Source organism: Schistocerca piceifrons, chromosome 3 (assembly GCF_021461385.2).
Source record: "Schistocerca piceifrons isolate TAMUIC-IGC-003096 chromosome 3, iqSchPice1.1, whole genome shotgun sequence".
Taxonomy (NCBI): Eukaryota; Metazoa; Arthropoda; class Insecta; order Orthoptera; family Acrididae; genus Schistocerca; species Schistocerca piceifrons.
Genome location: NC_060140.1, coordinates 940,224,966 through 940,297,054, shown reverse-complemented (window position 1 = coordinate 940,297,054; position 72,089 = coordinate 940,224,966).

The following is a 72,089-nucleotide window of genomic DNA, read 5'->3' as shown; positions in this document are numbered from 1 at the left end:
TTTAACTGTCTATTTTTCTCTTTTTCTTATGTGTAATGTATCTTATTATGAACAGAATTTATATCTGAATCTAATTGGCCTATTGTACTGCTTGGTTCGTCTATCAGGCACGAGATGTCATCCATGTATTTAATTCTGTATTGGATGTTTTACCTATTTGGCAGTATTTTATTACGTATGACCTGTTTTGCGTGATATGTTTGCTATTGTTCCAGACACTGGGAATCCCATTGGTAACCCTTCACTTTCTAAATGAATTTTATTATTGAACTGGAAATTGTTCTAGAATGAGATTTTCACTCTGCAGCGGAGACGAGGTACTGGCAGAAGTAAAGCTGCGCGGAGGGGGCATGAGTGTAGCTCAGTCGGTAGAGCACTTGCCCGCGAACGGCAAAGGTCCTGAGTTCGAGTCTCGGTCTGGCACACAGTTTTAATCTGCGAGGAAGTTGGAAATTGTTCTGTTATATTATTAGCTCCAGCAGCTTGACTGCCTCTGTGATGTATTCGTATGGAAGTGTACTCTGTGTGTCTTAAGATTTTGTTCTATAATTTTCATTGTTTCGGTTGTTGGTGTACTGGAATACATGTTCTCTGCGTCAGATGACAGAGTACGAGAAAGTGCAAAAAGGCAAAAACTTGTGAAGTATACACGTACAGCGAAGTTTGTTTGGACCACAACCTCCGCTAGCAAAAAAGGAAAAAGCAGTGGTCTGCATATTCTGCATCACCTCAGGTTACTGCGCCGTCTGCGGACTTGAATCCCACCCACTGGATTAAAATATTGTGTGCATTGATGAGTCCCGCTTCGGACTGAACCCCGATGAGTGGTGAAAACATGTCTGGAGACGCCCCGGATAGTGATGGGATGCCAACCTGACTGTAGCCCGCCATACAGCCCAACAACCAGCTGTGGTGATCTGGAATCCCATTTCTTCTCATAGCGCACCCCTACAGCACAGTGGCCCATCGACGATTTTGGTGATGGCTTGGGGAACCATTTCATTTCATAACAGGAAACCTTCGGTTGTCACTCGCGGCGTTCTCACAGCACAGCCATATGTAGACGATATTCTGTGCCCCTTTTTGTTGCCCTTCATGGCAAGCTATCGTGGACTAACAGATCAGCAAGGAACACACACACGGCGACAGCTTCTGCTGCTTGTTTTCGTGCTTGCTAAACCCTAACTTGGCCAGCTGGGTCACCACGTCTTCCCACAATTGAGAAAAATGGTTCAAATGGCTCTGAGCACTATGGGACTTAACATCTATGGTCATCAGTCCCCTAGACCTTAGAACTACTTAAACCTAACTAACCTAAGGACATCACACAACACCCAGTCATCACGAGGCAGAGAAAATCCCTCACCCCGCCGGGAATCGAACCCGGGAAACCGGGCGCGGGAAGCGAGAACGCTACCACACGACCACGAGCTGCGGACACCAATTGAGAATTTTTGGAGCAATATGCGCTCGGCATCCCTCAGGAGAACATCCAACAACTCTGTCAATCAATGCATAAAGGCCAGAGGTAGACCAAAGCGTTACTGACTTGCTCAAGCTACGAAGCCATTTCTCTTTAGTAGCGCTTTAAATTTTTCTAGCATTGTAATCATTTGTTTGTCTGAACATATCCTGTATACATAACATCTACCAATTTGCACGCCCCTCAAATAATTCGTGACCTTTCCTTTTTTTCTTTTCGTCTTAGAGCCTACATGCACGGGCGCATAAGTGAACACATTGCACAAAATCCATTTTATTGATAATGGATGCGGATACCGAGCCCGTCCCAAGTCTAAAGAAAAATTCAAAATGTTTACTACATTTCATATACACTGCTGGCCACCGTAAATGCAACACCAAGAAAGACAAGAGGTAGCACAACAAAATTTATTTTGTAGAAAACATGTTGACCAAGTATCAAATGATTACGTTTACAGACGTCTGTGACATGTGGTTCCTGCTAGAATCAGTAGCCAGAGTAGCCGCCATTGTTGGAGATTACAGCTGCCTCACGTCTCGGCATTGAGTCAAAGAGACGTTGGATGTGTTCCTGGGGTACAGCAGCCCAAGCAGCTTCCACACGTTGCCAAAGATCATCTGGTGTGGCAGCTGGGGATGTAATCTGGGTCACTCGTTGAGCAACCATGGACCACATGTTTTCTATCGGCGAAAGATCAGGAGAGCGAGCCGGCCAGGGAAGCAAGTCAATCTGGTTATTGACGAAGAACCTTTGGACAATGCGTGCCACGTGTGGTCGCGTATTATCCTGTTGAAATATGGCTGTGGCCGAGCCCTGAAGGTAAGGAAGGACAACTGGCTCCAGCACCTCGGATATGTAGCGCCGGCTATTTAAAGTACCGGCAATGCGTACTAGAGGCGTGCGAGAGTAATATCCAATACCGCCCCATACCATAATACCCGGTGCAAGACCAGTGTGGCGGTGCATAATGCAGCTGTCCAGCATCCTCTCTCCACGGTGTCTCCACACTCGAATCCGACCATCGTGGTGCTGCAGACAGAAGCGTGCCTCGTCAGTAAAGACAACGTCATTCCATTCTGCCGTCCACATCCGTCTGTCATCACACCATTGGCGACGGAGACGTCTGTGGTTCTGCGTCAATGGTAGACGAAGCAATGGACGTCTTGCGGACAGACCACTCTGCTGTAAACGGCGTCGAATGGTACGCGCAGACACTGGATGATGCGTTACAGACGCAATATGCTGTGCTATGGTTCGGGATGTCACTGAGGGATCCGTCACTGCCATGCGCACAATTTGCCTATCAGCACGTGCAGTGGTGCACCGAGGTGAATGCGATCGACCACGTCGGTCCGTCGTACCCTCCTGCATCCAACGGTCACATATCCGCATTACAGTTGTTTGGTTTCGTCCAACACGACTAGCGATTTCTCTGTATGATAATCCACAATCTCGGTAAGCCACTATCCTTCCTCTGTCGAACTCGGATACTTGATCAAACGATGTTCGCTGTTGTCTACGAGGCATAACTGATCGTCTTGTGAAACAACCACAAGGTAAACACACGTGCCGAACGTACACTCGTCGAAATCGCCAAGCCTTAAATGGCGCTATGAGGTGGCGCCACAGGCGCGCGTGATGTGCGTCTGCGCTGAAATTCTAATCAGTTGCATATCTCATCGCTGCAAACCCATGGTGTAAATTTCACTTGATTCGGATGCTTCCTTCAGGGTGTTGCATTTACGGTGGCCAGCAGTGTAAAACGACATATGGTCTATTAGGCACCAAAAGCAAATTCATAGGGACCCCTATCTTTCATTGCAACATTTTCGAATTTCGTGCTTACACGAGAAATATCACAATAACCTTGACCATTAACGAAATGATAGGCACTTCAGAACGAAGCTGACATATAAAGTACGAGTAACGTAGATATGAAATTTCTTACCGAATAGAATCTGTAAAATGTTTTGAGAAAGATTCCAGGGCGTGCGCCTCGATCCTGTCAGTGCAGGGCGTCGACCACACTGGCCCGGTCTGTGACGTCACATTAGCTCACGACAACCTTCTCTTTAAGACGGTGGTGGTAATATGGTGTCAACGGTAAACGACGCACGCCAACTCGAGATCTTAACGCGGCTTCCAGCAATGTGTTCACAAAGGTTCTTCGTGACACTCTGTCTGTAACATCTTGTCACTAGTCTGTTGATTAAGAGTCAGTCCCACAAACTGGACGAACCTACACCTACTTTTCTTTCCTCAATGTCATCCAGAGTTCATCTCGTCACCACTCGTTATGCTGTCATAAGAGTCAACTGTCTGTGTGATCTGTCGGTATGGTACTCCTATCTCTCTCGTACCAATGATTCAACATCTTTCCAAGTTCGAATGATGGCATGTGCATGTACGCCTCCCATGGGTGTGCTGAGTTGCGATCTGTACCTGCGAAGTTCGAGTAGCGTTAGACACAACAATATTCTATCTGTATGAATGGTTTTTGTCTATTCTCAAAATACTGAAAATACGCTAGCATAAGGGTGAAATTTCAATCGACATATCTCACAGTTATGGGAATATTGAAGTAGCATTCGGTCAATGTGTCTTTCACGTAACACTTCCATCAATGCAAACATTTCTGAATTTCAACTCTGGATACTGTTTCGCTGGGAGATTCTGTGCCCATAGGTTCGACGGTAGTATGTACTGCACGCAGATGATTGACGCGTATACAGTTAGTTTGACAGTGTACATTTAGTACAGCCTCACGATGAAAAGTAAAATTCCATGTAACCAGCAGTAACAGAAATGATTGTCCTTGATCTAGTATGAATGTAGCAAAACCGAGAGTCTCTCGTGACCCAGGTCGTGGCGAGGTCGTGACGTAATGACTGCAGCGCAACAACACCGTAGCACTGTGTCCCATGGAAGGGTGCTGATGGCTTCTGAGCGGTGTAGAGGAGGGATGCGGTGCAGTGCAGAGTCGGCTGAAGCTCCAACAGATGGTAGACCGTAGGCGACCGGCTGGAGTTGCCTAGAGCGGAGCTGCGACTGCAGCTGGCTGCTGGAGGTTGCGCCGCGGCGTAAGTAAACCGCGGCGGAGGAATATCCGCGGGCTCTTGATAACCACGGACGCAAATTAGTCCCCGCTAGCAGCGCGCCGTTGCTGCGCGCCCTGCCTATGGATGATGGTCGCAGTCCCTGGTGATGCCTGCTAGAGTTGAGCGTTTGGTGTCGAGCGATGAGTGTTTACTTCAGCACCAACCCCACATACGGGATCTGCTGACGACACGCGTTAACTGTCTCCGGAGGAGGAGCGCCTGCGGGTTAAGGAGTGGCAACCCGCAGGGCGCAGATGTCGTGCCAGAAACAGATGTGGTTGGGGCCCAGCTCTGAGTATACTGCAAGAGGCAAGTTACACTCCTGTATTAATAAATTTATGTGGCTCGAGGCTGCAGATCAAGTAGTCACTAATACTGATTAGAAACGGTAGGTGGGTAGATACTGAAAAATACGAAACCGGCAAAAATTTCGAAGGTGACTACAGACACACATAGAGTTTGTACGACGCACATGCTTTCTACATTTGGACAGAATGGACCAGTACGTTTTGAAATGATCTGTTTACGGATTTTAGCCGAATATTACCTCTTAACGAGGAACTGTGAAATTAAGATAACTCATAGTGTCGAGGACCAGGTATCACAGAAGGAGGAGTTCACAACAGCAACGCTCATTTTCAGGAGCTTGCACGCCGTCTCCACATACTGAATTTAAACATTGACAACAACGTCAGGAATCAAACTGACTACGTCCTCGACAACAAAGGATTGAAAAATTCTCTGAGAAGCGGGAAGACATAGCCTGGTGCCGATATTAACTCTGACCATAAGTTTTTATAGATACAATGAATATGAAAGAAAAGACAAGATCACTCTGTGCAGCGAACCAGTCGAATTGCGATCCATAAACGTCACTATCCATTGTTGAGGACCCAAGTTCACACGGTATTCTGCACATCATAGAGATAAATAATGCCGAAGACACCTGGAATCAATTCAACACTTTCACATTAGTATACCCAGTAGCTGCATACTACGCACCAGTATGGCAACACTGTGCCCGTACAAGGAATCTAGACATCCACCTCAATGAATCAATGAGAATTATTAAGAGTCCACTAAAATCATCAACGATCCCTTTGCTGCACACCATCAGTAACATTTCACGATCTGAACTGCGAACTGCGATGTCAAGAAGCAACCAGTCTAGAATGGAGGAAGTTGCATCGCCCAGATAGCCCCGTAGACCTTTCAGATCACAGTTTTAAATGACCCTCCTCCAGAGCGCTTGATATCACGCACTCCACTATAACGTGGTGGAAGAAACAAGAGGAAGTTTGATGTTAAGTAAATGTGTCGCAATATATGGAATGCCACAACAATAAAACATCAAGATGTTCAAGCTCGTATATCCACCATCCTATCAGGATTTGCTATGAGGAGAAGTGTGTAGACAAGACTGAACAGTATTAGCGCCGATGACGGCAGGTGCAATGCTGTGGTGCACAACTGTGGACTCCGAAACCCTCCAACCTGCGATTGTGGGGCCCAGGAACAAAATGTTCAGCATATTGTCAGAGACTGCCCTCTGAGAAGGTATCAAGGACTTTTCGGTGACTTCATTAATGGTACTCCCCTGCTATTAACTGGCTTCATAATTAGATGCTGGACTCAGATTGAATGTATCTGCTTTGATTAACAGTCTAAATTGTTACAGTTTAAGTGTTTTCTTGTTAATATTATTAAACTATTAACTTTTTTAACCTAAAGATATTGGTTTTGTGTCTAAACCCTTAAATGAAAACTCTGAGCATTTCTTAATTTTTGCTGTTGTCACGATACGACAAATAAACAAAGAAACAAGCGAGGCAAGTAAACACTAAAGGCCACGCAGAATAAGAAACGCAAGCCTTGGATGGCAGATGAAATCCTACAACTGTCCGATCGCAGATAATCCTACAAAGTAAAAACCCGGTAATGTACAGGCAGACAGTAATACGGAAGACCGTTCGAAATGCAAAAGAAGAACTTTTTTCAAAGGTACGCAACGAAATATAGGAACTGAACGCAAAGCATGATTCATCCAATTTGTACAAGAAAGTAAGACAAGCAGCAGGCATTTATTTACAACAGCAGAGGTAATGAAATCTTCATAAACAAAGACGCCAATATCCTCTCTAGTACTGAAGAGAAACTGGGTGAGTAGAAGGGATAGGACCTCCACTGAAAATACCTTCAGGGATAACAGAAGTGTTGATCATGGTGTCTGGGATGGCGATCTCATGTATTTCACTCGAGCAGAAGCATGCCACAATAGTATAAAAAGTGGGAAGGCTCCAGGTCCTGACGAAATGCACACTGAAGTACTAAAGCTGCTCAAGGACTGGTTGGTTTGTTGAACAGCAGCTATCAAAGCAGGTTCATCACACATGACTGGCTCCAGCAACCGCTTGTACCACTTCTGAGGAAAGCCCAATGTAAAGTGCTGCAGTGACTACAGAATGATTACTTTAATGAGTTATGGCATCAAGTTATTGCTTAAAATACTCATTTCAAAATATAATGTAAATATCAGGAGAGAGCTGGAGACTCTTCGTTTGGATTCAGGAGTGGTTTCGTGACTCAAGAGGGAATACTGATTCACTGAACGATTTCGTGATTTTTATGTCGATGTTTGTTTGTTTAATCGATTATGAAAAATCTTTTGACACTCTTAAGCATGAATGGTCCATGTTTTAAGTGAACTGGGGATGGGTAGTTGACTCTTCCGATAGACCGGAAATCTGTAATGGAAACAAAAACACTACTGTGAGTGTCGATGGTATACTTTCGAAACGAGTACCGATTATGAAAGGATCTGGCCATGGCTGCATTCTCTTTCTATTACTTTTCAAGGTATAGTCTGAAAAGAATATCCTATATGCTCTTGATGGAAAATATCATCTAATGGCGGCTACTGGAATTTTCGTCAGAAACAACAGAAATGCTGATGACACTGTCTTACTTGCAATCAGGCTGTAAGATCTTCATGAATTATTGAACACTGTTACTAAAGAAAGGAATACCATGGGGTTACGTTTAAATGTGAGGAAGACCAAACCGATGGTTATTAGAGGGGTTTAGATGAAATTCAGAGACCCCATGAGCTTCGTAAAGCTAAATCGAAAAGGATTCCCCCTTATAAGTATTTTTGGTGTCAAATCAACGATAAGTGAGACTTCTTGCAAGAAGTTCACTGCTGAAGTTGAGTAGCCAGAAGCTCGTTTCAGAAAATGAAGAAAGTTCTGACTAGCCGTTGCGTAGGTAAATATTATACCTCGCCTTGGAATACTTCGATGCTACATGTTCAATATTCTGCTCCATGGAGCTGAGTCATAGACATTTACCGAAGTATTAATTAAGAAGCTAGAGCATTTGCCATGTAGGCATGTCGAAGGATATTAATGATAGATACCATCTCTCCTCCTTCTAAAGGGAGTAGTTGGTGGATCTGAGACGTAGGCATGTCGAAGGATGTTAAAGATAGGAGCCCCATGGACAGATAAAGTCACAAATTGTAAAGTACTGCGAGGTATGGGGAATGATTCAGAAATTCTCAATACCTTCAAGGGAAGAAAACCCGAATATTTTTGCCGTGTGATGTGCAACGATAAATACAACCTGCTTCAACTAATAGTTCAAGGAAAGGTTGATGGAGACGTCCAGGACGTAGAAAAGTATGCTGCCTAAGAACTTGGATCAGTGGTTTGCACTGTGTACAAAATTACTGTTCATAAAAGCCATGGACAAACAACAGCTCATGCTGCTGACCGCCAATGGTTTGGAAGAAGAGACACAACAAAAAGAAGAATACCACCGAGAGAACAGATCAATGTCCACTGTAAATTTTCAACGAATTACTTCTGCAATCACAATATCCGAAATTTCTGAATGTTGTGGTCTGCTTTTGGTGGAAATTTTAAGATTTTTACTTTCACGGCTGTGAAGTTTTTGCAGGAATCGGGCAGCACTACAATTATCGTAAATAATGTCTGGGGAGAATAAGATGGAATCATTGCTGTCACTTTCTGAGGAGACACGAGACAATGAGAAATTTTGACATGCGAAACAGCTACTACGTAATCAGTTACTTGTGTAAACCTAACAGTCTTGAGGGTTTCATCTAGAAGTGCGACAGATTATTCTGCATGGGTATCATTTGCGGCTTAGATGATGAAGAGATTGAAGTTAGTCGTACGACTCTATGAAACATCACATCAGTCTGTCAGATCAGCTGTGTGATTTGGCTGAAGAACTTCTAGCAAACAGAACACAGAATGTCGTCCTCAAAGGAGAGAAATCCTCAAAGTATCCTCGATCGTGCCAAATAGAGTGTAATATGACCATTGCTGTCCACAATATGTATAAATTACCTAGTGGATAACGTCCGAAGTTTGAAGAGGCTTTTCGCGTTTGATGCTTTGTATATAGAGAAGTTGCAGCGCTAGAACATTGTAGCGAAATGCACAGCACTGACGTTTGCTGCGGCGATTCGCAGTTGATCTTCAACATAAACAAATGTAACATACTGCACATAAGTAGACAGGAAGACCCACCGTTGTATGATTACAGGACTGCAGAAGAATCACTGGAAGCAACCACATCCATACAACATCTAGGAGTATGTGCACGGAGTGATTAGTGGTAGATCAAACACATAAAGTTAATCGCAGGTAAGGCAGATACCAGATTGAGATTCATTGGCAGAATGCTCAGGAAGTGTGGTCCACCCACAAAGGTGGTAGCTTGCAAAATTCTCGTTCGAGCAATACTTACATACTGCTCTTCAGCTTGGCTTTCGGACCAGATAGGAGTGACAGAGGAAATTGGGTTCAAAGAAGAGTAGCACGTTTCGCTACATTTAGAATAGTAAGCGCGAAAGCTGCACGGCCAAGTCCAGTGGCAGACACTTCAAGAGAGGCTTTCTGGTTTACTGTCAAAATACCTAGAGCGTACTTCACAGTCAACCCGTACAAGAGTAGTTTGAAAACTCGGAATGAAATAGAAACGATTTACCTCAGTGAAGCAATTTTATTTTTCATTGTACTCTCCCTGTACTCTAATGCATCTGGAGTAGCGATGTTCCCATGGCTTGATCCCATCTAGAAAATCAGGTTCCTCCACGCCTGCAAGATACCCGTCACCTTCGGCCGTCAGTACTCCGTTTGAAGAGACTCTTCGTCCATCGAGGAATTTTTTGAGCTTAGAGATGAGATGGAAGTCTGACGGAGCCAAACTAGGTAAATAAGTCGGGTGTGGCAACAATTCGTATCGTAGTTCATGTATTTTTGGCACTGCCACATCACCTTTGTGTGGATGCGCATTGCCCTGGTGAAAGATGACTTCCTGCCTTACCAAACCTGGCCTTTTTTCGTATATCTTTTGCTGCAGTTTTTCCAGGAGGTCAGTGTAGAATTGTCCCGAGTCCCCCTCATATCCCAGAAAACTGACGGCGATTCCTTTGGAAACTGGAAATTTGCGGTAAGCTTCTATGGGACCAAACTGCTGAGGTCATCGGTCCCTATGGTTACACACTACTTAACGTTACTTAAATTAACTTACGGTAAGGACAACACACACAGTCATGCCCGAGGTGGACTCGAATCTCCGACGGGGGGAGCCGCGCGAACTGTGGCAGTGCGCCCAGACCGCGCGGCTACCCCGCGCGGCCGGCGATTCCTTTCCGGCCCGCCGTATTGCCGTATTGCCTTTGCTTTCTTTTCTTGTGATGAATTGTATTGTGTTACTGTTCTGACTTTTGTTTTGCCTGTGGGGTATAGAAGTGGAGTCAAGTACAATCTGCGGTCATTAGCCGGCGCAAAAAAAAAAAAAAAAAAAAAAAAAATCTTGTTCTCAGGTCAAATGTTATTCGGACATTTCCATTCTGATACCTTTCTGATACAGTATTAAGAGTTGAGGCACCCATGTGGCAGATTATTTTTTCAGATTCAACTCCATTGTTAAAACGTGATACAGCTTCAATAATTTGTCGCACTTTCATTCGACGACCCTCCTTGATCATTTCATGCACTTCTTCAATAATTGATGGGATTGTGGCACATCATGGCCGTCCACTAGGCGGATCATTATTTAAGTTGCTCCGAGTACCAAATTAAGACTCGTTTACGCACTTCGTAACAGTTGAGTATGAAGGAGCGGAGTGTTCTTCAAAATCGGCATGAATTTCTGTAGCTTCATGTCTTTCTTCACGAAATACTTAATCGCCGCTCGAATCTCGATTTTTTATATTTCCGCAAATCACTACATAGGAACAACAACAAAGAGACGTCCGCTTCATGGCACATGGCGAATGTTTACTCATAGAGGATGACATAATATTATTCAGGAATCTCGTTACGCTAGCACTGACATCTTCTTGCTCTGTATTTCTCGCGAATAGATCATGAACGTAAAATAAGAGATTCGAGTTCACACGGAGCCTTCCTAACAATCGTTGTTCCCTCTCGAACTTTCCTCGACGAAACAAGAAAAAGGGAAAGCGACAGTGGTAGACAAAGTAACTTCCACTACACACTTTAAGGTGGCTAACGGAGTGTAGGTACAAATTTGGTGTGTAGCTCAAGTTAGTGCCATTCGTAACGCCCTTGAAGCGTTCAGATGAAGCCCGGTCAACAGAGGAACCTCGCCGGTTGCCTGACGCGTAGGCGTTACTTCGTAGCTCCTGCAGACGTGAGCGAAGTCAATGTGGATATGCCTACTACTTTGTGGATGTAGGAGTGCTCGGCACGTACTCCATATAGCACTGAAAGCGGGAGTAAGTTGTTACCGACACAATTTATGGGTGCACTATTACCAGTTACGAAACATGTCTCGCATCTCCAGGTGCTTGCTCTGTACCATTTACCGTACTTTGCCGACTATAACACACTACGGAATATAAGACGCACCTTAATTTTTACGCATTTTTTTTAAAAAACAACATTTTTACCATTTTTATTATTGGACTGTGCATGGGGGCTTAATTATATAAATGAAAATATTTTTTAGTAGCTGTATGTCCGGTTACGAAGTCTCGTAACCGGTTGGCCCCGAGTAGTATTAGTACGCAATCTGACTGCATAGAATAACAACAAAGAATGAAAGGAAATTTCCCTTAACACAATTGATTAATTAAGTCCCCAGCAACTATAAAAGCTACGAAATAACAAAGCACAAGTGTAACTGTTCTGTGTGTGGAAGTATGATTCAACGTACACATCTGGCACGGTTCTTCCTCAATATGACAAGGTATTTTAAACACCATTTACAATGATGTAATTAAAAAACCAGAAATACTATAACTGCATATAGAAACCAGAATTACAGTCTAATACATGAACACAAGCCAGATGCTTTGTTGACTGAATCTGTGACCAAGAGGCATTTTTGTTACCTTCATATATATTGACGAAAGATACACTGTGATCATTGCAACATCCCCAATCAAATGACATCTACTGCCTCGCCCAACAGAACAACTGCGCACAACATACCTTCAACTAGTACTGCTATCGACATCCTCTCAACAAGCACTGCCCATGGCAACCTCTGAACTACTACTGCCCCACTGGAGGCGGCGCAATAATATCCTTTGGCGCAATCTCTGGCGCTGTGACTCAAAGTAGCCACCTTTCAACTGCAAAGCGAGACTAAAATAATTAGTTTATAAAACCGAACTGACCTTTAAAATCCCTGAAAATCATCTGAACTTTCTTCTTCTTCTTCTTCCTCTTCGTCGTCATCGTTGTCTTCTTCATATATAAGATGGTCTTCACTGCCATCAAGAGCGTTACTTATCCTCCATTTCTTGAAACATTTAACAATATGAAACGTCCCCTTAGAACAATTTATGAATTACTGTGCTGATAAATCTCTTACACTATTTGATTTTCAAACAGCTGAGCAAAACTGAACGTACTCAGACATTTCGCTCGTTACCTATTCTGATCAACACTAAACTGACACACAATAATTTTAGCGCAACGCAATCTGACTTTTAATAATCCCTACAAACGAATGGCCCTGACTAACATTAACCTATACCTTTCACAAATCACTTACCTCACAAAAATCTTCGTTACTCGAACTAAAGCAATACGGCGAGCGCCACTACTGCCAGCTAAACAAAAGATTCAAACTACTGAAGGCACTAACTGCCGACAGGCATAGTTAGCAAATGAAAGATTTTGATAGAGAACAAACAATGTATTTACCTTAATAGTGTTCAAAAGTCATAATATATATAGCAGTTCATGACATCCATTCTTACAAATGTACTGTTTCTGATGGACACACGTCCAGATCATCTGCTCTCAAAAATCCGCCATCTCACTTCCCCACATCCACCACTGCTGGCGGCTCACCTCCAACTGCGCAACGCTACGCACTGTTAACAGTCAACTGCCCAACACTACAATAGCGAATATTACAACAATGCCACCCAGCCACAGACTGCACACAGCACAGCCAGTGATTTTCATACAGTGCGCTACTAGGCGTTACCAATATAAAAACCTAAACAGCCTACTTACATAGCCCCCATGCTCCCCACAAAAATTTTACAATTTGTTTTGAGCAGTGGTCAATACAGATTTGAAAAAATTTTTCATAATCATAATTACAATAACATAGAAATCAAATGCACACACATATTGATAAAATGTTGGTCAAAAGCTAAAATTTTCTCACAGTCCATAAAGACAGTCCTGATCATTCATCATAATAGTAATTGCAGTTTTTTTTACAAAGTCTCATTAGTAAAAGAAAATGCACACGGAAGTAGTGGATTTCCATGCAGTCTTGAAGAATTTGTGTTGCCCTTCTAACGGAAAGACAGTGCTGGCTCTTGACATGCAGACAGGTAATGGGCCACAACAGAGCCAACCCACAGCAGAGTCAGTCGAAGTTTTGAAGAATATTTTTAGGTAGGTCATCACAGAGCAGACCCACTGCAGTCCTGGTAGAGATTACGGTATTGGTGGGCCATCAGAGGTGCAGACCCACTGCAGTCCTTGTAGAAATAATGGTATTGGTGGGCCACCAGAGGTGTAGACCCACCGCAGTCCTTGTAGAAATAATGGTATTGGTGGGTCATCAAAGGTGCAGACCCACTGCAGTCCTTTTAGAAATAATGGTATTGGTGGGCCATCGAAGGTGCAGACCCACTTCAGTCCTTGTAGAGATGGCCAGCAGCCATCTGTTGTGACTGTGCAGGTGCACGATCACCATCGACGAGTCTTGTACTATATAGCAAGTCTATGGACCACCACTTGTGCACTTACAAAATTTTTAGAATTGTCCTTAGAACCAGCAATGCTGTTAACCAGTCCCTTGCTGAATTATCAACACATGTGCAAACACTGACAGTCCCAACGTCTCACATATTGTCCATATACTATGACCAACAGAAATGTGTGCAGTGAAATGAAACTTAATTCGAAGAACTGGTGTCTATACAATTATAAATTTACAACATAAGAATACAATTACAAAGGTACAAAATACATCATTAAAGAACATAACAACACAGATAACATTTGTAGTAGTACAGGCTTTACAAAAGAATAGAAATAAACAGATATGTCAGTGTTACAGGAATTATGACATAAGTAAATATACAAAATAATGAGAATAATTTTCGAAACATTAATTTCACACATGAGCATTAAAACAAAACAGAATAAATAATGTCTAAATATCTTCACAAAGTAAATAACATAGTATTAGAAAAATTCTACAACATAACTCTCATCAGCTAAACACATAAAGACAGGAAAAACACAAATACCCAAGGATACACAAACACATAGTGGGATAACACAAGGGGAAAGGGCAGGGTTTGTTTTCAGTGTAACATTTGGTACTGCAGTCCAACCCAAAACTTCATTCCATAGATCTTTCATCTTATTTCAACATTTGTTTCCACCAAAAAAATCCTATCCAAGCACGCTTTCTGTATTTACATGTTCACATATTTCTTACCTCATTGTTTATTTTCTATTATCTTACCTCATCATTTATTTCCAGGAAAATCCTACCTAAACTGTCGTCCCTAAACCCTACTTCTTTGTTCATATCCTCTTTCAAAATACTTTTTTGTCCAAACCATTTTCTTATAGCTTCTCAATGCATTTCTTCCAATTCATCACAACTCATTCTCTCATATAGCGTACCTCATCTTAAGCTAACTTAAATCTACTGAGCTCAGATGCTAAACTAAGGGACGAGGCAATGCAGCGGCACAAAACAATTAACACAATGACAAAAACTTCAAACTGCAAAGCAAGCAACAAATAATATAAATTAGCAAAGCAAATGCAACATTACAACTAATATAAGACAATGCGCAGCAAACAAGAGAAATGAATCAGTAGTAAAACTGGCTTAACAGAGTAATACAAAGTGAAATTCAGTAGCACTATGCATGGCAAACAGCAGCAGCAAATGTAATAACTTATACCTAAACATGACAAAGCTCAAGCAGAAAAAATATTACACTAAAGATGGCCATGTCTTTTTTTCCAGGCAACTGTTGCGCGGGTGGGTGCTTGCAGTGACCTACCTTCCTTATCGAAATATTTACGACATCAGTTTCCGCTACAGTGACAGTTTGATACAAATAAAATTTCACAGGTCGAAATATTTGCGTTACAAATCTGTAGAAACAAAATCCTATAAATATAACAGTGTCCAAAAAATTTTCACCGGCATTGTGATACATTGACGCATTTACACACATTTCATAACTCTTAAAGGACGATTCTTGGTTTCCAACATCCTTTTTCACAAGTCAGAGTCCCTAACCACTACTCATTATTCCTTACCCTATGACACATATACATATTCGTCGACACTTCTTCAATATTTCATCATAATAAATATGTAGCATAATCAAATTACTCATATAGCATCAGCTTATTGATCATAAACGTACCTCAACAGCATAATACACATTGTCATCGTAATAATAACGTCATAAAAACTCAGCCAAATCTCAAAAACGTCGTAGCTTTGTGCAATAATTTCAAAACCTAAAAAAATTCTCTGCTCATTTCAATAGTGTCATCTACCTCAACCGTACTTTAAAAATCGTGATCCCATACCAAATATATCATTCAAAGCTCTCATAGCACCACAATGGTTCCGAAAAAATATGGACAGTTCACAAAGTACAGACAAAATATAGTTTCATGAGTGTGAAGTTATCCAACTCTGTAATTGTGTAAACATGTGTCACTGATGTAGTAAAAAAATGTTTGTCTCTCAGTTAAATGATCAGATAGCTGTGTAATTTATGTGATAGAGGAATATGGTACCGATGTGTAAAGTTGTAAAAGCAAATACCATATTAGCTAGGGCTCCTTGTGCTTGCCAGACACATAGTACACAGTGTAGGCGTGTACCCCCTGAGGATTAATGTAATTATACCCTCAGGTGTTACAGATTACAGCAATGGAATGAAATGTATCACGGAAATCTTTCTTTGTAATTCAAAAATCTTTAAAGATAAATGTTTCAAGTACAAAATCAATCACTCAAATACGTGTCCTTTAGCGCTAAATGTGCGTCTTGCTGTAAGATAATTCTGTGGAAGTGTCATAGTTATCGCCCTCTATAAGCAAAGTTCTGCTGAAATCAATGTACTCACCTCATCATAAACAAACGTGAAATGCTTTGCATATAGATATCGTAGTTATTATGCTTATTGCCGTGATGAAGAAAGTACTGTACTGCAATGTATTGTTGTGCTACGGAAAAGGCTGTCTCATTCTAGCTATACCACAAAAGTTACTTCTAAAACATGTTTTACTTTCCAGAATAATACATAAAAACTGTGCAGATATAAAACAGACACTCTGCAAAAGCAACAATGTAAATTGTGTCACACATTAGTAGCGTCGTGATAAAATCGTGTAGCTGTCACATAAACTAACCACTGTGTCATCTGGTATCTCGCAGAGAGTACTTTAAATCCAGAATGTACTTTCAAGTAAACCAAAATGTTGCATTAAAAACTCATTAGCAGTACAAGTATATGTTCTAATTATGGAAGCCTTATAGTCGCTACGTAATCGTGCAACTAACAAGCAAGAATGTACACACACAATAACACTGTGACATCTGTTCACTATAACAATGGATTCGTAATTTCTGTTTAAATAAGTTCTCTTGGTTCTTGACTGGATATTTAACTTCAAACATTATTGCATGTTAACAGGTACTAAGTCTGACAAAGCATACTAGTAATCTAAAGTGAAAAGTTATACGGCAAAGACAAAGTTAAAAAGCAGATTATCCCTTCAATAACCGGTTTTACATGTGAAATGAAGTGTAAACCTTTACTCTTCCTAGTACGCAGAGTTTCAACTTCAAAGTAATTATCATGTTCTATACGTCGGTAAGGAATGCTAAAATTTTTCTCATGGTTAGCGTATGTTATTTTTCGCTGAGCCAGCTGGCGCACGTGGCTGCCTGCGGTGCGAGTCATTGTCTGTCACTTTGTTGACGCGCGTCGTTATTAGGATTGGGAGACCTAACTTCTACAAATTCACCTTGGCGAATCCCACCAGTTCTGAAGCAATTCAGGTCTGTCGTTACGATCATATCGAGTGTCGTCATGTCGGTAATTTCTGTAATTATTTTCTTGTCGGTCACGTGGTGCAGAACTTCTCCCTGAATCGTAACTGCGCGGAGGACCATTGTGTCTGAAGTTATTCTGTCTCCCATGATAATAATAGTTTTGGGTCCCATATTGTCTGTTTCAATGGTAATCTCTGTCATATTCATTACTACAGAAGTGCGATCTTTCTCTGTAACTCTTACTACTCTGCCAACGGTTGTCATACGAGTGGTGTCTGTTTTAGTCACGATTTACGTTGTAAGAATAGCCTTGTTGTGTACAGTTATTATTTCTGTCATCGCGGAATTGTGATGGATATGGCCTGTAATAGTTGTGTTCCTGTTTTCGTGTCCCGAGGTTGTCAGTGTCAATTTCCAATTCCTGTAAGAGTCCCTGAAAAGCTTCAATGTCGTCTTTGCGACGTCCTGCCAAAATAATATGTCGTAAATGTTCAGGCAATTTGATTAAGCAAATGTGGAGGAGTTCTGAGGGGCTGTATGGGTTTGACAGGTACTGATTCTTGTGCAACATTTCTTCAAAATATTTCACAAGACTGGAGAATTCAGATTGTTCGAAATGTTTCATCATTATGATGCTATGTTTTACTCGGTCTTGTGTAGCTTGATACCAATATGCTGAGAGGAAGGCATGATAAAATTCTCCTTTACTGTGGCAGTCGTGAATGACCGATCGCATTCTTACAGCTGGTTCATTCTCTAAATAGCTACACATAAATTCTAATCTGTGCTCTAATGACCAGTTGGGAGGAAAACAATGATAGAATTGATGAAGCCACACTTGTGGATGAATGTCGTTGCCAGAATTCTTAAATGTTTTGAATTTACATGTAATAATAAACAGCTTATAGTCAAAATCATCATGTCGACGACTCGCATATCGGTCATTGTTACTTCGTTTCGGCGGTTCCATCTCAAAATTCGGTGTACCTTGCCAATTTCTTTCATAATTTCCGAAGTGCCCTGAATTATTATTTTGTGGCTGTTCCGTATTTCTATGTCCCTCTTCCCATATTGGAGTGCGAGTGTCCTCTGAAATATGTAATTCTTGTATTACCTATGTCAGCTGATCTTGTACTTCCCGGATTTCTCTTTGGTGTTGCGTATTAATTTGATTCTGATTTTGTTTGAATTTCCTAACTTTTTCGTACTCTTCTGTGTCATTAAAGACTACCGGTCTTGCGTCATTCAGATTATCATCTACCTTCGTAGATAAATTATGTAGCTGACCCGAAAGTTCGACTACTTTTTCTGATAATGAACTAATTTCCTCCCTGTGTCTTTCTGAACCAATTGTCAGAGTATCTACTGTGTCCTTTAAGTTTTACTGATTTTTTCCAAGTAGCGTAACTGAATTGGTAGATGCAACTGAGTCAATTTTAGCCCAAAAGGTCTCATGATTTTCATGAACAATGGTTTGCAGTTCTTTTATGGCTGCTTCGTGATTCTGTAATGCATTTTCATGCCGCGAAAAAATAGGTTGAAAATGCTCACAAATTTGTGTTTTTACGTCATTACAGACTTTTTGACATTTCGATTCAATGTTATGTAACTCAGTAGTTAAATCTTCACGTGTTTGTTCAAGTATGGTGTCTAACTTTCGAAGAATTTGTTCCATTGTGTCTAACTTTTGAAGCTTTTGTTGTGTTTATCTCTGATTTTGTTCCATTGTGTCTAACTTTTGAAGCTTTTGCTGTGTTTGTCTCTGAGTTTGTTCCATTGTGTCTAACTGTTGCTGTGTTTGTCTCTGATTTTGTATCATTTGTTGCATTAATTGCAATAATAATATATTAGTGTCTCTAAGCTTTTCGGCAGTGCATTTGCACCGGAAACATTCACATTTTGACAAGCAGAAAATGCGTCTTGACTTATTTCAGAAAACGGTGAGGACGCAAAACCTGAATCTACGGTATTTGCAAGATTGTGTCCTGTCATTTCGGATTCCTGAGGCGATCTGTTCCCTGTTCACTGTTTGTTTCACTGTCTACACCATTATTTGCCGCACGCTCCATTTCCCTATGCACAATTACCAAATTACTACTTCGAATGTCTGTCAATTCATTACACAGTGGTGCTGATAAGCTACGCTCGTCATCACTATTATTTCTCAGTTTACTTTGGAGCCTAGTGTTACGTTTTTTACACGCCATTGTTGTCACAATATTTCACACGATAACACAGAAAAGCACAATTTGAAGAGCAAAATAAGCAAACACAATTACATAGCACTGAAAATAATATCTAGTTAATTGCAAGCGCAGCTGCGAAATACTTGGTGCAGACCTACATGCATGCCACAACTGTTTTACTGTACAACAATGAAAGACTGCAACTACAAAGGAAATTCTCTCTATGATTACGCACTAGCAATAAATAAAGGCTGCACTAATTACACAAACTACAAGAAAAAAATCAGAAGATTCCAGTGAGGTATCCTGGCATGGTCACCATATGAAACGTCCCCTTAGAACAATTTATGAATTACTGTGCTGATAAATCTCTTACATTATTTGATTTTCAAACAGCTGAGCAAAACTTAACGTACTCAGACATTTCGCTCTTTACCTATTCTGATCAACACTAAACTGACACACAATATTTTTAGCACAATGCAATCTGACTTTTAATAATCTCTACGAAGGAATGGCCCTGACTAACATTAATCTATACCTTTCATTTTAAAGCTTTCTTCGGGGTGAATTCATGTTGGGTTTCATCCATCATGCATTTGCTGCTTTGTTTTCTCTTATACACTTTAAATTTTTCCCGAGGCCATGCAGCTTTACTGTATGGTTAAAATGATGATGGCGTCCTCTTGGGTAAAATATTCCGGAGGTAAAATAGTCCCCCATTCGAATCTCCGGGCAGGGACTACTCAGGAGGACGTTGTTATCAGGGGAATGAAAACTGGCGTTCTACGGATCGGAGCGTGGAATGTCAGATCCCTTAATCGGGCAGGTAGGCTCGAAAACTGAAAAAGGGAAATGGATACGTTAAAGTTAGACATAGTGGAAATTAGTGAAGTTCGGTGGCAGGAGGAACAAGACTTCTGATCAGGTGAATACAGGGTTATAAATACAAAATCAAATAGGGGTAATGCAGGAGTAGGTTTAATAATGAATAGGAAAAAAAGGAATGCGGGTAAGCTACTACAAACAACATAGTAAACCCATTATTGTGGCCAAGATAGATACGAAGCCCATGCATACCACAGTAGTACAGGTTTATATGCCGACTAGCTCCGCTGATGATGAAGAAATTGATGAAATGTATGATGAAATAATAGAAATTACTCAGATAGTGAAGGGAGACAAAAATTTAATAGCCATGGGGGACTGGAATTCGGTAGTAGGAAAAGGAAGAGAGGGAAACGTAGTAGGTGAATATGGAATGGGACTAAGGAATGAAAGAGGAAGCTGCCTGGTAGAATTTCTCACAGAGCATAACCTAATCATAGCTAACAGTTGGTTCAAGAATCATAAAAGAAGGTTCTATACATGGAAGAAGCCTGGAGATACTGACAGGTTTCAGATAGATTATATAATGGTAAGACAGAGATTTAGGAACCATGTTTTAAATTGTAAGACATTTGCAGGGGCAGATGTGGAGTCTGCCCACAATCTATTGGTTATGAACTGTAGATTACAACTAAAGAAACTGCAAAAACGTTTGAAGTTAAGGAGATGGGACCTGGATAAACTGACAGAACCAGAGGTAGTTGAGAGTTTCAGGCAGAGCATTAGGGAACGATTGACAAGTAGAAGAAGGATAGACAGCTTTGAGAGATGAAATAGTGAAGGCAGCAGAGGATCAAGTAGGTAAAAAGACGAGGGCTAATAGAAATCCTTGGGTAACAGAAGAGATACTGAATTTAATTGATGAAAGGAGAAAATATAAAAATGCAGTAAAAGGAGCAGGCAAAAAGGAATACAAACGTCTCAAAAATGAGATCGACAGGAAGTGCAAAATGGCTAAGCAGGGATGGCTAGAGGACAAATGTAAGGATGTAGAGGCGTGTATCGCTAGGGGTGATAGATACTGCCTACAGGAAAATTAAAGAGGCATTTGGAGAAAAGAAAACCACTTGCAGGAATATCAAGAGCTCAGATGGAAACCCAGTTCTAAGCAAAGAATGGAAAGCAGAAAGGTAGATATAGAGGGTCTACACAAGGGCGATGTACTTGAGGACAATATTATGGAAATGGAAGAGGATGTAGATGAAGATGAAATGGGAGATATGATACTGCGTGAAGAGTTTGACAGAGCACTGAAAGACATAAGTTGAAACAAGACCCCGGGAGTAGACAACATTCCATTAGAACTACTGATAGCCTTGGGAGAACCAGCCCTGAGAAAACTCTACCATCTGGTGAGCAAGATGTATGAGACAGGCGAAATTCCCTCAGACTTCAAGAAGAATATAATAATTACAATCCCAAAGAGCAGGCGTTGACAGATGTGAAAATTATCGAACTATCAGTTTAGTAAGGCACCGCTGCAAAATACTAACACGAATTCTCTACAGACGAATGGATAAACTGGTAGAAGGCGACGTCGGGGAAGATCAGTTTGGATTCCGTAGAGATATCGGAACACGTGAGGGAATACTGACCCTACGAAGCCGGCCGCGGTGGTCTCGCGTTTCTAGGCGCGCAGTCAGGAACCGTGCGACTGCTACGGTCGCAGGTTCGAATCCTGCCTCGGGCATGGATGTGTGTGATGTCCTTAGGTTAGTTAGGTTTACGTATTTCTAAGTTCTAGGGGACTGATGACCACAGCAGTTGAGTCCCATAGTGCTCAGAGCCATTTGAACCATTTTTTGACCCTACGACTTATCTTAGAAGCTAGATTAAGAAAAGGCAAACCTACGATTTTAGCATTTGTAGACTTAGGGAAAGCTTTTGACAATGTTGACTGAACTACTCTCTTTCAAATTCTGAGGGTGGCAGGGGTAAAATACAGGGAGCGAAAGGCCATTTACAATTCATACAGAAACCAGATGGCAGTTGTAAGAGTCGAGGGGCATGAAAGGGAAGCAGTGGTTGGGTAGGGAGTGAGACAGGGTTGTAGCCTCTCCCCGATGTTATTCAATCTGTGTATTGCGCAAACAGTAAAGGAAGCATAAGATAAATTCGGAGTAGGAATTCAAATCCACGGAGAAGAAATTAAAACTTTGAGGTTCGCCGATGACATTGTAATTATGTCAGAGACAGCAAAGGACCTGGAAGAGCAGCTGAACGGAATGGACAGTGTCTTGAAAGAAGGATACAAGATGAACATCAACAAAAGCAAAACGATTATAATGGAATGTAGTCGAATTAAATCGGGTGATGCTGAGGGTATTAGGTTAGGAAATGAGACGCTTAAAGTAGTAAATGAGTTTTACTATTTGGGTAGCAAAATAACTAATGATGGTCGAAGTAGAGAGGATATAAAATGTAGACTGGCAATGGCAAGGAAGGTGTTTCGAAAGAAGAGAAATTTGTTAACATCGAGTGTAGATATAAGTGTCAGGAAGTCTTTTCTGAAAGTATTTGCATGGAGTGTAGCCATGTATGGAAGTGAAACGTGGACAATAAATAGTTTAGACAAAAAGAGAATAGAAGCTTTCGAAATGTGGTGCTACAGAAGGATGCTGAAGATTGATGGATAGATTACATAACTAATGAGGAAGCACTGAATAGAATTGGGGAGAAGAGAAATTTGTGGCACAACTTGACTAGTAGAAGGGGTCGATATTCTGAGACATCAAGGGATCACAAATTTAGCATTGGAGGGCAGTGTGGAGGGTAAAAATCGTAGAAGGAGACCAAGAGATGAATACAGTAAGCAGATTCAGAAGGATGCAGGTTGCAGTATGTACTGGGAGATGAAGAAGCTTGCACAGGATAGAGTAGCATGAAGAGCTGCATCAAACCAGTCTCCGGACTGGAGACGACAACAATTGTACCATTGTGTGAATCGGTAATTAACGGGTATAGGTATTTCCTTGCAAACTTTCCACGCTGGACGACAAAAGATTAAAATATGGTTGGTCGGCGCTCGGAAGAATCTGTAAGAGGGAGAATATTCTGTGGTTTCGAGAATATGATTCTCTTCTGCAGTTACGAGGGCGGGGAACCGAGCTTTGCTAGAATGCCAGCGGTGGAGAGAAAGTAGTCTTCCGTTTTGAGCGGCTGTGTTGACGGTTGCTGAGTGTCAGTTTCTGTTGGTAGAGACAGACTTGCCGTCTTTGCTCTCAGAAGATTTTATAGTTAGAACGGTTAGGCACTGTACTGTTGCGAACTTACATGATTCTGGACTTCGCTTCCGGGTAGGGAGTTGTCATTGAGTATGCAGCATTCAGTGTCTCAGAGCACTTCCTCTGCCTATACGCACCTCGAGACATTATCTGAATTCTGTCCTTGTGGCTGGGAGTTCGCGTTTCTTGTCTGTAGAACACAGAGAGGAGAAGACAGTATTAGACTATACTAATCAGAGGACCGCCTTCTGCCACCCTAGTGTTTGCCGGCCGCGGTGGCCGTGCGGTTCTAGGCGCTGCAGTCCGGAACCGCGGGACTGCTACGGTCGCAGATTCGAATCCTGCCTCGGGCATGGATGTGTGTGATGTCCTTAGGTTAGTTAGGTTTAAATAGTTCTAAGTTCTAGGGGACTGATAACCTAAGATGTGAGGTCCCATAGTGCTCAGAGCCATTTGAACCATTTGAACCACCCTAGTGTTTGAAAGAGTTTATTTTGTGGCTGGAGTTCTTCCATCGTCACAGACGTGTACGAGAACCATCACTCCGACGCACCAGATGCAGTACATACGGTGATATTGATAACTGCTTCGGCTTATTATGGCTATAAAGCTGAACAGCTGTGATCACATAAGTTTTCTTTCAACTGAGGTTGCGCGCACTGTAGATGACCTTTCAAAGTAGTGTCTTCTAGTGTTTGGTACACAGTCGTATTAGTTAGTAAATCCATTTGTATCTCTTTATGCCCGTTGGATATTGATGTATAGTCATTTGTAATATATGAAGGGATTTTAATCTACAATAATTGTATAGGCAGAAACAAAATTTATCATTTAGTAGTTACTTGTTCCATTAATCATTCATTTATGTTTATGTTGTAATTTATATGTTAAAGAGCGAGAAGAAGGAAAAAATATCTCCATTAAGAGATGCTAAGGTGTGCTTCAGGGGGTAGTCAGACAGGGCCAAATCTTCTTTTTCGCTTTCAGTATTTTCCGTTCTGCACATTCATTTTACACCTGCCTGGAGTAGCATCTTGGATCATGTTCACTTGTTTTTGTATTTACATTTCTAGCACCTTTCACGACAACTGTTTTGTTACGTGACACATCAAATTTCAGCCGAGTTTTGTCCATATTCGCTATTTGACTTACTTCCACACTGGTTTTCTTTCGATATTGAATAATAAAGCGATGGAAAGATAATATTTTCTCTTCATACTCTTGTGTCATTTTCTGAGATATTCTGGTTTTGGTTGGCTTGCTAAGTCCACGACGCTTCATACGCTTATTGCACAAAGCAACTCCTCCCTTAAAATCTGTTAAGTTCCACAGTAGCGCTAGCTCACAGGAGTGTATTTGAATCATATTTGTATCAATTCCAATGTCATTTTGACGGTATCCTTGCATCCATTTCACAATGTCACCTTCAAGTTTAGGACATTTTGCATTCAGTCCTCTATTTGCACATTTATTCTGCCTCATTTTTTTTCAGTTCTTATATACTAGCCCGCCAATCACGACTGGTTTTCTCTGCTGTTGGACGGCCGAAATGCAGCTCCATGTTCTTCTGCATATGTTATTATTTTCAATTTATAGCCTGCATCTAATGAATACCTTTTATTTTTTCCTTTACGAAACTAGCTACTAATAAAAATAATGTTACCGATAACACAAATCACTTTCAAATGACGTTCACTGGCACGGTGGACTGTAATTACACATCATAGGCTAGACAGTGTTCAGGGTTTGTGATGGCGGGGAGGGAGGGAGACAGCTTGTGAATTCCTGCAACTCATGTTTGTCGCATCGGTGCAATGCTGCTGCCAGTTGAATTCAGTGTTGCCAAATAGAGATAGGTTTCCCGTGACATCGAACAAATGACCATTTTTGAGACTGGCGGGATTTTTAAATCGAACACTGGACGCTTTTATATTAATTTCGATTATAAGACGCACCTGCATTTTGGAGACAATTTTTCGAAGAGAGAAGTGCGCCTTCTAATCCGTAAAATGCGGTATTTTTTCTTGATGATGATGGCGTATAGAAACATTTGCCAAGCGCCGTTGTGTTCGTTCGGTATTTGGTACACGCAGTTTTCGTAGACATTATATTGTATGAGTGTGTAAGTAGGATGTTTAGGTTTTTATGTTGGTAACGCCACGTAGCGCTCTGTATGAAAATCGCTGACTGTGCTGTGTGCAGTCTGTGGCTGGTTGGCATTGTTGGAATATTCGCTTGTGTAGTGTTGGGCAGTTGGCTGTTAACAGCGCGTAGCGTTGCGCAGTTGGAGTTGAGCCGCCAGCAGTGGTGGATGTGGGGAGAGAGATGGCAGAGTTTTGAGAGCGGACTATCTGGACGTGTGTCCGTCAGAAAAAGGAAATTTGTAAGACTGGATGTCATATATATATATATATATATATATATATATATATATAAAATGACTTTTGAACACTATTAAGGTAAATAGTTTCTTTATTCTCTATCAAAATCTTTCATTTGCTAACTATGCCTATCAGTAGTTAGTGCCTTCAGTAGTTAGAATCTTTTATTTAGCTGGCAGTAGTGGCGCTCGCTGTATTGCAGTAGTTCGAGTAACGAAGATTTTTGTGAGGTAAGTGATTCATGAAAGGTATAGGTTATTGTTAGTCAGGGCTATTCTTTTGTAGGGATTACCGAAAGTCAGACTGCGTTGCGCTAAAAATATTGTGTGTCAGTTTAGTGATGATGAGAATAAGTAAAGAGAAAAATGTCTGAAATCGTTTAGTTTTGCTCAGCTGTTTGAAAATCAAATAACGTAAGAGGTTTAACAGCACAGTCATTTATAATTTTTCTAAGGGGGTTGTTACAAGTGTTATAAAACGTTGATACCAAATCATTTTACCTGTATAGTGACGATTGTTTTTTGCCGAAAAATATTGTAGCATCTTATTAGAGGAAACTGAACATAAATTTATGTCGAAATGGTGTTAGCTTAACTGATGCAATAATTACGGGAATGATAAATTGTGCTAATGCTATAGTTTATGGAGAGAGAGAAATTATGTTAAACGTCTCTTGACTATAAATGCTTTAGCAATTCAAAATGGGTATCGCCCAGTTTACACTATTACAGAAATACACAGAACGCTCGTAGAGTAACAACTGTCATTGTGCAGCATGGTCGGCAAGTAAGGAAAATGCATTGTTAGAGCTTCTCGAAGAACGTTAATTGACAGTAACTTAACTAACATTATCGAAGTGTCCTGTAACACAGAGAAAACATATAAACAGGAAAAGCAGAAGTATTTCTTCTTTGCAGAAGTTTAGTGTTTATGACCGCTTCTCTACTAATCGACATTCATTACATCTATTACTAATCTACCAAAACTATACAGTGTTTTTATTAAGTCAAGTGATTTAAAATCCACGAGCTTTCGGCCGAGTACCCCTCGGCCATTGCCAAGTGCTGACTGTCTTCCTGTTGCTGCTGCCGTACTTATACAGCCGCGCTGCCTTCCGTGACGTCACTGTTACCCACTCCGGCACCATATACGGTAATGTCTGCGTTGTGCGGCCGCTGCGCCTGCTTCAACCTTCCGATGGTTGGGTCGCACGGTGTGCTTAGCTGCAGGCCGCCGTCTCTATTGAGTGTGTTTTCACAAATTTTTATTTCGATCGCTTCTTTTACTATGCTATCCCAAAAACTGTTAGTCCGTGTGGCAATAGATGTCTCGTCGATTGCAATACGATGACCGTTTTCTAATGCATACTCTGCTACCGCTGATTTCTCTGGGTCTTGTAGACGAAAACATCTCTCGTCTTCTACACAAAGCTGTTAAATGGTACGCACAGTCTGCCCGATGTAGAACTGTCCACACCCATATGGTATTTTATATACTCCTGGCGTTGTGAGGCCTACTTCGTCTTTCACAGCCCTCAAGAGTTGTCGAGTTTTTGCTGGAGCTCTGAAGACGGAATCGATTTTATGCCTCTGTAGGAGCCAGCTTATCTTTCCTGTTATTGAGCCACAGAACGGCATGAACGCAAACTTATTCGAGTCCTCCTCGGAGCCTTTCTGCTTACGTATTTCCGGAAAGATAGCTTGCGAAATCTGGCGGTTGTTGTAGCCGTTTTCCTTGAATACTTTCCGCAAGTGGCTCAGTTCCTTCGGCAAGTTCTTAGAATCTGAGACGGTTTCGATTCGATGCACAAAGGTCCTCAGAACAGAACGTTTCTGCGACGAATGGCGATAGCTGTTAGCGTGCAGATATCTGTCTGTGTGGGTCGGTTTCCGGTAAACGCTGTACTGAGACACCCATTTGCTTCGCGGCGGACGAGGACATCCAGGGACGGCAGGACTCCACCTGTCTGTATCTCCATCGTGAACTTGTTGTCATGGATGTTGTTGATGCGGCCCAGGAATTCGCCGAGATTTTCACGTCCGTGAGACCACACAACGAACGTGTCGTCGACGCAACGATAAAAGCAACTAGGCTTTTGAGGAGCCGAGTTCAGGGCGATGATTTCAAAGTACTCCATGAACAGATTGGCCGCAACTGGATCTGATGGGCTTCCCATCGCAACGCCGTCCGTCTGGTTGAAATATTCTCCATCGTACAAGAAATACGATACCCGCCAGGACAGCCGAGAGCGCTAACGCGCTGCTTCCTGGACTCGGGTAGGCGCGCCGGATCGAATCCACCCGGCGGATTAACGACGAGGGCCGGTGCGCCGGCCAGCCTGGATGTGGTTTTTAGGCGGTTTTCCACATCCCGCTAGGTGAATACTGGGCTGGTCCCCACGTTCCGCCCCACGTTCCGCCTCAGTTACACGAGTCGCCGACATCTGACCACGTTCGCAGTATTGCATGAGTTACACTAGACGCAGACAGCTGCGGTACACTAATTCCGTCCCCGGGGGTACGGGGTGGCGGCAGGAAGGGCATCTGGCCACCCCTAAAACTCACCTTGACAAATCTGTTCCTAAAAATGCCGACCCTGCGTCAGTGCGGGACATGGCTCCAGTGAAAGAAGAAGAAGAATGCAGGAAATAAGATGACGTCAGAGTATGCTTGAATAAATCCACAACACTGTAGCCAAATAACTGGGAGAGCAGATCTGTGGAGTCTTCAAAGGGAACGCACGTGAACAAGGACACTACATCAAAGCTGATAAGATATCCCCTTCTCCAAGACGCAGGCATTTAATTCGACTGATGAAGTCGGCTGTATTCTTGATGTGGTGCGCACAGTGACCAGTGTGCTGGGTAAGGAGGTTGGTCAGATGTTTCGCGAGTCTGGAAGTCGGCGATGCAATGGTGGTCACGATGGGGCGTAGAGGTGTGTTATTCTTGTGAACCTTTGGAAGGCCATACAATGTAGTTGGTCGAGATGCCCGAGGGGGGAGATTTTCGATGGCATTCTCTTCCAGCGAAGACCTCTTGAGAAGCTCCGACGCGTCCTCATTATTCTTGAAGTTGGGTCCTTTGACAGTTTTTGATATGTCTCCTCCGTCAGCATAAACCGAATCTTCGCGTTATAGTCTGCTCGTTCCATACTGACGGCTGCATTGCCCTTTTCAGCTGGCGGGACTGCGAGGTGTGGATCGTTGCGGAGTTCACGAAAACCATCATGCTCAGCTCTTGTCATGTTCGAAGTCGGTGGCTTGGATTTAGAAAGAATGCAGCTCGTTTCTCGGCGAATTTCTTCTGCAGATTCACTCTGCATCTTGTGGACTGCTTGTTCCACGCCACTTATTACGTCAGCAAAAGGGATACACTGCGGCGATGGCGTATAATTAACACTTTGCCGTCCGGCGACACCACAGTGGTGTTGTCTGCATAGTATCGCCCAGTGGCTGACGACAGCACTTTACAATCTTTTGCATTCTGTTGGTGTTTTGTTTAGGTAACAATAACTTACACAGTCAACAAGTATTTTGTTTTTATAAGTGCCTGTGCCTTTCATCATGGCAGACGAAAAGAAACAATAGGATTATTTAAGATGAATGCAAGGGCGTCTTGTCTGACGTTCCGGACGACTTGGCCGATTTGGAAGAAGACATTGGATATCAGAAAAATGGAAGTGAAGCAGAATCGTCGAAAGGTAGTGAAATACGTCCAAGAAGAATTCGGCGAACGCTACGGTTGCCAACTGATTCGGCTGAATCAGACGAAGAAGACAGCGCACAGTGGTCAGACTTTGATTTACCGAGGAGCAACAATAAATTTGAAGGATCCCCGGGTCCAAAGATATTTCCCGAAGATACACAGAGCGTGAAGGGTATCGTATAATTATATATTGGGAACAATCTATTTGAATATATTAGCAACGAAACCAAAAAGCACTACAGTCAAAATTGCAATAGAAGGAAACTGGATTAAAAAAAGTTCCAGATCTGTCGACGTTACGTGACCCGAACTTAGAAAATGGTTTGGGCTTGCTATCCTTATGGGAACTGTAAGAAAAGCAAGGATCAATGATTATCGGTCAACTAATCCGTTGATAGACACAAAACGATGTCCCGCAACCGATTTAGACAAATATTATCATTTTTACATTTTTCCGACAGCAACGACAAACTGGATAATGCCGACCGGCTTGTCAAAGTGCAGTTCGTAATTGATTATTTTTCCGAAAAGTTTAAAGAAACGTTTAATCTAAGGCAAAACTTCTCAACTGATGAAGGAATGATACCGTAGTGTGGACGGTTAAATTTTAAAGTTTGCAATCCGTTGAAAATTACGATATACGGCATACTCATTCGCATGCTGTGTGATTCGAGTACAGGATACATTTTCTCATTCAAGATATATTCCGGCGCTGGACAGCCTTTAGCAAAAACAGTGAGGGAACTATTGACACCTTGTGAGGGAAAGTGGCGTCACCTCTGCATCGATAATTATTGTAACAGTGTAGAACTTGCAGAGAAGTTACTTGAAAAGAAAATTCGAGTTTCTGGAACGATACGGCTAAGTAGAGTATATCCGGAAAATTAAAGCGCGCAAAGGTCAATGTGTTTGAAGCTTGTCATCAATGGAAAGGTGACAAGCGGCCGGCGACAAGCCAAGTAATCCGACTTAGTGCTGCCGGCGGCAAGCGAATAAACTTGTACAAGACGTGCAGACGGCAGAGTGTTAAGTCCAATCTTGAGAGCCGACATGGCACCCGCGTCGATGTTTCTAGTCGTCATGTTGATAATGGCGCGTTCTGTTGTTTTCCGCTCTGCTCTATGCTGTTCCTGTGAAAGTTTGCCGAATTTCCCTTTATGCCTTCCCGTGGTTGTCCTCTGCGATGACATTTGTTGTGCTACTGTGGCTGCATCAATCCATTGCCAATCCAAAGCCGAAAGTGACTCCGCCAACCGCAAGTCGACGGCCATTAGCTGGCATCCGTTTGTATCCAACTGCTTTCTAGTATGATGTATCCGCTCTCGCAACAGGGCGAAGCTCGCACGAGGAAATATTCTCTTGGCAGCAGACGGTCAACATTTGACAATGGCCGAGGAGTACTCGGCCGAAAGCTAGTGGATTTTAAACCACCTGACGCGGCTGGAAGCCCGAGAAACTTTTATTGGTACATATCACCGTGAAACTACGTATTCCTTTAGTATTTTTTTATGTTTACTATAAATTCTGAGGACTCTGTGCATAGGCATCTCTGAAACTACTGCAGCAATCAAGCTGTCTGGATGGACTTTATTTCGTTGCTTTTATGAGATCCACTGCGAAATCTGTGATTATAGACATGTTCATGATGCGAGTCATTGTCACCGACATAGTCTTCTGGGAAGATGTCTGCGTAAGAAACCAAAATGTCACTTTTATAACCATAAAGCTCATCATTAGACTATAAAAGTCACCGTCTTCGTCATATGTGTTTCATTAAAATCCATAAAATGTTTCGGTTTTACAACCATCATCAGATTTCGAAATTACAGCAGTGACACGTTTTAGATCAGATGATAGCTGCAAAGTTGAAACGGGTTATCGATTTTAATAAAACAAATACGAGTAAGACACTGACTTTTATAATCTAATCCGATACACAGGACACCGATCCCCTGAGCGGGTCAAAAAAACCTCATCTCGTGATTCTCTTCATTTTCAAGAACTCACCGGAACACTGAGTTAAAAACGATCATATATATTTCCATTATTTTCAACAATTAAGGCAAAAACTTTGCCTCGATAATAAAATTGTTTCTCAGTATCTAAAAATGATACGATTCAATAACGAGCTCAAATACAGCAAAATTCAAATTCTTTTCGTCTTTTCGTATTAGTAATTTAATCGACTGTGTATCAATAGACCGTTTCCTTCGAGGTAATTCATAATGTTCGGACACAATATATGTTCCAAAATCCTGCAGCATATCGGCGTTAACGATATGGGCCTGTAATTTAGTGGATTACTCCTACTACCTTTCTTGAATATTTGCGTGACCTGTGTAACTTCCCAGTCTTTGGGTACGGATCTTTCGTCGAGCGAACGGTTGTATGTGATTGTTAAGTATGGAGCTAATGCATCAGCATACTCCAAAAGAAACCTAATTGGTATACAGTCTGGACCAGAAGACTTGCTTTTATTATGTGATTTAAGTTGTTTCACTACTCCGAGGATAATTACTTCTGCGTTACTCATGTTGTCAGCTGTTCTCGATTCGAATTCTGGAATATTTACTTCGTCTTCTTTTGTGAAGGCATTTCAGAAGGTTGTGTTAAGTAACTCTGCTTTGGCAGCACTGTCTTCGATAGTCTCTCCATTGCTATGGCGCTATCATACTTCACATACGACCAGAATCTCTTTGGATTTTCTGCCAGGTTTCGAGACAAAGTTTCGCTGTGGAAACTGTTATAAGCATCTCACATTGAAGTCCGCGCTAAATTTCGATCTTCTGTAAAAGATCGCCAATCTTGGGGATTTTGCGTCTGTTTAAATTTGGCATGTTTGATTCGTTGTTTCTGTAACAGTGTTCTAACCCGTTTTGTGTACCAAGGGGGATCAGCTCCGTCGTTTGTTAATTTATTTGGTATAAATCTGTCAATTGCTGCCGATACTATTTCTTTGAATCTAAGCGACATCTGGTCTACACTCATATTTGTAATTTGGAATGAGTGGAGATTGTCTGTTAGGAAGGCGTCAAGTGAATTTTTATCTGCTTTTTTTGAATTGGTATATTTTTCGTTTATTTTTGGAGGATTTGGGGATTACAATTTTCAATCTCGCTACGACAAACCTGTGTATACTAAACCCTGTACCGGTTTTACGCTCGTTATTAACTCAGGATTATTTGTTGGGAAGGAGGTCAAGTGTGTTTTCACAATCGTTTACTATTCGCGTGGGCTCATCAACTAACCGTTTGATATAATTTTCAGAGAATGCGTTTAGCACAATTTCGGATGATATTCTATGCGTACCTCCGGAATTAAACATGTATTTTCGCCAACATATTGAGGGTAAATTAATGTCAACACTAACTATTATCGTATGAGTCGGGTACGTGTTTGAAATCAAACTCAAGTTTTCTTTGAACCTTTCAGCAACTGTATCATCTGAATTGGGAGGTCGGTAAATGGATCCAATTATTATTTTATTCCGGTTGCCAAGAATGACCTCTGCCCAAACTATGTCAAAGTAAGTATCTACCTCAATTTTGCGAGAAGTTAAACTACTTCTCACAGCAACAAATACGCCACCGCCAACCGTGTTTAGCCTATCCTTTTGGAACACCGTTAGGTTCTTCGCAAAAATTTCGGCTGAGCTTATATTCAGCTTTAGCCAGCTTTCAGTGCCTATAACGATTTGAGCATCAGTGCTTTCTATTAGCGCTTGGAACTCTGGTACGTTCGCAACACAGCTACGACAATTCACAACTGTTATACCAATGGTTCCTCAATCTACGTCCTTCCTGTGTTCAGCCTGCACCCTTTGTGACTGAAGCCCTTCTTGTGTTTTCTCGAGACTCTCTAATCTAAAAAACCGCTGAGTCCACGCCACACAGCCCCTGCTACCCATGTAGCCGCCTCATGCGTATACTGGACACCTGACCTACTACTACCGTATAAAATGAACGATCCATCTCGATTCACACTAAGCACGTAATAATTTACAGAGTAAAATCTGAAAATTGTGTAGTAAAGACAATGTCTTAATATTTCCAAAATATTTCATGTTGCAGTAATATTTTTTTGGAAATAATCCTGTCTAGCTGTGTTTTCTGTGACTATAGACAGTATTTTATGAATAGTGGCTTTCGTGTTCAGAATATTTAACGTTTCGTTATTAGAGCAGGTTGATGAAATTCTTATCAACATCAGTTGTGCTAGAAACAAAAGAGAAATATCGTGAGAAGATGCCAGAGAAAAATTTAGTGTATTTTTAAGTTCTTTGTCACAGGCCGTAGATATGAAAGGAAGTTGTGTTGCTCTATATGCGTCTATGACTAGTCTCATTCCTCAACAGTGTGTACTTAGTTCCAAGTAAACGTTGTCAGATGATGGGTGGATAAAGAGTCATTGTAAGTCTACTTAAGGACTCTGCGAGCCTTTTTTACTTTTCTTATACGAGCACGTTAGTTAGAGAATATGCACTTGATGTTTCATTTTTAGCAAATCATGACAGTTTTGTGAAGCAGTTTGTCAGATGGACGTTTTCGACAGCATAATTCCTAAGAGCTCAAATGCATCACCAGCGTCCGTACTCAATATGTACGTCATAGGTATTGTATTTTTACTGCCTTGTGAGGCACATTGGACTAAAAAGCTGTAGGTTTCAATAATGTTTGTAAGACTTACTACTACCCTTCGTTCTTTACGTATCTTATTCATGAGAAATACGAACCTCAGAGGCTTGAAAACATGACTGAACAAGTCTCTAAGAGCACAGACGATGTCGTATCTACAAACTCAGTGCGTTAGGTTTAGTATGTGTACCGTTACTTTGAAAGTACTCGCGGAACAAGATTTCAAATCATGCTGAGGTCAAAACATTGTTTGGAAATACTAGCCTGTTTTTCGCTTAGCCTACACAGTTTCTTTATGGACTAAATTTAAACTGTGCCTGATTATTTTGTGCCGTCCGGTGTGGCCGTGCGGTTCTAGGCGCTTCAGTCTGGAACCGCGTGACCGCTACGGTCGCAGGTTCGAATCCTGCCTCGGGCATGGATGTGTGTGCTGTCCTTAGGTTAAAGGCGCTACAGTCTGGAACAGCACAACCGCTACGGTCGCAGGTTCGAATCCTGCCTCGGGCATGGATGTGAGTGATGTCCTTAGGTTAATTAGGTTTAAGTAGTTCGAAGTTCTAGGGGACTTATGACCACAGCAGTTGAGTCCCATAGTGCTCAGAGCCATTTTTTTTTTTTGTCCTTAGGTTAGTTAGGTTTAAGTAGTTCTGAGTTCTAGGGGACTGATGACCAGAGACGTTAAGTCCCATAGTGCTCAGAGCCATTTGAACCAAGCCATTTGATTCTTTTGTGCGCTGCATTGTATACGCCACTCATGATGGGTGCTGCGCCATGGCTGGCATCGCAACGTTTGCTCACACCTATGGCCATTCGTTCTGTTGATTCAGTTCCCCTGATGTTCGAGACCTAATGCAGACTGCCCTTTGACCTGGGCAAAGGAAGCAGCTAAAAGGCATATTGTTACATCTGAAAGACTTCCAAAACTATCTTTGGTAATTTTAAGATACGAAAGAATTCATGTGATGATTGATTTAACTTTTTTCCTCTTTTTCTTTCCGTTTTAATTTTCATTAGTTTATTGGATTGCTTTTTTTCTTTATAGTGGGTCGCGGTGCATTACCCCATGTTTCCGATCATAATTACGCCCTGTTTTCACTGGATAGTTACAACTATGCGGTGATTAATTTTTGCCTGTCGTCTAGGAATAAACTACACAGATCTTGGCGTGACGCAATTGTCAACAATACAGCGGTTCCTGCAGCGGTCCATGCCGTTGCTTAGCGACAGTTCGAGACGAGTCGACAGAAGAGCAACATGAATATGGTCCGTCAGCAACATCTCAAGAAAACCGTGAGATGCAGTCAGAGCAGGGAGCAACGAAAGCACTCAGAAGGTAAGCCGTCAGCTAACATTTGAGTTCTCCCAATCTGTGACACTCAAACTGTAGGCGAAAACTCGGTTGAATTTGCTGCGACCGCACAACATAAATTCTAACAAGCATATGCAGAGGTTGGACGAAAATTTGGAAATACCGCTAGAAATGCATAAACGATCTTAAATGTAGGTGCTAACCAAGCCTACATGTTGCGATGTCGCAATATTTCGGAGCTTGGGCGACTTGCCGCTGCTCGTATGGTGAATATTTCCGTAACCGACGTAGTCGAAGTGTGCGGTGTTTCGGGACGCACCGCATAGAAGATTTATATAGAATACAAGGAAAGCAGAAAATTAATATCCGCTAAGTCACAAAGCGGACAAAAGTGTGTGTTGAGTGATCGTGAGAGACAGGCAGTGAAGAGGACTGTGACGAAACATCAGGGAACAGCAGCTGTAAAAGTGATTGCATAAATGAATGTCGAACTCGCGAACCCTGTCAGCGCCAAAACAACACGAAAGGAGCCCCATGAAGAGGGAATCGCAGGGCAAGCTGGAATTCTAAAACTACTCATCAGTGATGCAAATGCCCGTAACAGGGTAACGTGGTGGCGAACCCATAAAACCTGGACCACAGACCAAAGAATGGAAGTCAGTCGGTCGGATGAGGCTGACTGCATACTGTTTCCAACCTCAGGTCAAGCGTAATGCCCGCTTCCACCAGCCTGCTTTGACCCGTGACGTCCTGTGTGATTCATGAGTTTACGTTCCGAAGAATGTAAGTGCCCTGTTATTAAATGTTATTTGGTTTAATGTATATTAGCGGCGAGTGAAAATTTGTAGCAGGGCCGGGAATCGAACCCGTGTCGCCTGCTTACTAGGCAGTGGGAGGGTTCGTTTACATTTTAAGTTACCTCGCTGCATTCTTCAGTTGTGAGTAGTCTGCGAACCCCCAGACTTAATAAATTTCCTTCTTATCTGTAGAATAACTTACTTTTTACTAAAAACTGGGACTTGGCAATTGCGATCCTATAAGGCTTTTATTGCACCTTTAAATAAACGTATGTAAGATGACAATTATCCTGTGACAGGAGACCTTCTGGGTAACGAATAACAATCGTTTTTTTCAATACGTAAATATATACATTAATTATGTAAACTTCTGGTAATTGGTATTCCTTGGCAGCTTGGGTGACGCAGAAGACTGTTTACCGCCCTTGACTACCTTGGCCGTGAAGACCCCAAGTACGAGGGTTGGAACTTCAGTGGTGGCAACTATTTATTCACAACCGACACAAAAGAGTTACACGTTTGCACCTGTTATTGTCCTTCAATGAAGTCACCAGCGTTGTGTAGAACCCGTTGCCAGCGATGTGGAAGGCGTAATATACTGTTAGCAGAGCCTGTTCTGTTGATGGTGCGAATCCAGCGGTCTATTTCCTGTCGAATCTCTGGAACAGTTCTGAAGCAAATAGCACGAAGCCAAAACTGAAACGCCAATCCAACGAATGGCGTCATTATGGGTCGCCGCGAAAGTCGAAAGTGCGTTAGAGCCCCAGTATGGTGAAAGTTATGGTGATTCTCATGTACGACTGTGATGGTGTTATCCTAACGCATTAAGTTCTTCCACGTCAGACCGTCAATGCATAGTATTACTGTTCATTTTTGGACAGTTACCTGCGACCAGCTTTGCAAAAGAAACGGCGACACTTTCTGCGCAACGCACCCATCATTTAGCACGACAATGCGCGGGCGCATACAGCGCAAGCTGTGGCTGCTCTGTTCATTCGATCGATGGGACTGGGAAGTACTGTACCATCCACCATACTCCCCGGACTTAAGTTCTTGTGACTTTGATTTGATTCCGAAGGTGAAGGAAGGACTTCGTGGCATTCGCTTCAGAACTGTTCCAGGGATTCGACAGGCAGCAGACCGCTCCATTCGCACCATCAACAGGACAGGCTCTGCTAACGGTATACTACGCCTTCCACATCACGGGCGACGGATTCTAGACAACGCTGGTGAATACTCTGAAGGACAGTAACAGCTGCAAACATGTAACTCTTTTGTATCGGTTGTGAATAAATAGTTGCTACTATTTCAGTACCAACCCTCGTATGTCTTCAACACTCTTGGAGCGGCACAGAGACCAGGTGGAGAACCTCAAGCAAATAATAAAATACACAAATATACAAAAATAATAAAATACACAAAGCAAGACTTGTCCCCTAATAAGTATTCTTACATAATAATTAAAACTTTATACTCTGAATGATTATTCGGAGCTTGTTCAGTTACGTTCAACGTTAGTACGAGATTTCACACACACACACGCAACGGAACGGAATTATTTGTTTCCAAAACTTGGCTACAAAACATCTGGACAATCTCGTATCCTCTTAGCAGCTGCGTGAGGCACTAAGCCACTTTGGCGCAGTGGTCCACACAACTGCACGGATTACCCTGGCACGAATCCCTCTTCGAACCAAATTCTCACTGGAGCTCCAGTCTTAAATTCCCCCTCACACACGAACAGATTCGCCGAGGCTCTCCATGTTCTGGAGTAGCACCTCAGCATCGACCGTAAATGGGGGATCCAGCCTCAAAACCAGGTGCAAGTACTTATACAAATGTATGAGACCACTAAAGTCCCTGAAATCGTATCATTTCATTAATTTGGTTGTCTTGTTTACTAGTACATATATATTCTGTTATGTTTGTAAACTATACAGGTTATTCCAAACATAATGTGATGTACGAGATGTGATTTGGGTGGAATCTGAGACCGCAGGTTAAATTGTCAATTGAAAAACTAGTAGCGGTAATATTTCAATTTTTTTCGGAAATATTTGACTGTTCCTTTATGTTTTTGACACGATTTCCGAGGGTAAGTTTAGGCAGGAACTTAAGAGTACAAGCTAAACCATTAGTGATTACAATTATCATGTTGTTACTTACAATTAGTTGAAGGTTTATTGAGGGCGGAGATAGCCAGGTCTTAAATGCGTAGCTCAAAACGTCTTGAGTGAAACGAGTAGTAGTTTTATTGTTTTGTTTTTGATTTTGATTTTTACAAATATTTGGCAGTTTTCGAATGCGACGCGATTCAGTCTCCGCGTATATAAAATAGATTGTTGTTATAGGAGTCGTGTTGTTACGGGTGACTCACTCCTGTGGTACTTCTTTCTTTCTGTGATGTCGTTTGTTGTAGTGGTTTACCTAAAGGGGGTTCGAGTATTTTGTATTTTTCGTTTGTTTATTTGCTTTTGACCTGTTAATTTTTATGAGAATCCAATTTTTTATGCATTTTCTTTCGTTTTTTTCCACAGTAATTTTTCGATTAAGTCGTTCTTTTATGCGGTGTATCTGGTATCGTTGTCTTTGTGTGAGCTACATAGGTTCAGAGTACGCTGTGATTCCACTTGCGTGTTTTTTATCTTTTTTAGCTTTATTACGGAGGAATTCCTGTGTGTTTTTTTCGATTATGGCGTTGTTTTAGGGGTGTGCATCTGGTATCACTTTCTTCGTTTGAAGTTTATAGATCAAGTAAAAAGTTCATTCCAGTTGCGCGTTTTTTATATCGGGTTTTGCTTTATTCTGGTGGAATTTGTGTGTGTTATTGTTCGATTATGTCGTTCTTTTGCAGCATGTCTTTAGTACCGCTGTCTTCGTTTGAGTTATATAGGTCAAGCGAGTTATTTGATTACAGTTTTGTGTTTTCTGTATATTTTTGTTCCGATTATTCTAGATGAATTAGTTACCGTGATTTTTCGATTTTTTGTTTGCCTTGGAATGATCTTAGGGTGATTAAACGTTCTTTAGTTTGTTCCTGCCCAAAACCCCTCATTCCCACGGTTGTCCCGTTACTTTCATTTTATTAGTTGACTGAAATGCTTCACGTTTTTTATGTTTGTTTTGAAAGGAATCGTGTATTTTGTGGCCGCCATCTTGAAGAATGTAATCGGCCTGTTATTAAATGTTATCTTTAGCTGTTGCAATACCTCGTGTAAACTACCCATTTACCAGAAATATGATGCCATGGGTTAAAGGATACGGGTGGAATTGGACGCTGGACTATTCCCTCAACTTTTGACCGAATTTACGTCCCAAGAGTGATGATTTGGGTTTGGTGATAATTGGGGCAGCTATATCGTGGTTTTCCATGATCCCCATGGGTACTCTGCTGCCAAGGATTATGTAACCATTTTGGCAAATCAGGTCCTTGCCATGGTACAATGTATGTCCTCAATGTGATGCTGTGTTCCACGATGACAGGGCCCCTGCTCACATAGGCCGCATCGTTCAGGATTGGTTTTGTGAGCATGAGGATGAATTTTCGTCTCTCCGCTGGCCGCCACAGTCATTAGATTTCAATAATATTGAACCTTTGTAATCTGGTGCGTGATCGCTATCCAGCTGAACTTTCCACTATTTTGCGGGAAGAACGGTATAAGATTCCCTGAGCCGGCCCCGGTGGCCCAGCGGTTCTAGGCGCTTAAGTCTGGAACCGCGCGACTGCTACGGTCGTAGATTCGAATCCTGCCCCGGGCATGAATGTGTGTGATGTCCTTAGGTTAGTTAGGTTTAAGTAGTTCTAAGTTCTAGGGGACTGATGACCGCAGATGTTAAGTCCCATAGTGCCCAGTGCCATTTGAACCATTTGAACTTATCACTTTTTTCACTTTTTTCCCTTGTAAATAGTACATGGCTTGTATTTATCCATTTCGATACGAGTGGAAGCTGTTTTGAATGCCAACACAGTGTCAGGCGTGATAACGTGTTGTGTTTTGGATGTTTCTGTATCTGTGTACACCCCCTGTATGTATAATGTATATGGAGAGTTGCATTCAGCATAGGTCTAATTTGATTTTTCAGATCGATGATCCAGAATATTTATCACCACTTGTCTGCAACATCCTGAACGTTATAAATTTTGTAATTAGAGGAAAAATCTGAATAGAGCACACTGTCATTCTCCGACGAAGTTTTCGTGGCAACTGCTGTTCTGGAATCGGTCGGAAAGATAAACGTCGAACAAGCTGAGTGTATCATCATGGCATGTGGAAAATTACGTTTCCCACGTAAGTACCGTAACAAATAATATACGTTTATAACAGTTTTTAACAGACTGCAAATACATTTAATTCATTAGGCTGTTTATTATATGCCAGAAAACTTATTTGATATCTAAATGATAGGAGATTAAAAAGTATAGACATTAACAGAATGAATTTATATTTGAATTTGTTTTTGCTGCTGACATATAATTAAAGAAAACGGATCAGCTTCATCGCCTTTGAGCCAATGCAGTTCGTTTCCTGAAACCAGGAACAGTACGACCACATTTACATGGCTTCTTGTCTCGCCGTACTGAAGTGGTAGAGGTCGTTGGAATTCAAGCACCTAATATGGTGTTCAAACTATACTGTGCGCAGTGGTCCTAACTGTATGGTCTTCATAGCTTAGTGTCTTCATAGCTGGAAGATTTAACTGATAACGGTTAAAAATTTTACTATTTCACGCGCTTGTGCAGCTGCAAGACATATTCGTCATTTGATATTTTCAACAAGGCTGCGTTTCGGCAACGGTTAGAGATAAGTAAATCAGTCCAAAACAGGCACCCACTTGTAACAAAAGGTGGTTTAATTCAACTTTTACCATGACTGCGACTAATATAAACCAAAAAGATGAGTCACTAAAATTTCACACTGGAAAAAAAAAACAAATAATGAAGCGATCTGACATTTGTGCAATGAAAATATGCTGTCGGCGCACATCGTTGGATACACTACAGTGCCAAAGTCATACGACACCTCCTAACATGGTGTCGGACCTTCGTTTGCTCTGCGTATTGCAGCAACTCGCCGGCATGGACTCAACAAGTCTTGGAAATCCCCAGCAGAAATACTGAGCCATCCTCCTGTCCTTAATTGCGAAAGTGTTTCCGGTGAAGGGATTTGTGCACGAACTCACCTCTCGCTTATGTTCCTCAAATGGTCGTTGGGATTCGTGTCGGGCGATCTGGGTGCCCATATCATTCGTTCACACTGTCCACAATGGTCTTCAAACCAATCGCGAACAATTGTGGTCCACTAATATCACACAAAGCCTACGAATCGCTGCAAATACTCTCAAAATATCCGAACATAACCAGTCAACGATCGATTTAGGTGGACCACAAGATCCAGTCAATTCGATGTAAACAAAGCCCATACCATTATGGAGCCGCCACCAACTTGCACGGTATCTTGTTGACAACTTGGAGACATAACTTCGTGAGGTCTGCACCAGACTCGAACTCCACCATCAGCTCTTACCAACTGAAACAGGGTCTCACCTGGCCAGGTCACGGTCTTCCAATCGTCTAGGGATCAAGTGATACGGTCACGAGCGCAGGAGAGGTGCTGCAGACGTAACGTTAGCGACAGCCCCGGATGGTGCACGAGCCCCGCCCAACCACCCCCCTCCACACCAATCCATATCATAAGCTCCGCCCATGGTCTGCAGCATGTTCCAACATCAAAGTTGTTCGTGTCACAGATATGCCAGTCATGATAAGGGAGAAAATCAGTATTTAATACAAAATACAGTTATTCCGGTACCATTGTGAAAAGATTTAGAAATATGTTCATTGAATATGCGAGTTGAAAAATCATCAATAAGAAAGAAAAAGAAAAATGGTGTCCACACTGTATTTTTTATTTCATGAACTTTCATCTGCACTATATGAGGTGCATTAAAGTTCTAAGGCCTCCGATTTTTTTTCTCCGGACTGGAAAGAGATAGAAACATGCGCATTGTTTTAACATGAGGCCGCGTCCATTGTCAATACGTCCCAGAGATGGCAGCACCATACGGCAGATGGAATTTTACCGCCAGCGGCGAGAATGAGAACTGTTTTAAATACTTAAAGTGGCGACGTTTTCCTTACTTGAACAGCGTGCAATCATTCGTTTTCTGAATTTGCGTGGTGTGAAACCAATTGAAATTCATCGACAGTTGAAGGAGACATGTGGTGATGGAGTTATGGATGTGTCGAAAGTGCATTCGTGGGTGCGACAGTTTAATGAAGGCAGAACATCGTGTGACAACAAACTGAAACAACCTCGGGCTCGCACAAGCCGGTCTGACGACATGATCGAGAAAGTGGAGGAATTGTTTTGGGGGATCGCCGAATGACTGTTGAACAGATCGCCTCCAGATATGGCATTTCTGTGGGTTCTGTGCACACAATCCTGCATGACGACCTGAAAACGCGAAAACTGTCATCCAGGTGGGTGCGACGAATACTGACGGACGGCCACATGGCTGCCCGTGTGGCACGTTGCCAAGCAATGTTGACACGCAACGACAGCACGAATGGGACTTTCTTTTCGTCGGTTGTGACAATGGATAAGACGTGGATGCCATTTTTCAATCCAGAAACAAAGCGCCAGTCAGCTCAATGGAAGCACACAGATTCAGCGCCACCAAAAAAATTTCGGGTAACCGCCAGTGCTGAAAAAATGATGGTGTCCATGTTGTGGGACAGCGAGGGCGTAATCCTTACCCATTGCGTTCCAAAGGGCACTACAGTAACAGGTGCATCCTACGAAAATGTTTTGAAGATCAAATTCCTTCCTGCACTGCAACAAAAACGTCCGGGAAGGGCTGCGCGTGTGCTGTTTCACCGAGACAACGCACCCGCACATCGAGCTAACGTTACGCAACAGTTTCTTCGTGATAACAACTTTGAAGTGATTCCTCATGCTCCCTACTCACCTGACCTGGCTCCTAGTGGCTTTTGGCTTTTTCCAACAATGAAAGAGACTCTCCGTGGCCGCACATTCACAAGCCGTGCTGCTATTGCCTCACCGATTTTCCAGTGGTCAAAACAGACTCCTAAAGAAGCCTTCGCCGCTGCCATGGAATCATGGCGTCAGCGTTGTGAAAAATGTGTACGTCTGCAGGGCGATTACGTCGAGAAGTAACGCCAGTTTCATCGATTTCGGGTGAGTAGTTAATTAGAAAAAAAAAATCGGAGGCCTTACAACTTGAATGCACCTCGTATAAAAAATCTGATATTTGTTAACTGCAGTGAGCGCAAATGTTCGTCACCTCGCGTAGGGTAAGAAAGTCTGTTGGGAAATGTTAATTGGTAGTATCACCAAGGATGCTGTCCATTATCTCGATTGTCTAAAGTCAATGTCGTGCGTAAACAAGGCAAAGTCGATGTATTCGTTTGTTTCTGATTACCTCATTAAGACTAAAGAATATAAGAGTGGGATAATGTAGAAATGCGTAATGCAAGCAGTCAGATATTTATATGGTGACATTGTGCATTAATATTTGCCCGTGTAATGGGTGAATTTTGACTTGTGAACTGTTATGACTGCTTGCTTATAGCAGACACGAGATTACTTTGAGTTCTTCTTCAGTGTTTGAGAGCTTTAGAGCTGACTATTGTTAAACATCTGTGCATAATTTCGTCAGTCTCATTCCAACACATCTTATCGTACTTTAATGTATGTTAGATATCAGTTTTGACAGCAGTTGGCCACAACAGTCAATATTAGGTACCTTGTGTATGATAACTTCATTGGGAGTGCGTATCTATGTTTCATTTTGACAGTATTACACAAACTGCTAAGAAGTACTAACAGCACAACACTGCTAGTATGAACAACTGCAGTTAAACAAAAAACGACGAACAAGAACACGACAGCGACGAGGACTACCAAAGATCATATAATGCTATCTTGGTTGGTGTGGCGGGGGGTAGGTGTGGAGGGGGGTAAATGGGCGGGGCTTGTGCAAATGTCCGGGGCTGTCACTAACGTTTCCCCGCTGCAGTCGATCTCGTGCTGCTAGCAAAGGTACTCGGGTTCGTCGTCTACTGCCATAGCCCATTAACGCCAAATTTCGCCGTACTGTCTTAAGGGATACGTTCGTCGCACATCTCACATTAATTTCTGCAGTTATTTCAGCCAGTGTTGCACGTCTGTTAGCACTGAAAAATCTACGCAAACACCGCTGCTCTCGGTCGTTAAGTGAAGCCTGTCAGCCATTGCGTTGTCCGTGGTGAGAGGTAACGCCCTAACTATTTCCGAAATGGAATGTCCCATGAGTATAGCTTCAACCACCATTCCGCGTTCAAAGTATGTTAAATCAGATCGTGCGGCAATAATCACGTCGGGAACGTTTTCAGATGAGTCACATGAGTACAAATGACAGCTGCATCAATACACTGCCCTTCTTATAGCTTGAGTACGCGTTACTATCGCCATCTCTATATGTGCATATAGCTATCCATGACTTTTATCACCTCGGTGTTAATTATTAAATATGAGGCTTTTCCGGTAAGAATCGTTAAATCCACAGATAAAAGCAATCAGCTACAATGACAGGTCACGTAAAGAGCTGCACGCCGACTGTTATTTTCTGTATTTCAACAAAATAAACAATGATTGCAATATATCCACTATGGATGACGATCTGCAGCTGTCCAAGGAAAGGTCCAAAGAAGAGCAGCGCGTTTCGTTAGATTTCGATAAGCAAGCGCGAGAGTGTCACAGAGATGCACGGCCAACTCCGGCGGCAGACACTGCACGAGAGGCGTTCTGCATCACAGTGAGATTTACTGTTAAAATTCCGAAAGCTTACGTTCCTGTAAGAGTAAACCGATGTATTGATTTCTACTCTTTATATCTCACGAAAAGATCATGAAGGTAAAATAAGAGAGATTCGATCTCGTTTCGAGGCTTCCCAACAATAGTCTTCCCGCGAATCATTCGCGTAGGGACAAGAAAAGGCGAAAGTTATCGTGGCACGGTAAGGACCTTCCGTAACACACCGTTTAAGTTGGCTTACGGAGTATACATTAGATGCACCGAGCCAGGTGCCACAGTGGTTAGCACATGTAGTGTCCCTTTTGCAATATTCACCCTTATCGAGGTGAAACATAAATAAAAATGACTGTATGTGACCGAAAATGAATTGCAAACATCGATTTATCTGCGAAAGGTAATAATACTAACTGTAAAAATATACAATATAGATCGATAGATGCAGAAAAGACATTATTTTTATTGTATGAGATTGTAATGTGTAAGTAATTAAAAGAAGTATAATTATCTTTGTAAGACTATAAAACAGTATGCAATGCTCATTCTTCTGCCTAGTCTCTTTTGTTCTGTTCGTTCTGGTGTTAGCTGGAATAAGGTACGCAAGCTATTGTGCTGCGCTAGCATTTGTTTCTGTCGTAACGTAATTGCAAATATTTAATGGTGTAAACTGTGTACTAGTAAGAATATATTAGAATAAAGTGATCTCCGTGTGTTATTTCAAGAACCTACGCCACATTTATCTTATGAAAAGAATATTTAATGAAAATTATTTAGCATGTTTCCAGCTGCTGCGGAGCGAGTAACAGTGATCTCTGGTTGTTAACAATTAGCCGCCATTACGCGGTACATTTAAAAATATTTTTTCACAGCACAATGTCTGATAGCCGGAGCGGAAGAAATTATGTAAAAATATTCAGTGAGATTAATTGAAGTAATCCAGTGAAATAATTTTATTAAAACTTGTCTATTTTCTATGATAGTGACCTGGAGCTGAGTAATACTACGCTATTGCATTTACAGTAATTTGTAGGGAGCCTGGCGCTCGATAAAACCAGATATAATACGTAATTGGCAACCTACGAAATTCATTATCTTGCTTATTATATCTCTTTTGTATTTTTTTTTTTTTTGAAAGCTAAAAGTAAAAACTAACTCCACTAAAAATCAGTAACAGATCACGATAAATCAAAGGACAAACAAATTTACTAGGAGAGTGTTTCCTCTAAATAAGTAGTTACATTACTTTTTTTAAGAGATATAATACACACCTGACTCGTATTCGGGAGGACGACGGTCCAAACCAGGGTCCGGCCATCCCGAATTAGGTATTCTGTGATTTCTCTAAATCACTTCAGGTAAATGCCAGAATGGTTACTTTGAAAGAGCACGGCAGATTTCCTTCCCCATCCTTCCCTAATCCGATGGGACCAATGACGCCGCTGTTTAGTCCCCTCTCCCAAATCAACGAACCAATCATTAGATGAAATGAAACAAGCGTACCGCATTGTTGGCCGGGAGCCCCATGCGGGGGAGTTCGGCCGTCGTATTGCAAGTCCTTTTTAGTTGAGCCACTTCGGTGACTTGCGGGTCAATGATGATGAAAATGATGATGAAGGACACACACGAGAGCGTTACGAATGGCACTAAATCGAGCTACATATCAGGTAGCATTAGATGTAGCACCTGGTATGTAGCTCAATTTAGTGCCATTCGTAACCCCCTCGAAGCATTTAGATGCTGCCCGGTCAACAAAGAGACCTCAATGGTTGCCAACAGCTTAGGCGTTATTCGTCTCTCCTATGCGCAATACACGAGCAAAACCTATATGGAAATCCCTGTTATGTCATGGATGTGTGAGTATTCGGCGAATATTTCATATATCGCTAGAAACGGAAGTAAGCTGTTGTCATCTGCATTTAGCGGCGCACTATTACCAGTTGCGGAGCATGTATTCCATCTTCAGGTGCTTGCATTCTGTCATTCATTTTTTTCCTGATGATGATTGTGTATAGAAACATTCTCCAAGAACCGTCGTATGCGTTCAGTATTCGGTATGCGTAATTTTCGTTGATTTTATATTGTATGAGTGTTGTGAAACATTGATACCAAGACACATCCCCCGATTAGTCATGATCTATTTCCAGAAAAATATTTTAGCATGTTGTTAAAGGACTCTGAATACGAATTTACACAGAAATGCTGCTCAGTGCTATATGTATAAGCCATGATTTTCAGCTTATCTGATGCAGTAATTATGGTAATGATAAATCGTGTTTATATGATAGTGTGTGGTGAAGGAAAATTATATTTAACTTTCCGTTCTATAACTCCTCCTTTCAGATCGAGAGGAAGAACTATATGGTCAAAAACATTCACTGTTAATTAGTGTGATTTATTAATTGAGTTATGTAGAACGATTGTCTGCTGCCGGAATAATAGATTCGCAATTTCCAACACGCGACCGCATGAATAATAATTATTACAGACGCATCAATTTGATCGCGCTAAGGCTTCGCAGAGAATTAATAATTGTCGGCTCTGAAAAGGTTTGCTGCCATTGGTAGCGTTTTGCTTGAGATGTCAGAAATGTTTGCTAAATGTACGTCAGCAAGCCGTCATTCCGAAAAGAGCTACACATGCATACTTACACAGGTAATGGCCGCGGCAGGAGATGGAGGGGTAGAGAGAGAGAGAGAGAGAGAGAGAGAGAGAGAGAGAGAGAGGGAGAGAGATGTCTGCTTCTAAAGAAGAAATCATGTATAAATTACAAAAATTCAGTGATAGAATGTTGTTCATTTTCATCGCCATCATTGACATTTACTAAGTCTGCATTCTCTGGCGATGAAAAGTGACTGGGCTACATATTTCAAATAGCACCTAAAATACAAACTACAAATTACTTGATGCATCCTTTCATTGATTATGACTGCTTTATTAAATCACAATCGATCTCGTGCAGTTTAGACTGTGGCTGTGACCGAGCGGTTCTACCCGCTTCAGTACGGAACCGCGCTGCTGCTACGGTCGCAGGTTCGAATCCTGCCTCGGGCATGGATGTGTGTCATGTCCTTAGGTTAGTTAGGTTCAAGTAGTTCTTTGTCGAGAGGACTAATGACCTCAGATGTTAAGTTCCATAGTGCTTAGAACCATCTCAACGATTTGAAGGTGCAGTTCACACCAGTACGGAAATACGAATACGTTTCAACAAATCGATTTTCGCAAAATAGTCACTGATTTTTATCCATTACAAGTTGCACGATTTATGCTCCACTCATGCAGGAACAGCACTCATGGTAAGCAACTGCATGGTAAGAGTTATTCGTAGACCGTCAACTGACAGAGACAGATGTAATTTTATCGAAGCTTCCTGTAACGCAAAGAAAACATATAAACAGGAAAAAAAAATTTAATTCTTTTTTTCAGAGTATTGACATCTGTGACCATTTGCCTACTAACAGGGACACATTACAATTATTACTAGTCCACAAAAAAAAATAGAAAACAATATGTACTAAAAACTGTTGTTTCTTCTGTGATTTGATAACTCTAGGACTCCTGTAGCAATCAAGCCGTCTAGAAGGACTCCATTTTTACTCGTTTCTTAAATTCATTGCAAAATTTTTGGTTATAAATTTGTTCACCACGCTAGTCGTTCTCACCGGAAAGATCTCCTGGAAAGATGTCTGCGCAGGAAACCAAAATGCGACTTTCGCAAACATAAACCTTCTCATTAGATTATAAGAATTAATATCTTGGTCACATGCTGTTTTATTAAAACTGATAAACGATTTCGGTTTTGCTACCATCATAAGATCTAAAATTACAGCAGCGACATATTTTAGATCTGATGATAGCAGCAAAGCCGAAATCGGTTATCGATTTTAATAAAGTGGATATGACTAACACCCTGACTTTTATAATATAATCCGACACAAAGGGCTCATAGGGTCAAAATAGCCTCATTTCGCGATAACTCTTCTCTCCATTTTCCAGAAGTCGCCGGAACAGTGAGCTAATAACGCTAGTATTCAGTCCTTTTATTTACAGAAATTTACGGCAAAAATGGTCACTTGAGTGATCAAATTATTCTTTCGGGGTGTAAAAATGCAATGATTTAATAACGAGCTAACTGACAGTCCAGTCTAGACTCTTTGCATCTGCTTTGTATTAGTAATTAAGAGAATTTAAAATATGGAACACGTGCATAACTGTAATTGATCTGTTCGCAGTAGCTCTGACTACTGCTCTCATTTTCCTCAGTTCATTAGCTATTGCAAGACGTACGTTTCTTCAGTGTCCAGAAATCATGTGTCACATTCTTCGCTGTAGGAGCAAGATGATCGCATTTATCCTACTACTGCCACATACAATGAACGATCCATCTCGATTCACACAAAGCGCCTAATAGTTTACGGAATCAAAGCCACAAAGGGTGTAATAAAGCCATTGTCTTAATATTTCCACGAATTCCATGAAGAAGTAAGATTTTTGTGAAATAATCATACTTATCTGAGTTTATTTTACTATAGACAGTGTTTTATGAATGATAGCTTTCATGTTCGGACTATTTAACAGACCAGTATTAGAACAGGCTGATGAAATTCGTATTAACAACGGCTTTGCTAAAATTATCAGAGAAATATCATCAGAAGACGTCACTGGAAAACTTATATGCTTCATTTTTAAGTTCTTTGTCACAGGCCGTAGGTACGAAACGAGGTTGTGGTATGTACTTAGTTCCAAGTAAACGTTGTGAGATGATTGACAAATAAAGCGTCATTCTAAGTCTACTTAAAAACTCTGTCAGCTTCTTTACTTTTCTTATACGAGCACGTTAGTTAGTGAATGTCTACTTGATTTTTTTATCTTTAACAAATGATGAAAGTTTTGTGAAGCAGTTTGTCAGATGCAACTTTCCAACAGCATCGTTCCTAAGAGCACAAATGCATCTTCGACGTCCGTACTCAATATGTACACTACTGGCCATCAAAGTTGCTACACCACAAAGATGTGCTATAGACGCGAAATTTAACCGACAGGAAGAAAATGCTGTGATATGCAAATGATTAGCTTTTCTGAGCATTCACACAAGGTTGGCGCCGGTGGCGACACCTACAACGTGCTGACATGAGGAAACAGCAGTTGACCGCCGTTGCCTGGTTTAACGTTGTTGTGATGCCTCGTGTAAGGAGAAGAAATGCGTAACGGATAGTGCAGCCACGTCTCGATCCCTGAATCAGCAGATGGGGACGTTTGCAAGACAACAACCATCTGCACGAACAGTTCGACAACGTTTGTGTCAGCATGGACTATCAGCTCGGAGACCACGGCTGCGGTTACCCTTGACGCTGCATCACAGACAGGAGCGCCTGCGACGGTGTACTCAACGACGAAACTGGGTGCATGAATGGCAAGACGTCATTTTTTCGGATGAATCCAGTTTCTGTTTACTGCATCATGATGGTCGCATCCGTGTTTGGCGACATCGCGGTGAACGCACATTGGAAGCGTGTATTCGTGGCTCAAATGGCTCCGAGCACTATGGGACTTAACATCTATGGTCATCAGTCCACTAGAAGTTAGAACTACTTAAACCTAACTAACCTAAGGACAGCACACAACACCCAGCCATCACGAGGCAGAGAAAATCCCTGACCCCGCCGGGAATCGAACCCGGGAACCCGGGCGTGGGAAGCGAGAACGCTACCGCACGAGCGTGTATTCGTCATCGCCATACAGGCGTATCACCCGGCGCGGCGTGATGATATGGGGTACCATTGGTAACACATCTCGGTCACCTCTTGTTCGCATTGATGGCACTTTGAACAGTGGACGTTACATTTCAGATGTGTTACGACCCGTAGCTCTACCCTTCATTCGATCCCTGTGAAAGCCTACATTTCAGCAGGACAATGCACGACCGCATGTTGCAGGTCCTGTACGGGTCTTTCTTGATACAGAAAATGTTCGACTGCTGCCCTGGCCAGCACATTCTCCAGGTCTCTCACCAATTGAAAACGTCTGGTCAATGGTGGCCGAGCAACTGGCTCGTCACAATACGCCAGTCACTACTCTTGATGAACTGTGGTATCGTGTTGAAGCTGCACGGGCAGCTGTACCTGTACACACCATCCAAGCTCTGTTTGACTCAATGCCCAGGCGTATCAAGGCCGTTATTACGGCCAGAGGAGGTTGTTCTGGGTACTGATTTCTCAGGATCTATGCACCCAAATTGCGTGAAAACGTAATCACATGTCAGTTCTAGTATAATATATTTGTCCAATGAATACCCGTTTATCATCTGTATGTCTTCTGGTGTAGCAATTTTAATGGCCAGTTGTGTACCTAATAAGTACTATATTTTTAATGCCTTCTGCTTCACATTGGACTACAAAGCTGTAGGTTTCAACAATGTTTGTAAGACTTATGACTACCCTTCGTTCGTTGCGTATCTTATTCATGAGAAATAGGAACCTGAAAGGCTTGAAAACATGACTGAACATGTCTCTAAGAGAACAGACGGTGCCGTATCTGTAAACTCAGTGCGTTAGGTTTAGTGTCTCTAGCGACACTTTGAAAGTGCACGCGGAACATGTTTACAAATCATGCTTATACCGCAAAATTGTTTCGGAATACAAGCCTATTTTTGGATTAGCCTACACAATTTCTTGAAGGACTAAATTTAAATTGTGCCTGATTCTTTTGTGCAGAGCATTGTATACGCCACTCATGATTGGTGCTGCGTCGTGGCTGGCGTCGCAACATTTGCTCACACCTATGCCCGTTCGTTCTGTTGATTCAGTTAGCTGATGTTCGACACCTAATGCAGGCTGACCTTTGACCTGGGTAAAGGACGCAGCTAAGAGGCATATTTTTACCTCTGAAAGACTCTCAAACCTATCTTTGATAATTTTAAGCCACGAAAGATTTCATGTGATGATAGATTTAACATTTTTTTCCTTTTCGTTTTAATTTTCATTAGTTTATTGGATCGTTTCTTTAGTTATAGTGGGTCGCGGTGCATTACCCCAGGTTTCCCACCATAACTACGACCTCCTGTTACCACTGCATAGTTACAACTATGAGGCGATTAGTTTCTGCCTGTCCTCTAAGAGTAAACGACAGAACTTGGCGTGACGCAATTCTCAACAATACAGCGGTTCCTACACTGGCCCATGCCGTTGCTTAGCGACAGTTTGAGACGAGTTGACAGAAGAGCAACATGAATATGGTCCGTCAGCAACATCTCAAGGAATCCGTGAGATGCAGTCAGAGCACGGAGAAACGAAAGCACTCAGAAGGTGAGCCGTCAGCAAACATTTCAGGTCTCCCAATCCGTGACACTCGAACTGTAGGCGAAAAATCAGTCGAATTTGCTGCGATCGCACAAAATAAATTCTAACAGGCATATACAGACGAAAATTTGGAAATACCGCGAGAAATGCATAAGCTAACTTAAATGTAGGTGCTAACCGAGCCTACATGTTGTGAGGTCGTATATGACAACTAACAGGACCTGTGAAGAGTCCTCAGAACCGCGCAAGCGCCATTCGCGGTAAGAACGGAGTTACGTGTAGTTGCAGGCCCAATACTTCGGGACTTGGCCGACTTGCTGCTCGTATCGTGAATATTTCCGTAACCAGTGTAGTCGAAGTGTTTGGTGTTTCGGGAGGCACCGTATAGAAGGTTTATATGGCATACAGGTAAAGCAGAAAAATAACATCCGCTCATTATTTTGAGCCATAATGGCTATGTTTGTAACCGTGACCGTGTGGGAAAACTATTTATTTCAAGTTTCTGCTACCAGTTACTTTTATATTTAATGCTTAATCTAACATAATGCAACGCGTTTCGAACATGTTTTGTTCATTTTCAAGCGTTTGTGCACACATACATACATACATCGAGAAATGTTACTTAAATATAAACAGTTTTAAACTAGAGCAATCTAGAACAGTTTGTGTTTTACTGTAGCTGCTGGTGTGGCATTTGGGGGGAAGGAGGGGGGCAGTGTATATCTAAAAATCGAAGTCAGTGATGTCTTCTGCTGGTTTTCGTCTTTGTTGTTCACAGCAGTTACATCTTCTTGCTGCTTCACTTGTATCACTGGTGTAATGGCGCAGCTGTTGATTGACATTCAGTGGCAATCAGTGAAAAAATATAATATGCAATAGTGTAATGTCAATCAACAGCTGCGCCATTACACCAGTGATACTAGTGAAGAAGCAAGAAGATGTAACTGCTGTGAACAACAAAGACGAAAACTAGCAGAAGACTTCATTGACTTCGCTTTTTAGATATACACTGCCCCCCTCCTTTCCCTCAAATGCCACACCAGCAGCTACAGTAAAAAACAATGTGTTCTAGATTAATCTAGTTAACTGTCGACAGGCAGTAGTCCGCTGCATTCGCACCATCAACAGAACAGGCTCTGCTAACGGTATGCTACGCCTTCCACATCGCTGCCGACGGGTTCTACACAACGCTGGTGACTTCATTGAAGAACAGTAACAGGTGCAAACATGTAACTCTTTTGTATCGGCTGTGAATAAATAGTTGCCACTATTTAAGTTAGAAGCCTCGTATGTCTTCAACTCTGTTGGAGCGTCACGGAGACCAGGGAGAATAACTCATGCAAATAATAAAATACAGAGATAAGACTTGTCCCCTAATACGTATTCTTACATAATAATTAAAACTTCATACTCTGAGTGATTATTCTGAGCTTCTTCATTTACGTTCAACGTTAGTACGAGATTTCAGTTACATGAAACGAAATTGTTCCTAGCCTTGGCTGCAAAATATCTGGAAAATCTCGTACGCTCTTAGCAGCTGCGTGAGGCGCTAAGCCACCTTGCCAGAGTGGTTCATACAAGTGCACGGATCTCCCTGGCCCGACTCGCTCCTCAATCCAAATTCTCACTGCCGCCACAGTCTACCTCTTAAATTCCCCCTCACACACGAACAGATTCGCCGAGGCTCTCCATGTTCTGGAGCAGCACCTCAGAGTCGAACAAAATGGGGGATCCAGCCTCAAAACCAGGTGCAGTTACTCGTACAAGTGTATGAGACCAGTAAAGTCTCTGAAATCGTATCATCTCATTAGTTTGGTTGTCTTGTTCACTAGTGTAATCTGTGATGTTGTAAACCATACGCTTTATTGCAAACACAATGTGATGTACGAGATGTGATTCGGGTGAAATCTGAGACCGCAGGTTAAATTGTCAATTAAGAAACTAATATTTTCACAAATATTTGACTGTTTCCTTCTGTTTTTGACGCATTTTCCGAGGGTACGTTTAGGCAGAAACTTAAGAGTATAAGTTAAACCATTAGTGATTATAATTATCATGTTGTTATTTACATTTAGTTGGCGATCTTTGAAATATGGAAAGTTTATTGGGGGCAAAGATAGCCAGGACTTAAAGGCGTAGCCCAGAACGTCGTGAGTGACACGAGTAGTAATTTTATTGTTTTGATTTTTTATTTTGGGTTTTGCAAATATCTGGGTGTTTTCCAATGTGACGCGATTCAGTCTCCTTGTATACAAAACAGATTGTTCTTATAGGGGTCCTGTTGTTACCGGGGACTCACTCCTGTAATGGATTTTCCTTTCTGTGATGTTGTTTGTAGTAATGGTTTAGTTGAACGGGTCCAGTATTTTGTATTTACCGGTTGTTTATTTACTGGCCGGCCGAAGTGGACGAGAGGTTCTAGGCGCTACAGTCTGGAAACGCGCGTCAGTTACGGTCGCAGGTTCGAATCCTGCCTCGGGCATGGATATGTGGGATGTCCTTAAGTTAGTTAGGTTTAAGTAGTTCTAAGTTCTAGGGGACTGATGACCTCAGAAGTTAAGTCCCTTAGTCCTCAGAGCCATTTGAACCATTTTTTTTTTGTTTATTTACGTTTGATCTTTTAATTTTCACGAGAATCCAGTTTTTTAAAGTGTTTTCTTTCGGTTTTTTCCAGAGTAATTTTTATGCGTTATTTTTAGATTACGTCGTTGTTTTATGGGGTGTATCTGATATCGTTGTCTTTGTGCGAGCTATATAGGTCCATAGTACGCTGTGATTGCACTTGGGTGTTTTTATTAATATTTTTTAAGTTTATTACGGAGGAATTCCTGTGTGTTATTTTTCTTTTATGTCGTTGTCTTACGGGTGTGGTCTGGTATTGCTTTCTTCGTTTGAGGTTTATAGATCGAGTAAAACAGTCAATCCACTTGCGCGTTTTTTATATCGGCTTTTACTCTATTCTGGTGGAATTTGTGGGTATTATTGTTTGATTATGTCGGTCTTCTGTGGTATGTCCCTGGTATCGCTGTCTTCGTTTGAGTTACATAGGTCGAGCCAGTCACTTGATTCCAATTTGGTGTTTTCAGTATCTTTTTCTTCCAATTATTCTAGACGAATTCGTTAGCGTGATTTTTCCTCTATTTGGTTGCCTTCGAATGATCTTAGCTCGACTGAACTTTCTTTAATCTCTTCCTGCCCAAAATCCCTCATTCCTCGGTTGCACCTCTGATTTAATTTTATTAGATGACTGAAACGCTTCGGGTTTGTTATGTTTATTTTCAGCGTAGTGGTTTATCTTGTAGCTGCCATCTTGAAGAATGTAATACGCCTGTTATCAAATATTATCTGTGGCTGTTACAATAATCGTGTCAACTACACACTTTACTCGAAATACGACGCCATGGCTTAAAGGAGACGGGTGGAATTGGACCTTGCACTATCCGCCAAACTCTGACCGAATCTCCGTGCCAAGAGTGATGATTTGTGTTTCGGGATGATTCGATCTCCTTGGTTAATCTGCTGCCAAGGATTATGCGACTATTCTGGTTGAACAGGTCCGTGCCATGGTACAATGTATGTCCTCAATGTGATGCTGTGTTCCAAGATGGCAGGGCCCCTGCTCACACACGTCGCATCGTTCAGAAATGGTTTTGTGAGCACGAGGATGGATTTTGCCATCTGTCCTGGTCACCACAGTCACCAGATCTCAATATTATTGAGCCCTTGTGGTCTGATGGGTGACAACTATCCACCTCAACTTGCCACTAGTTTGTGGGAAGAATCCTGTAGATACCTTGAAAACAATACAGTGCTTATATTGATCCGTTCCGAGACGAATGGAAGCTATGTTCTACACAGTATCAGGCGCGATAACGTGTTGTGTTTCGGGTGTTTCTACATCTGCGTACAACCCTTGTATGTCTAATTTGATTTTGCAGATCGTCATCCAGAATATTTATCACCCCTTGTCTGCAACATCAAGAACGTTATAAATCTTGTAATCGCAGAAAAAAATCGGAATACTGCAGACTGCCATTCTACTACCAAGTTTTCGTGCCAACTGCTGTTCTGCCATCGGTCGAAAAGATAACATCGAACAAGTTGATTGTATCTCCATGGTATCCTGAAAATTACGTTTCCCACATAAGTACGGTAACAAGATACGCGTTTATAACAATTTTTAACTAATAAAAGCCGCCCGGTGTGGCCGAGCGGTTCTAGGTCCTTCAGTCTGGAACCGCGCGACCGCTACGGTGGCAGGTTCGAATCCTGCCTCGGGCATGGATGTGTGTGTTGTCCTTAGGTTAGTTAGGTTTAAGTAGTTCTAAGTTCTAGGGGACTGATGACCTGAGGTGTTAAGTCCCATAGTACTCAGAACCATTTTTTTTAGCACACTTAAAATGCATTTAATTTATTAGGCTGTTTATTATATGCCGAAAAAATTATTTGTTACCTACGTCATAGGAGATTAAAATGTGTGGACGTTAATAGAATGAATTTATGAATATACATCCATCAAAAAAAGTTTTGCATCACCTCGGTTCCGAGAGTTCCGGAACCTCTACAGAAAATTGGAGTGGAGATGTTCATAAACATCATTTCCCCCTTTTTATTGTCATGAAAACCACCTATTGCATGTTGATCCACCATACAGCGAGACCTTCAGAGGTGGTAGTCCAGACTGCAGTACACTCTAATATCCAATAGCACGTCCTCTTGCATTCATGCATGCCTCTATTCGTCGTGGCATACTATCCACAAGTTCATCAAGACACTGTTGGTCCAGATTGTCCCACTCCTCAACGGCAATTCGGCATAGATCTCTTAGTGGTTGGTTGGTCACGGAGTCTATAAACAGCCCTTTTTTAATCTATCCCAGGCATGTTCGATGCGGTTCATGTCTGGAGAATATGCTGCCCACTCTAGTCAAGCGATTTCGTTATCCTGAAGGAAGTCATTCACAAGACGTGCGCGATGGGGGCGCGAATTGTCGTCCATGACGACGAATGCCTCGCCAATATGCTGCCGATACCGTTGCACTAATGGGCGGAGGATGGCATTCACGCATCGTACAGCCATTATGGCGCCTTCTATGAGTACCAGCGACGTACGTCGGCCCCCATAATGCCATCCCAAAACAGCAGGGAAACTCCACCTTGCTGCACTCGCTGTAATATGGAGTTCAGCCTGACCGGGTTTCCTCCAAACACGTCTCCGACGATTGTCTGGTTAAAGTCATATGCGACACTCATCGGTGAAGAGAACCTGATGCCAATCCTGAGCGGTCCATTCGGCATGTTGTTGGGTCCATCTCTGCCGTGCTGCATGGTGTCGTGGTTGCAAAGATGGACCTCGCCATGGACGTCGGGAATGAAGTTGCGCATTGTGCAGCCTATTGCGCACAGTTTGAGTCGTAACACGACGTCCTGTGGCTGCACGGAAAGCATTATTTAACATGGTGGCGCTGCTGCCAGGGTTCCTCTGAGCCATAATCCGAAGGTAACGGTCTTCCACTGCAGTAGTAGCCCTTGGGCGGCCTGAGCGAGGCATGTCATCGACAGTTCCTGTCTCTCTGTATCTCCTCCAAATCAGAACAACATTGCTTTTGTTCACTCCGAGACGCCTGGACACTTCCCTTGTTGAGAACCCTTCCTGGCACAAAGTAAAAATGCGCACGCCATCGAACCAAGGTATTGACCGTCTAGGCATGGTTGAACTATCCTGGTGGAATGACTGGAACTGTTCGGGTGTCGGACCCCGTCCGTCAAATAGTCGCTGCTCATGCATGGTTGTTTACATCTTTGGGTGGGTTTGGTGACATCTCTGAACAGTCAAAGGGACTGTGTCTCTGATACAATATCCACAGTCAAGGTCTATCTTCAGAAGTTCTGGGAACCGGGTCCGATGCAAAACCGTTTTCAGTGTGTGTATTTTTGTTGCTGACATATAATTAAATAAGATGGATCAGCTTCATGGCCTTAGAGCCAGTGCATTTCGTATGCTGAAACCAGGAACAGTACGACCACGGCTTCTTGTCTCGCCAATACTGAAGCGGTAAGGTCGTCGGATTTCAAACACCTGAAGTGGTGTTCATAGAATACTGTGTGCAGTAGACATAACTGTATGGTCTTCATAGCTTAGCGTTTTCATAGCTGGATGACTTGACTGATAACGACTTAAAAATTTTACTATTTCACACGCTTGTGCAGCTGCAAAACATATTTGTCATTCATCATTTTGAAGAGGACTGCGTCTCGGCAACGGTTAGAGATAAGTAAGTGAATCCGAAACAGCCACCTACTTGCAACAAAAGGTGGTTTCATTCACCTTTTGCCATGATTACGACCGATGTAAACCAGTCTTCTTAAAAAATGTGTGTAACTAAAATTTCACATTGGAATAAACCAAATAACGAAACGGACTGACATTCGTTCAATGAAAATATGCTGTCAGCGCACATCGCTGGATACACTACAGTGGCAAAGTCACGGGACGCCTCCTAACATGGTGTCGGACCTCCTATTGCCCGGCGTAATGCAGCTTCTCTACGTCGCTGGAAATCTCCCACAGGAATACTGAGCCATCCTGTCGTCCTTAATTGCGATAGTGTTTCCTGTGCAGGGATTTGAGCACGAACTCACCTCCCGATTATGTCCTGTAAATGCTCGATGGGATTCACATCGAGCGATCTGTGTGGTTAGATCATTCGTTCGAAGTGTCCAGAATGTTCTTCAAACCAATCGCGAACAAGTGTAGTCCAGTAATATAACATCGTTGTTTGGGAACGTGAAATCCACGAATGGCTGCAAATACACTCCTGGAAATTGAAATAAGAACACCGTGAATTCATTGTCCCAGGAAGGGGAAACTTTATTGACACATTCCTGGGGTCAGATACATCACATGATCACACTGACAGAACCACAGGCACATAGACACAGGCAACAGAGCATGCACAATGTCGGCACTAGTACAGTGTATATCCACCTTTCGCAGCAATGCAGGCTGCTATTCTCCCATGGAGACGATCGTAGAGATGCTGGATGTAGTCCTGTGGAACGGCTTGCCATGCCATTTCCACCTGGCGCCTCAGTTGGACCAGCGTTCGTGCTGGACGTGCAGACCGCGTGAGACGACGCTTCATCCAGTCCCAAACATGCTCAATGGGGGACAGATCCGGAGATCTTGCTGGCCAGGGTAGTTGACTTACACCTTCTAGAGCACGTTGGGTGGCACGGGTTACATGTGGACGTGCATTGCCCTGTTGGAACAGCAAGTTCCCTTGCCGGTCTAGGAATGGTAGAACGATGGGTTCGATGACGGTTTGGATGTACCGTGCACTATTCAGTGTCCCCTCGACGATCACCAGTGGTGTACGGCCAGTGTAGGAGATCGCTCCCCACACCATGATGCCGGGTGTTGGCCCTGTGTGCCTCGGTCGTATGCAGTCCTGATTGTGGCGCTCACCTGCACGGCGCCAAACACGCATACGACCATCATTGGCACCAAGGCAGAAGCGACTCTCATCGCTGAAGACGACACGTCTCCATTCGTCCCTCCATTCACGCCTGTCGCGACACCACTAGAGGCGGGCTGCACGATGTTGGGGCGTGAGCGGAAGACGGCCTAACGGTGTGCGGGACCGTAGCCCAGCTTCATGGAGACGGTTGCGAATGGTCCTCGCCGATACCCCAGGAGCAACAGTGTCCCTAATTTGCTGGGAAGTGGCGGTGCGGTCCCCTACGGCACTGCGTAGGATCCTACGGTCTTGGCGTGCATCCGTGCGTCGCTGCGGTCCGGTCCCAGGTCGACGGGCACGTGCACCTTCCGCCGACCACTGGCGACAACATCGATGTACTGTGGAGACCTCACGCCCCACGTGTTGAGCAATTCGGCGGTACGTCCACCCGGCCTCCCGCATGCCCACTATACGCCCTCGCTCAAAGTCCGTCAACTGCACATACGGTTCACGTCCACGCTGACGCGGCATGCTACCAGTGTTAAAGACTGCGATGGAGCTCCGTATGCCACGGCAAACTGGCTGACACTGACGGCGGCGGTGCACAAATGCTGCGCAGCTAGCGCCATTCGACGGCCAACACCGCGGTTCCTGGTGTGTCCGCTGTGCCGTGCGTGTGATCATTGCTTGTACAGCCCTCTCGCAGTGTCCGGAGCAAGTATGGTGGGTCTGACACACCGGTGTCAATGTGTTCTTTTTTCCATTTCCAGGAGTGTAGGCTACAAATATCCGAACATAACCAGTCAACGATCGATTTAGGTGGACCACACGATCCAGTCAATTCCATGTAAACACAGTCCACACCATTATGGAGCCGATACCAACTGGCACGGTATCTTGTTGACAACTTGGAGCCATAGCTTCGTGAGGTCTGCGCCAGACTCGAACTCCACCTTCAGCTCGTACCAACTGGAATCGGGACTCATCTTTCCAGGACACTGTTTTACAGTTGTCTAGGGTCCAAACTATGTGGCCAAGAGCCCAGCAGAGGCGCTGCAGTCGATGTCGTGATGATAGCAAAGGCACTCAGGTTCGTCGCCCACTGCCATAGCCCATTAACGCCAGATTTCGCCGTACTGTCTTAAGAGATACGTTCGCCGCACATTTCACGTTAATTTATGCAGTTATTTCAGCCAGTGTTGCTTGTCTATTAGCACTGACAAATCTACGCAAACACCGCTGCTCTCGGTCGTTAGGTGAAGACCGTCTACCATTGCGTTGTCCGTGATGAGAGGTAACACCTGGAATTTGGCGCTCTCGACACACTCATGGCACTGTGCTTGGTGGAATGTTCAATTTCCTGATGGAATGTAGTCGAATTAAGTCGGGTGACGTTGAGGGTATTAGATTAGGAAATGAGACACTTAAAGTAGTAAAGGAGTTTTGCTATTTGGGGAGAAAAATAACTGATGATGGTCGAAGTAGAGAGGATATACAATGTAGACTGGCAATGGCAAGGAAAGCGTTTCTGAAGAAGAGAAATTTGTTATCATCGAGTATAGATTTAAGTGTCAGGAAGTCATTTCTGAAAGTATTTGTATGGAGTGTAGCCATGTATGGCAGTGAAACATGGACGGTAAATAGTTTGGACAAGAAGAGAATAGAAGCTTTCGAAATGTGGTGCTACAGAAGAATGCTGAAGATTAGATGGGTAGATCACATAACTAATAAGGAAGTATTGAGTAGGATTGGGGAGAAGAGGAGTTTGTGACACAACTTGACCAGAAGAAGGGATCGGTTGGTAGGACATGTTCTGAGGCATCAAGGGATCACCAATTTAGTATTGGAGGGCAGCGTGGAGGGTAAAAATCGTAGGGGGAGACCAAGAGATGAATGCACTAAGCAGATTCAGAAGGATGTAGGTTGCAGTAGGTAATGGGAGATGAAGAAGCTTGCACAGGATAGAGTAGCATGGAGAGCTGCTTCAAACCAGTCTCAGGACTGAAGACCACAACAACAACAACTATTTCCGAAATAGAATGTCCCATGTGTATAGCTTCAACCACCATTCCGCGTTCAAGGTATGTTAAACCCCATCGTGCGGCCATAATCACGACGGAAACCTTTTCACACGAGTCAGCTGAGCACAAATGACAGCTCCACCAATGCACTGTCCTTTTATAGCTTGTGTACGTGATGCTGCCGCCAACTCTATATGTGCATATAGCTATCCATGACTTTTGTCACCTCAAAAAGAAAAATGGTTCAAATGGCTCTGAGCACTATGGGACTTAACATCTACGGTCATCAGTCCCTAGAACTTAGAACTATTTAAACCTAACTAACCTAAGGACAGCACACAACACCCAGTCATCACGAGGCTGTCACCTCAGTGTTAATTATTAAATATGCTAGCCCCTATGACCGGTGCTTGTCCAGTAAGCATAGTTGAATCCACAGATAAAACCAATCAGTTACAATGACATGTCATGTCACGAGGTGCCCATCGACTGTTATTTGCTCTGTTCCAACAAAATAAACAATGATTGCAGTATATCCATTATGGATGACAATCTGCAGCTGCGATCTGAGTTGGAGATTTTTTTTGGGGTGGGGGGGGGGGATCACCCGGTTTTTTTGATTCAATTTAATGAACCATTAACTAGTTTTTGAGCCACTGTAGGTTCTTCATCAGATGGAGCTGTTACAGGAACATTACAACGTGGACCAAGTGTAGCTAGAAGCTGTGGGGATGTGGCTGGCGAAAATGACGAGAAGTTGGTTATTGGTTACGAAACATTTATGAAACGGAGATGTTGTTATGATTTGTGGACTTACAGTGAACTGTATCGTGGTATCCATAGCAAATCTGTTCCCACAATGTATGAAAACACACACAAATATGCACAATATTTAGTTGCATTTGGTATAACACAATGTAAACATTAGACGTTATTACAAAGGATATGATTATGGTAGATATCACACTTTGCTACATCATGATCTTTGGCCAGAGATGCATTGTATTACAATATAAATATTACGAGTATAGATAATATATTGAAATGAATCTTGCTAGTGCGGAAGTTTTCTTATACGGAATAAAAGATTTACAAATTCTTCGACTCAGAAACTTAAATAAGTCCAGCTTTGCATCACGTATTGCTCATCATGGACACACTGTTGGTGACATCAGTCACAATGTATCTTGGCTACACATGCTGAGAAAGGGTTACACCTGTACCACCTTGAACAATTAGAATTTACGCTTAGAAACTAAAATATCCTTAAAAACTACTTAACAAACAAACTGAATCGTTATAGAATTTCTTCTCCCAGAATTTCCAAGACATCCTAGTACCAAAACACTAAAAATGACAACAATAAGACATATGTATTCTCCTGCAGAAATTATATTCTGCTAGTGATATAACTGCTGACCAGTTTGGCACAAATACTGATTAGAAAAGGCAAATGAGTAGGTATTGAAAAACACGAAATATGAAAAAATTTCGAAGGTGGCCACGGACACATATAGCGTTTGCACCACGTACAGCCTTTCAACATTTTGTACGGAATAGATCAGTACGTTACGAAATGAATCGTTAACGCATTTTTAGCCTAATGTTACCACTTAACGAGGAACAGTGAAGTTAACATAAATCATAGCGTCGAGGACCAGATATCACAGAAGAAGGAGTTCATAACAGCAAACACTCACTCACAGACGACCCCACGTCGTCTCTACGTATGGACATCAAATATCGACAAAAAGTCAAGAATCAAATTGACTACATCCTCTTCAATAATAAAAGATTCAGAAAGACCATAAGAAGTGTGAAGACATATCCTGCCGCCGATGTTAACTCCTACCATAACCTTTTCTGGCTACAATGACTATGAAAATGAAAAACATCGCCACTTAGTGCAGCGAACCATTGGAGAATGAAGGAAGCTGCCTCACCCCGCTTGCCCACAACACTTTCCAGTCCACACAGTCTTAGATGACCCTCATCCAGACCGCTTGACATCACGCACTCCGCTGTGGGGTAATGGAAGAAACAACAAAAAGTCTGATATTGAAGATATGTTTCGCAAGATATGGAATAACGCAAAAATGAAAATCAAGATGTTTAAGACAAATCCGTCATCCAATCAGGATTTTCTCCGAAGAGAAGTGTGTGGACAAGATTGAATATGATAACAGGTGACCACACCAGGTGCAATGCTGTGATGCACAGCTGGCGACTCCGAAACCCTCCAGGCTGAGTTTGTGAGGCCCAGGAACAAACCGTTCAGCATATCGTCAGAGACTGCCATCTGAGAAAGTATCCAGGACCTTTCAGTGACTTTATTAATAATGCTCCCTCTGCTATCAACTGGCTTCATTCCTTAGATGTTAGACTCAGATTAAATGTATCTAATTCAATTTACAGTCCTAATTTAACAGTTTAAATGTTTTAATGAAAAACAAAAAAATTTATATATATATATATATATATATATATATATATATATATGTATATATATATATATATATATATATATATATATATATATATATATACATGTGGTAATAAAAATTCATTTAAACATAATTAAGCACATTTAAAATTACGTGAACTTAAGCAACCTTCTCATGCTGATAAATTCAAACTAACTGATTAATAACATTTATGACTTTGAAAATTATTTAAATTAAATTTTTTACGTATTTCGGCCTTGGCACACATTTTCTAAATGCAGTGAGTTTTTAAATGTTTACTGAATTCTTTCCCAGCGTTAGCTATGGAACACAAGACTGTCTCTGTTAGCATAAAATGGTTAAATATTGCCAAGCCGACCTGAACGTTAAATCATCATTGACAAAACACACTTCGTTATACGTTTAAGTTATTTGCTTTAGAAATTGAAGGAACCATCAGATTAACAACTTCAACGTTAATTATCCGCCTATGAATGCACAAATGTAAAACAAGTAATAAATACAGTCAGCCTCAGGATCGCTGTAAAAGAAAAATATTTCGTAATTCACTGCTAATTTTACCTGCTCCCGATTTACGGGTTTGGTTAATTTTATAGCGGAACAATTTTTTAAATGTGCCGCCGCTGCAAATCGTTCGGTCGCGGCACAGCCCAGCAACACCAACGATAATCGCTAAAAGAGCTGAAAATTCCATAAAAAATATTATAGATGACATGGGCAAGCTAATTTACATTAGTAATACGCAATTTTGATAAATTACAATGTATTTAGACCACAACAATAATTAAAATTACACACCTTTATAATTTCTCCTCTACTGACGGCTAAAGACAGATGCAGACAAAAAAAGTCTACTCATGCATATAATGCTACGTCACAGGATCCTCTCTCTCTCAACTCTCGAGGAAGACGACAAAGAATGCGCATTATGTAGTGCTATTTATACTATTGCTGATTATTAGTATCTCTTTGTAATCCTACAACATTATTTTCGTCTGTGACTATATTTTACATTTTTTCATCGCAGATATTAACATATTTCGTAATTACATTATGAGTATAGAAATATTGCATTCATAAATACATCGAGAATATTATTACAAAATATATTACAATAATAACCAACGTCCTTTACACAAAATTAAATAATATTTTTTGTTAAGCAATTACAGTACACACGAATTGCTTCATAGCGGAGTACAATTAAACGTCATTTCAGTTTGTTAACAGTGTGTGTGCTGCCAGGGAACGTTACAATGTCTCCCATGTCAATATTATTAAATTATTAACTTTCAAAACCTAAAAATATTGCCTTTGTGTCTAAATCCATAAATGCATAATTGCAAACTGTATGTGTTTCTTAATATTTGCTGTTGTCACCATACGATCAATAAGCAAATAAATAAGCGATAGGAACCGCGGGACTGCTGCGGTCGCAGGTTCGAATCCTGCCTCGGGCATGGATGTGTGTGATGTCCTTAGGTTAGTTAGGTTTAAGTAGTTCTAAGTTCTAGGGGACTGATGACCACAGATGTTAAGTCCCATAGTGCTCAGAGCCATTTGAACCATTTTTGAATAAGCGATACAAGGAAACGCTAAAGGCTACACAGAATACGAAACGCAAGCTTTGGACGACAGATGAAATCCTACAACTGTCCGATCGCAGAAGAACCTTTAGAAGTAACAACCTGGAAATGTACAGAGAACTGCAGGCAGTAATACGGAAGCATAAGAAGGACGTCTTTCAAAGGCACGCACCGAAATAGAGGAACTGAACGCAGAGCATGACTCATTCAAGTTGTACAATACAGTAAGGCAAGCAGCAGAGATTTACAGCAGCAGAAGCAATGATGGCAACATCATCTCTAGTACAGCAGGGAAATTGGGTGAGCGGAAGGAATAAGATCTACATTGAAAATCATTCAGGATAGATGAGGTGCTGATCAAGGTGTGTGGGAGAGCGGTGGTACCACAAGAGAAGTAGTAGAGCATGCCATAACAATATTAAAGAGTGGGAAGGCTCCAGATTCTTACGAAATGCACCTTGAAGCACTAATTCTGCTCAAGGACCGGTTGCTTTTTTCAACAGTATCTATCGAGGTGGAATCATACCATACGACAACCATATCACCATTTGTACCACTTTTATCAAACAGCCCAATGCAAAGTGCTGCAGTGACTACGGAACGATCATTTTAATGAGGCATGCCTTCAAGTTATTCCTCAAAATATTTCATTTACTAATATACCGTAAATGTGAGGAGAGGATTGGAGACTCTCAGTTTAAATTCAGGAGTGGTTTTGGGACTTGGGAGGCGTTACTCGGTCTTCAGATATTGGTTGAGGATGCCATTATATTTATGTCGATATTTGTGTCTGTTTATCATGAGAAATCTTTTGACGCTGTTCATTGTGACAAGGGAACGCATATTTTAGGTGGAATAGGGCTGGTTGGTTGGTTCAAATGGCTCTGAGCACTATGGGACTCAACTGCTGAGGTCATTAGTCCCCTAGAACTTAGAACTAGTTAAACCTAACTAACCTAAGGACATCACAAACATCCATGCCCGAGGCAGGATTCGAACCTGCGACCGTAGCGGTCTTGCGGTTCCAGACTGCAGCGCCTTTAACCGCACGGCCACTTCGGCCGGCAGGGCTGGTTGTTTGAGTCATCCGCTTGATTAGAAATCTGTAATGGAAACGAAGGGTCGATGGTCCACTGTCATAAGGAGTACATTTTAACGTCTGTCCTGAAAAGATTTTTCAAGATGCTCTTATGCGAAATATCAGCGAATGGTGGATAGAGGATTTCTCATCAACAAAATATCAGGACTGCTGTAGACACTGTCTTACTGAAGAGAATAATACAACAGGTTTACATTGAAACGTCAAGAAGACAAAAAGCTAGAAAAAACTCGGAGCACGAATGCATTCGGTAAAGATAAATCGAAAGGGATCCATAATAAAGTATTTGTGGTGTCCAATTAGTGATTACTGGGACTTCTCTCAAGAAGTTCACTGCAGAAGTTAAGTGCTCAAAAGTTCTCCCCATAAGATGGAGAAATTTTTGTCTAGCCTTGACATAAGTATTACACTTCGTATTTGACTACTTCGATGCTACGTGTTCAGTATCCTACTCCACGGTGCTGACCAAAATCTTGGGTAAGAAATTGAAGGCATTCAACAGCCTATTCCACGAAGCTTAGTCATGGACACTGACCAAAGTATTAGGTAAGAAATGGAGGCATTTGAAATGTGGGCATATCGAAGGATGGTAAAGATGCCATGGATAGATCAAGTCACAAATTGTGGAAGTACTGCGGCATATGGACAAAGATTTAGAAGTTCTTAATACCTTCAAGAGAAATAAACTCGAATATTCTGCCGATGTAATGCGCCACAACAGATACAACCTGTTGCAACTAACAGTTTAAGAAAAGACTGATGGCAGTTGTCGAGGACGTAGATGACTGTGCTGCCTAAGGAACTTAAACCAGTGATCTGAATATTATGGCCGAGCGGTTCTAGGCGCTACAGTCTAGAACCGCGCTACTGCTACGTTCGCAGGTTCGAATCCTGCCTCGGGCATGGATGTGTGTGATGTCCTTAGGTTAGTTAGGTTTAAGTAGTTCTAAGTTCTAGGCGACTGATGACCTCAGCAGTTAAGTCCCATAGTGCTTAGAGCCATTTGAACCATTTGAAGATGCATTTCACACCAGTACGGAAATACGAATACGTTTCAACAAATCGATTTTCGCAAAATAGTCACTGATTTTTAATCATAACAGGTTGCACGATTTACGCTCCACTCACGCAGGAACAACACTCATGGTGAGCAACTTGATTGTGAGAGAGTTATTAGAAGACCGTCAATTGACAGAAACAGATGTAATTTTATAGAAAACATACAAACAGGAAAAACAGATTTCATTATTTTTTTCAGAGTATTGACATTTGTGACCATTTGACTATTAACAGGGACACATCACAATTATTACTAGCCCACGGAAAGCAAATAGAATTTTTTATATGCACTAAAAACTGTTGTTTCTTTTGTGCTTAGATAACTCTAGGACTACTGCAGCAATCAAGCCGTTTCTTAAATCCATTGCAAAATTTTTGGTTATAAATTTGTTCATCATGCTAGTCGTTCTCATCGTCAAGATCTCCTGGAAAGATGTCTGCGTAGGAAATCAAAATGCGACTTTCACAAACATAAACCTTCTCATTAGATTATAAGAATTAATATCTTGGTCACATGCTGTTTTATTAAAATTGTAAACGATTTCGGTTTTGCTACCGCCATCAGATCTAAAATTACAGCAGCGACATATTTTAGATCTGATGATAGCAGCAAAGCCGAAATCGGTTATCGATTTTAATAAAGTGGATATGGCTAACACCCTGACTTTTATAATATAATCCGACACAAAGGTGTCATCGGGTCAAAACAGCTTCATTTCGCGATAACTCTTCTCTCCATTTTCCAGAAGTCGCCGGAACAGTGAGCTAATAACGCTAGTATTCAGTTCTTTTATTTCCAGAAATTTAAGGCAAAAATGGTCACTTGAGTGATCAAATTATTCTTTCGGGGTGTAAAAATGCAACGATTTAATACCGAGCTAACTTACAGTCCAGTCCAGACTCTTTGCATCTGCTTTGTATTAGTAATTAAGAGAATTTAAAATACGGAACACGTGCATAACTGTAATTGATCTGTTCGCAGTAGCTCTGACTACTGCTCTCATTTACCTCAGTTCATCAGCTATTGCAAGACGTACGTTTCTTCAGTGTCCAGAAATCATGTGTCACATTCTTCGCTCTAGGAGCAAGATGATCGCATTTATCCTACTACTGCCACATACAATGAACGATCCATCTCGATTCACACAAAGCGCCTAATAGTTTACGGAATCAAAGCTACAAAGGGTTTAATAAAGCCATTGTTATAATATTTCCACGAATTCCATAAGGAAGTAAGATTTTTGTGAAATAATCATACTTATTTGAGTTTATTTTACTATAGACAGTGTTTTATGAATGATAGCTTTCATGTTCAGACTATTTAACAGACCAGTATTAGAACAGGTTGATGAAATTCGTATTAACAACGGCTTTGCTAAAATTATCAGAGAAATATCATCAGAAGTCGTCACTAGAAAACTTATATGCTTCATTTTTAAGTTCTTTGTCACAGGCCGTAGGTACGAAACGAGGTTGTGGTATGTACTTAGTTCCAAGGAAACGTTGTGAGATGACTGACAAATAAAGCGTCATTCTAAGTCTACTTAAAAACTCTGTCACCTTCTTCATTTTTCCCATACGAGCACGTTATTTAGTGAATGTCTACTTGATTTTTTATCTTTAACAAATGATGAAAGTTTTGTGAAGCAGTTTGTCAGATGCAACTTTCCAACAGCATCGTTCCTAAGAGCACAAATGCATCTTCGACGTCCGTACTCAATATGTACACTACTGGCCATTAAAATTGCTGCACCACAAAGATGTGCTATAGACGCGAAATTTAACCGACAGGAAGAAGATGCTGTGATATGCAAATGATTAGCTTTTCTGAGCATTCACACAAGGTTGGCGCCGGTGGCGACACCTACAACGTGCTGACATGAGGAAACAGCAGTTGACCGCCGTTGCCTGGTTTAACGTTGTTGTGATGCCTCGTGTAAGAAGGAGAAATGCGTAACGGATCGTGCAGCCACGTCTCGATCCCTGAATCAGCAGATGGGGACGTTCGCAAGACAACAACCATCTGCACGAACAGTTCGACAACGTTTGTGTCAGCATGGACTATCAGCTCGGAGACCACGGCTGCGGTTACCCTTGACGCTGCATCACAGACAGGAGCGCCTGCGATGGTGTACTCAACGACGAAACTGGGTGCACGAATGGCAAAACGTCATTTTTTCGGATGAATCCAGGTTCTGTTTTCAGCATCATGATGGTCGCATCCGTGTTTGGCGACATCGCGGTGAACGCACATTGGAAGCGTGTGTTCGTGGCTCAAATGGCTCTGAGCACTATGGGACTTAACATCTATGGTCATCAGTCCCCTAGAACTTAGAACTACTTAAACCTAACTAACCTAAGGACAGCACACAACACCCAGCCATCACGAGGCAGACAAAATCCCTGACCCCGCCGGGAATCGAACCCGGGAACCCGGGCGTGGGAAGCGAGAACGCTACCGCACGAGCGTGTATTCGTCATCGCCATACTGGCGTATCACCCGGCGCGGCGTGATGATATGGGGTGCCATTGGTAACACATCTCGGGCACCTCTTGTTCGCATTGATGGCACTTTGAACAGTGGACGTCACATTTCAGATGTGTTACGACCCGTAGCTCTACCCTTCATTCGATCCCTGTGAAAGCCTACATTTCAGCAGGACAATGCACGACCGCATGTTGCAGGTCCTGTACGGGTCTTTCTTGATACAGAAAATGTTCGGCTGCTGCCCTGGCCAGCACATTCTCCAGGTGTCTTACCAATTGAAAACGTCTGGTCAATGGTGGCCGAGCAACTGGCTCGTCACAATACGCCAGTCACTACTCTTGATGAACTGTGGTATCGTGTTGAAGCTGCATGGGCAGCTGTACCTGTACACTTCATCCAAGCTCTGTTTGATTCAATGCACAGGCGTATCAAGGCCGTTATTACGGCCAGAGGTGGTTGTTCTGGGTACTGATTTCTCAGAATCTATGCACCCAAATTGCGTGAAAACGTAATCACATGTCAGTTCTAGTATAATATATTTGTCCAATGAATACCCGTTTATCATTTGTATGTCTTCTGGTGTAGCAATTTTAATGGCCAGTAGTGTACCTAATAGGTACTATATTTTTAATGCCTTCTGCTTCACATTGGACTACAAAGCTGTAGGTTTCAACAATGTTTGTAAGACTTATGACTACCCTTCGTTCGTTGCGTATCTTATTCATGAGAAATACGAACCTCAAAGGCTTGAAAACATGACTGAAGACGTCTCTAAGAGCACAGACGGTGCCGTATCTGTAAACTCAGTGCGTTAGGTTTAGTGTCCCTAGCGACACTTTGAAAGTGCACGCGGAACATGTTTACAAATCATGCTTAGGCCGCAAAATTGTTTCGGAATACAAGCCTATTTTTGGATTAGCCTACACAGTTTCTTGAAGGACTAAATTTAAATTGTGCCTGATTCTTTTGTGCACAGCGTTGTATACGCCACTCATGATGGGTGCTGCGCCTTGGCTAGCGTCGCAACGTTTGCTCACACCTATGCCCATTCGATCTGTTGATTCAGTTAGCTGATGTTCGAGACCTAATGCAAATTGACCTTTGACCTGAGTAAAGGACGCAGCTAAGAAGCATATTTTTACCTCTGAAAGACTCTCAAACCTATCTTTGATAATATTAAGCCACGAAAGATTTCATGTGATGACTGATTTAACATTTTTTTTCCTTTTAGTTTTAATTTTCATTAGTTTATTGGATCGTTTCTTTAGTTATAGTGGGTCGCGGTGCATTACCCCAGGTTTCCCACCGTAACTACGACCTCCTGTTACCACTGGATAGTTACAACTATGAGGCGATTACTTTCTGCCTGTCCCCTAAGAGTAAACGACAGAACTTGGCGTGACGCAATTCTCAACAATACAGCGGTTCCTACACTGGCCCATGCCGTTGCTTAGCGACAGTTTGAGACGAGTCGACAGAAGAGCAACATGAATATGATCCGTCAGCAACATCTCAAGGA